The following is a 51,719-nucleotide window of genomic DNA, read 5'->3' on the forward strand; positions in this document are numbered from 1 at the left end:
AGGTATGCCAGAACAAGCGTATGTCATTTTGGTTTCTGCACATGCAAAGCAATCTTTCCATAATTTAATCCACATCTAATGTTTATATAAAGGTTGCTATTTGAATTCATGTATGATTTCTTATTTAAATCTCTTTTATAAAATAGAGTCTAGACGGTATTCTCAATCAAGTACTGAGATCTTAGCACTTGACATCTTCCTTTTGTTCTTGTTTTTGTTTTGTTAGTTCTAAATGGCTTCCATCAAAAGAGACTTTTTTCCCCCTCAAGTTCAGTTAAATGTGGAGGTGAATATATTCTTTAATCTTGTGGAGTTGATATCAGACATCACTCTAAGAGGATCTATCTTAAAAAGGATAAAGGAGAGAGTAGTTAATAATGATGCAACTACTAACTATTAACTAACAGTGGAACATTACAGAACATATATAGGAAGATAAAAGGGGGCAATTATAAATAGAAGGGAAAAGAGAAGTTACGGGTGGAAAAGTAACAACCAAGTGAAAAAAGTTTTGTTTTGGGTGCTCTCTAAGGCACATTTACATTGTGAAAACGTTTCTTAAAGTCAACAATTGTGTGTATTTTTTTGAAAAAAATGAAAATGCCCAAGCTTTTTTTTCATTATTTAAAAAGATTACCATCTCTTACTTGTATTTCATTCTCTCCATCACAATTATTCATTTTAAGACTTTCACATCTTATCAGCAAGTTAAGATAAACACATTTTTTAAAATGATAACACAAAATGTTTTCTCAAACTTAACAAGATCTATGAAACCCAATAGAAGTGTGTAGAGTCCTACTCTAGTTATATTGAAGAGCAATGCTAATACAATTATCCTAGCCGTGTTTCTTTTAATTTCTTATTACTTTTTCTCTTAATACCAGTTGAATATATCAAAACTTCAAAAGTCAACAATGACATCCATGCTAGTTATTTGAATAATCTTTGGAAGGTTGGCTAAATAATATGTAGAATGTAATATATATCATAAACTAATCAATTTCATATCTTCTTGATTACATTGGAAATATAAAACACTGTTACTTGCATTATTTTTAATAAATTATTCTTTTGTTTTTGTTTCATCAAGATAATGGAAAAGTCTTCAGTTGGGGATGGAACAAGTATGGACAGGTGCGTTGCCATTTGTACCAGTCTCCACTTTATTACTTTACTTTTAAAATAGATATTATTGAAAGTTCTACCTTAGATATGCATTTGAGTGATAAGGCTTTAGTATAATGAATTAATGGCAACATATTCATGGTCCTGTATTTGACTGTTCTCTAAGTTGTAATTTCTGGTTGTGTCAGCTGGGCCTTGGGGACGTGATTGACCGCAACATTCCTTCTGAAGTAACCATAGAAGGCTGCGTAGCCAAAAACGTTGCATGTGGTTGGTGGCACACTCTTCTTTTGGCCGAGTCTCCCACTTGATGCCATGGCTTTCTCGAGACTTTGTACCCAATTTTGTTAGCTAGCTGTTCTTTTTATTATTGGTACAAAGGAGAAATCAGCAAGTTATATGTATATGTACATACAGTAGTGGGGAATGTATATGCTTGTATTCTTTGTGGTGCGAATTACCATGACTGGTTCTAGCTATTGACAACATAGATAGTAATTTATGGTTTGTGGAAAGGAGATTTTGAATCCTTTCCATCTATGTAACATTATATTTTATAGTGCATATGTAAGTTTATAGTTACTTAGATACCCTGTAAGTTGGTATACTGAATCCTTACATGAAGCCGTGTCTAGCACCTCTAGTTATTCTCTACCTATCCACCAATGTTGGTTTTGGGTAGAGTTACTCTTTTGTTGTGGCTCGTTCGAGCTTTTCTTGTGAGTATGACATCAATTACTTCGGCATCATAGTGCCTTGTACTCAAACATTGCCTTGATGCATTTTCTCTTTCCCTTCTTACCCTGAACTATCAGGGACACCTGTGTTCTTGAACCGATGGCCGATAATCATCTTTCTGCTAACTTAGCCTCCTCTGTCCCTCAGAACCAATAAATGACTATGGCTATTGGTGAGGTTTTATAGATTATATTTCCAAAATACAGAAGAAACAAATACCAAAATAACATCCCCTTGTATTAGAGGGAAGCAACCTCCTTGCAAATTAAAGCTAAAACTCTATGCTATGCCATGTTTTCTATTTTTTTATAATTTATTACTAATTTATAGGGTGTGTTTGGATTCACGGTGGACATAATTGATTTTGAGATAGTTGAGTTTGGTAGAATTGATTTCAACAAAATTTGAGTTTAGAAGAATTAATTTATGGTTGGATACATTGTTATCAATTAATGTTGTTCGGATAGTTTTAACAAAATTTATTTTTAACGGTATAATTACCAAAAGTGGTAATAAATTCTAATACAAATAAAAAAGAAATGAAGAAATTGATGAAATTAAAGAGGGTAAAGTAGAAAAATTTAAAAGTGTTATAAAAAATAATATATAATAAATGTAGAATTGATTCTACCAAACTCACAAGTTTGAAATTGTAGCTTCTACTAGAGTTGCTTTTGATGGAGGAGAATTGATTTTGGAAAGGTATCAAAATAAATAAATAAATAACCAATTTTCAAGTTGAAGTGGACTAGAAGTTCTTTCGGGACTTGTAGAAGCTAATTCAAATATGCACTGCGTCATAAGTGACTCTAACAACAAATCATATGACTCATTATCTATCTATGAATCACGGACTCCGACACAGATATTTCAACATCGATAATATGACACCGACATTGCTACTTATATGATAGTATTTGAACCTTAATTATCCATCTATTATTAAAAAAGTTAAACATATCTTAATCAAAATTATTGTCTTTAATTTATTGTCTTTAATTTTTTATTGATAGCATTGCTTTCATATGTTTAATCTCTTTTAAACATGTGAGATTTGTCTTTAAAATATATAAGACCATCTCCGATGGTGCAACTCATTTTTGAGTATTTTATGAGTCGCACCAGCCATATCATTTCAAATTAATTTATTTAATTTTTATTTTATTGATGTAATTCTAATGGGTCCCACAATTTTACCTCATAAATTAATTTGATTGGGTACCACAATTTTTTACTAGTTACATTGCAATGCAAGTGTACTATGACATGGCAAATTGTTTCAATATTTAATTATTATATTGATGTTCAACTGGAGAACTCAAAGGAAAATACTACCATTGGAAATGCTCTAAGGTGTGGTTTGAACAAAAAAAATTTCTTTTTTAACCACTCCTCTAAAGGGGCGGTAAAACGGGTCTGGACCGTTGGACATGTCCGTTTTGTCCTCACTTTTGTGCGGGGACGGCCAATGTTTTGGGCTCTCACTCTCTAGAGACGTATTAGACAATTTAGAGTGAGAGCCTACTCTAAATTGTTATGAATGTCAAATAAGTGTCAGAAACCGATTTAAAAAATATTGAAATAAAAAAAATAAATAATTTATTTGAAGACACTTGATCTAATTTTCTTAACATCAACACGTATCGTACGAGTATTATATAAATATCAGAAATCGATGCGCGTCAAATACCGGAACACGTCTCTGGCTAAAAGTGTTTTTTCTTTCTTAATAGTATAGGAGATATTGTATTGTATAGCATAAATGATTAACATTACAAATATTAGTCAAATGAACCACTAGAATTATTTTATCTTAAATACTTGCAATCACCTAAGTAATTCATACTTCAACAAATTTTGATTTCTTATCAAAACCCTTATTATTTTTAATGCATCGTTGTTTTAAAGCAACCAAAAATAAAATAAAATAAGTTCATACAACTATGAACCGTCACAAAAAAATACGGCGTTAGTTAATGAACTCAACTTGCGAAAACTAGAAATAAATAGTTAAATACCAAAGCTCGTATTCCAGTACACGAGATTGGAATTTCTTATTCTACTAGTCTTACCAAAAACAAGATGAATATGATAAACACGTTATAATTATTTTTGTACATTGTAATTCTAGCCTACTTCTGCATAATTTAATTTAATTTTTTCTTTTTGCTGAATATATATAGCCGTTATTTTATAATATGGGCCTTTTGTTCCTCGCAAAATGTCAAAGTCAATCATCCCACCCCAACTTTGAATATGCATCCTTTCTTTAATTAACAACAATTTTCCTACATGGAGTGTGAGCTAACATCTCGATAGAATCATTTTAGCTGGCCAGATATTATCTGCCATTAATATTTGAAGAACTTTCATCGAGTGAAAAGATAATTGAATATGTTTAGGGGGAAAACACATTTAGATTCACATGTTACCAGCTCAGCGTTTTTCTTCTTCTAAATCTTCGACTCTGTTGTTGTGTAAATGCTGAAAATATCAGTTGTCATACTTGTTGGTTGTATATCAAAAGATAAGAGAATTTTTTTCTTTACCTCCCTATGAGGCTGACCCCAGCAAAAATCCCTAAATACCCCTATTTCGAAAATGCATTTTTGAAATAATTATTTTTCAAATTTTTTTAGAATTCAGAAATGCATTTCCGAAATCTCATTTTTTGGGATTTCGGAAGTACACTTCCGAAAAAACGCAGAAGTTTTAAAGTATATAATTATTTTGAAATGGTGGTTTAAAATTAAGATCTTCAAAAATTTATACTATTTATTAGTTAATAAAGACAAATATATCGATTTTAATTATAGGGAACAACCATTTCAAATTTTGGACCGATCAAATAAAACATCTTATAAATGGAATAAGTACATTCCTTAGAATAAAAAAAGATATGTTAATAATTTTGGAAATTTGTTATATTGAATTAATAATGATACACAAAATTAGAATGAATTTATTATATTAGAATGACCCAAAAACTGCCATATTCAGTTCATTTTATTTCTATCAATTAATAATTTTTTTTCATTTTGATACTTTGTTTCTTTATTCTTTTGAATTTATCAACTATTACTTTTAGTATATTAAAAAAATTATAAATTTTGATTCCTCTAAATTATTTGTTACTATTTTAAATTTTTTTCTTGCAAAGTTTCACGTGGTGCACTTATGTATTTCAAATGATTTTTGTATGAAATTTCATCAATACAAATTTAAATTATTATTAGTTTAATAATTTTCCTATTTAATTTTTAAATTTTATTAATTTATTTATAAATTTGAGTTAAGTTTTAATTGTTAAAATTAAAATTTTGATTGTATTTTTTTATAAATTTTATTACTTTTAGATATTTTATAATTAAAGTAATAAATTTTAATTAAAGTTAAAATTATATTTTATAATTAACTATTAAACTATGTATATTTATAATTTAGCAATTTTATAATTAACGTGATAACTTTTTGATAATCTTAATAATTTAGTTAAATAGTTATAATTTTATAAATAATTTATTTAATAATTCAACTATTTACTTTTTAAATAGTTAATAATAGCTAAAAAATAAATTAATAAAGATTAAAGTTATAAATAATTAAATTAGTAAAATAATAATATTTTAAAGTTTTATCAATGATATATAAAATACTCACGATACTTGTATATTTAGTATATTAAAATATATATAAATTTTTTAATTAATTTATGTGTTCTAATGATTATTTAATGACATATCAATGATAAAATATATATTAAAAAAATAAATAAAGATTAAAAAATAAACAATTAAATTAAGAGAATAATAATATTTTAAAGTTTTATCAAAATGAAAAGAATTAATATTTGAAAAGAAAAGATTGAATAATTATTTTTACTAATTTAAAGTTTTATGTATAGAATTAAAGTACCAAAATGAAAATAATTAACATAAATATAATTGAATACAGCGGTTTATTTTTTTAAAGAACACTTAATCTAATTTTGGAAATTAATCAATTAATTTTATCAGGCAATTATATAATCAATTAATTTTAATCTAATCTTGGTAATTATATAATTTTAATTAATACAAATTAATTATATTATTAATACAATTGATTCAGCTTGATTTTTGTTTTCTGTATCAGACAATATTTCGGAAGTGTACTTCCGAAATATTCCAGGGGGTGAATTCGGAAGTGCATCTCCGAATTCCCCTTTTTTATTGGAAAAAAAGTTGTTTTCGGAAATGCATCTCCGAAAACATATTTTTTTCATAAAAATAAAGTGTTTTCGGAGATGCACTTCCGAAATCAATCTTTTTCCAAAAAAAAAAGTGATTTCAGAAATGTATTTCCGAAATATAGGGGCATTTTGGGATTTTCGCCGGAGGTGACCAAGAAGATTGAGAGGTTGATAAAGAAATTTCCAAGATAAAATGTATGATGTTTTGAATATGATCAATTTTTATTAAAGAATGTTCATTTATCATTAATATAGTTTATTGAAATGTACTTAGATTTTACCTAAAGATAAATTTAAATACATGTTTAAAGATAATTAATTTAAATTCATAAAATTTATTTAAAACATCAATAAATTTAAGTATTTATTGATGTATTTGCTGATAAGTATTTGCAGTATTTGCAGTTGCTGATAATATGGTTGCTATGGACAATACAATGAGAAAGTTCAATGAGTTGAAATATGTTGATAGGTATGAAAAGATCCATGTTCAATTAGATGTTATGGACTTGGACATGAGATTGATAATGGATGAAAAATCTGTAATCATTACTGGAGAACAATACAAAATATGAAAGATCTCTCTTTGAAGTTTGAGAAAGGTTCAACAGGTTGTCTTTGAACTTCACATTGCCAAATGACAACGACAAGAAACTCATTTTTTTCCTTTTCTGCATTCACGGGTCCTCAAAACCAGCAATCACCCCATCATATTGTATACTATATAATTGTTGCCCTCACGCCAAACTTTTGAAGTCAAAGTCTACCAAGAGAGAAGCTTACCCCGTTATTGCGCATTGAACAAAACACGTCAATGGTTATCCTGCAATTTTCTTTTTTTTTTTTTGGTTTTATAGTAGTAATACATAAAAAGAAGAAGATATGCAACTTTTTTCAACAAAGCTATATAGTCAAACTAGCTTTACGCGTGAGAAAAAGGTAACCAATTGAAGATATACATTTTAATTTGTGTTTGATTAATGAGTTATGCCATGTTGACACTGGTTTAATACACCGTATGCATTTACACTATATGTGTGCAATTGATTTAGCTTAGGATGAATTTTAAAATGAGATAAGAAATTATTTAAAAAATGATAGAGTATATATTCATGATATGAAAATTCTAAATTGTGTAAATGTGAAATTGAGTTTCAGAGGAGCATTTGATTAATAGTTTTATTAAATTAATTAACTTGTTAATTGAGTCTATGTGTGAAATTGAGTGTGAAAATTTTAATGTTGGAATATACAATTACACAATTGATTGATGAAGTATGAAGTATGCGGAGAAAGAGATAGTGAGAGACAAGAGAATTATAGAGAGATAACTGAGAGTGAGAATAATTATTTACATTTATTTATAAGGATGCCCTCGAGACATTTATACAAATGTTACAATATAATTGGGACCTAAATCACATCAACAAAATACAAGAAAAAGCCAAAACTCGGGGTTGTAACCGGTGAACGCAAATGGTTAACTAGTTATAGCTGACAAAACTAAAATATATACAATAAGGTGTAACCGGTTAACGCGTTTGATTAATTGGTTAACACAACACCAAAACTGCTTTTTTTCTTTCCAAAAGTGCTTTTCATCCAACTGTAATCGGTTACACCCCCCGTATTAACCAGTTATAGCACTTGAATTACCATGTTTTCTCTTAACACACCGCCTTAATTCAAGTGTTTCAAGTCTTTCATGATCATGATAATCTTGAACCTCTTGAACACATCATTTGTGATTTCCTTAATCAACAAATCAACGACTTAGTCTTCACTTCTACAATATCCCAATCATAACTTGCCTTTACTGACCAACTCCCTCAAGTAGTGAATCTTCATCTTAACGTGCAATTGGGGTTTTAGCAAGATTAATAGCCGAAACATTATCAACCAAGAGTGTGACAGTCTCACACTCATTGTTGCCCAACTCTTTCAATAGATTCATTAGCCACACGACTTGGCATGTACATAACGAAACGACAATATACTCGACCTCACAAGACAAGAGTACAACTACTGACTCTTTCTTCGAACATCATGAGATTGGTGTTCCACGAAACATAAAGATGTATCCAATTGTAGGCTTTCAATCAACTTTATCTCCGCACCAATTGGAGTTGGTAAAACCAAGCAAATTACATTTTCTGCCCGTACTTGCTGCGGGAAAGAGAATTTCACAGACAATAGATCCTTTGATGTATCTTAGGATTCTTTTGAGTACTACCAAGTGAGACACCTCCGGTCTCTCCATGAATCTACTTGCAATATCAACACTAAACGCCAAATCTGGCCGCATATTGCATAAGTAACATAATGATCCTATCAACTTCTATGTTGAGTTAGGTCTACGTTATACTCCTCTTCATTCTTAGATATCTGCAACCATGGTTCAACTGATCTATTGGTAGCATTACAATGCTCCATATAGCACTTATTCACTATCTCAAGAGCATATCTCCTTTGGTGCATAACTTGTCCCCTTTGAACTTGTGGAACTCTATACCAATGAAGTATGTCATAATACCAAGGTCGCTCATCTCTAACTTTTTCATAAGCTCACTCTTGAACTTAAAAATACTATTCTCGTTGCTGCCTATGATCAACAAATCGTCTATGTATAGACAAAGAATGACCACACCTTCACTTGTATCCATCTTCACATAAACTCCTTGCTCAGACACATATTTCTTGAAGCCAACCTCAGCTAAGAAACCATATATCCTTTTGTTTCAAGCTCTAGGAGCTTGATTCAACCCGTATAACATTTAACTTGTAGAATCTTCCTTCTTGGTTTTCCACAACAAAAGTATGGGTTGTTCTACATACACTTCTTCTTCAAGCGGACCATTCAAAAATGTGAACTTCAATTCCATTTGATAGATAGAGCAATTGTTGCTATTCATAATACCAACAATTAGCCTCATGGTTTCTATCCTAAAAACTGGTGCAAATACCTAATCAAAGTCTATACCTTTTCTTTGCAAAAATATCTTTGCAACTAATCGTACCTTATGCTTGATTATTTCACCTTTAGGATTTGCCTTTATCTTTTAGATCCATCTTACACCAATCATCTTCTTTCCTTTTAGTAGATCAACCAACTCTAAAATGCTATTTTCTCAATCGATTTCAGCTCCTCCATCATAGCACAAATCCCCTTTAGATCACTTAAGACCTTTTCCATCTTAACGGGTTCGGATTCAGACATAAGTGAGGACAAAATCACCATCATCATTGATTTCGTTATCACGAAAATATCTCACAATCATGGAGTCTTCAAGGTAAACCTCTTTGTCTAGTTGGTCGTCTCATATTTTCATCAGTTCTGGCTTCAACACGCTTCGTTTGTGCACTTCCTGTTTCTTTAGAATCTGGAAAGTCGAAGCCGTAACCTGTTAACGCCTGCATGTAACTATTTAATGACTATTCGTAACCAGTTACAAGTTGTTCCACCTGCTTCAGTTCATCGACCAAAATGTCACTGCTGATTACAATCCTCCTATTTTTAACATCAAACAGCTTGTAACTTCAAGTAGGGTGATACCCTATAAGTATCAACATATCCCATTGTCATCCAACTTCTTTCTAAGTTGGCCCAGAATATGTCGATATGCCACAGAATCAAAAACTCTCAAATGGTTTATATTCTATTTGAATCCAGACCATGCCTCTTCCAATGTTATCTTCTCAAGCTTCCTTGTAGGACACCTATTCAACAAATAGTCAGCTACGGATATCGCTTCTCCCCATAACTCTTTCGTTAAGTTCTTCCCCTTTAATATGTTTCTCACCATGTTTATAATCAATTGATTCTTTCTTTTGGCAACACTGTTTTTTTGCAGTGTATAGGGTGGTACCACCTCATGCATTATCCCCTCTTCATCATAAAATATCCCAAAGTCATTTGAAACATATTTGCCCCCACCATCCAATTTGAAAACTTTGAGCTTGTGACTACTTTGCCGCTCAACCATGGACTTGAACTTCTTAAACTCTTTGAATACCCGACCCTTTCTCTTGATTAGGTATTTCCATATCTTTCTACTATAATCATTGATAAAAGTGACAAAGTGCCTATTAACACCATACAAATTAACTTGCATCTGCCCACACACATCGAAATACACCACCATAAGGTGATGCTTGATTCTACAACCTGCATCCTTGATGAATTTACCCTTGTGTTTCTTCGCTTGCACACACTTTTCAGAAATTTTAGGTGTTATGTTGATTAATGACAACCTGGTTACTATTTTGTTCCTTTGCAATGTGTTGAGATCTCAAAAATTCAGATGTCCAAGACGATAGTGCCACAACCACTCTTCTCGACTTTTCGATGTAGCAAGAAACCTGTGCTCCATTACCTTCAACTCAATCTTGAAAGTTCTATTAGCAGTCATAGGAGCTTTAAGGACAAACTGTGGGTGGAACGATTCTGGATCGACAATCGTCTATCTTGAACCATTACCAAAAGGATAGGATTTGCGTTAAACCGTATCAAAAAAAGAATTCAAATGATGAGAAAACTAATCAATATATTTTCAAATATAATGTTTGAATAAAATCACTCATGATAATCGATTTCCAATAAAATATTAATCAAAAACTTGACTTAAGCAATTTGTCGAACACTTGGTGTGCAATCAGTTCTGATCAAATGCTTATTTGGTTTTGTTGATTTAAAATCCAATTGAAATATTATAGATCGCAATCAACTCAATAAAAAACAGTATGAAATATTATTGACTAAGAGATTATCTCAATATATTGATTGCACAATCAATAGATTCACAATTTGCAATTAAAGTAATAGAGAGGAGAGAGAGAGAGAGAGAGAGAGAGAGAGAGAGAGAGAGAGAGAGAGAGAGAGAGAGAGAGAGAGAGAGAGAGAGAGGGATTTGTTTAGGAAGTTCCTCAATCGGCCTCGCTATGGGTACGTCAGCCCCAAATTCCAAATGGAATTGAGATAATCAATTAACCTTTGCAAATGTATGAATACAAGAGAGAAATAGAAATCCCACCCTATGTTTGATGTTGATCCTATCTTCTTCTTTTCCCTTGATCTTAAGAAATATCATGTAACCCAATACTTACAATTTGATCCTCCAGTTATCGCTACTCCTTCGACGAAACCCTTTTGTTAGAAGCTTTCACTCGGCTGAATCCAAATTGCAAACTATTATGACCCAAGATTATTAATAAATCCTCTAGTTACCGTTATTCCTTTGAAAAAATGTATTTCTTTGATGCTTTCACTTGACTGAATCTTTATTGTGAAATCTTGTGCAAAACCCCCAAATAAATCCTTGATCGTAGACGAAAACCCCAGTTGGATTTATCTTGAAACCCCAAAAGAATTTCTAATCCGATTGATTACAACCAACCTAATTGGACTTTATCACATTATCTCTAGATCACACAACAAAAATGATTATGTGTAGTTGTTGTATGAATGCAATAAGAGAGGATAAAGATGATAAAAATATCTTTGTACATTTTTCGCTTCAATTATTTTTGAAATTGTGCATGAATACCTTTATATATGTTTGTGTGTGTAAAAGATGTAACAAAAAAACGGATTTGCAAAATTACAGTTTTGAACATTTTAAGTCATAGGGAGTCGACTCATTCGAAATGGGAGTCAACTCATAGGAGTTGGAGAGTTGACCCATGTAGCCTAGGAGTTGACTCCAATATGACAACGAGTTTTGGACAAAAAATCTACAAAAGGAGTCGACCCACAACTCGAGGGATTCGAACCATTTGTTTTGTGTGTCGACTCATAGTGCCTATGTATCGACCCATCAGAGGCATGGGATTTTGTTCAAAAAATATTTTAGTAGGAAACTGCTCGAGGGAGTCAACCCATTCATGTAGTGTATCGACCCATAACACATGTGTATCGACTCATAAGTGGCAGAGATTTTGATTTCAATTTTTCTTCAGAAGGAGTCAACTCATAACATGGATGTGTCGAATCCTAACATAGTTTTTCATTCAAAATCATATTTTTGACTTTTCCAAATGCTTTTGACTTGTTCTATAAGTGTCCTAAGATGAAAATACCTACATAAAGATAGAGATAAAATGTCCAATGCACAAATACTAAATACTACCTAGTTTTGACATCATTCAAAATATTTAAGAGAATCGTGCACTCACATGCTCCCCCTTTTTGATGATGGAAAAGCGTACGACATATTTGTAGTATTTAATCATATCTCTCCCTGAATATGTGCATCTCCCCTATAATATTTGCAAACTAGACTTTTTTCTTTGTTCTTGCATAGCTTCCCCTATTTGAAAATATCAAAAAGAGAAAACGTCACAAAACGTAAGAAACATCAAGTAAAAAACACAACCACATGTATACCTTTCAAAGACGTTGCAAAGAAAAATGGATCAATGATAACAACATTCATATAAAATGACTTTAAAGTGAAAATTTATAAACATGAATAAACAACAATGCATTCAAAATCAAAAGTAGTTAATTACAAACACACTACAAGATTGTTGAATGAGAATTACAACAAAACAAACATGAAAATGTTTTTTTTCATGCAAGAGAGATAAATAACATGCCCAAGCATAATATCATCAGAATTAATTGAAATGTGTAGAATTTATATCCTAGAATACATATGATGATGAAATACAAATGATTAAAACATGACGTCACTATAAGCATATAGATTGAAAACACTCATAGGTTAACAACAATTTTTTTGGAAATGAATAGTTATGGGATTGCATCATACATCAAACATATCACACAATTTTCGGAACATAAACACGTAATCAATTTACAAGAGACATATATAAGCAACGCAAGAAATAAAAATTTACGAACAAAGAGATAATTAAAATGATTTCAAGAATCCTCGTGCCTTGAAAACATTTCTCAAAGATTTTTAGTGTCTGTAATTTGCATTGTATTTCCAGAAGTACCCTTGTGCCTATACAGGACATTGGTCAAACCAATCAAGCTTTCACACTTCCTCTCTTTTACAACTCTGAAGTTTCAAGTCTTGACATCACTATCTTCAATTTTAGCTTCATACAAGAATCTTGAATCTTCTAGTTTGATGAGACTTGAGATATCTTCGAGTCGATTACCATCATCAAAGAGTTAAGAGGAAGAACCACATGCGAACTTTGAAACATAAGAATTCAAAGAAATGAAAATGCTATTTATTTTTATTAGTTAGTTTTATTTTTTTAGTTTTTAATATAGAATTTTGTCGGTGTTTGGATTCAGGTTTGAGTTTTCCCCAATTATAAAATATGGAGATGAGTCGGATAATGGGGATACTAGTACCCACCCTGAATCCGCCCAGTTTATTTCATTATATATATATATATATATATATATATATATATATATATATATATATATATATATATATATTATTTATATTCGATAATCTATATTATTAAATATGTGAATAATATTTTGATAATATGATTTTGTACTTATTATTTAAAATATTTGAAATATATGTATGAAATTTTTTGAGATTGTTTTATTTTATTAGTTATAATATAATTTGATTTTGGAAAAAATAAATATTTTTATTAAAAAAATTGATTTTACTAAATAGATGGTGGCGGGGATACCCGAATCCGTTTGGGACGGGTTTGGGTTTTAATTTTCCATCCCTGTTTGGGTTTGAGGCGGGAAACGGAGATTGTTTGGGAATTCGAATTTGAGTTTGAAGGAGGTAAAAACCGTCTCCGACCCACTCCGTTACCATGCCCGAATGAAACAGAGAGGCATATTTACTAGTATCTTTTTCGATCATTAACCCTAATTCTCATTTTATAAATCTATCAAAAATAAATAATTTTTTCTATATTAGTTAATAGAACTTGAATGAGACACAGAAGTATCCTCATTATAATATATGTAATATACTGAATAGGTCCCTCACTTTTCAACACTCTCTTTTCAATACTCTCTCAAACACCCACTATCTTATTGGTTGAAACATGTGTGGGTCCCTCACTTTGAAAATAGGTCCCACATAAAGTGGTAGGACCCACACATGTTTTAACCAATAAGAAAGTGAGTGTTTGAGAGAGTGTTGAAAAGAGAGTGTTCTTAGCATTTCTCTTGTTAATAATAATAAGAAGATAAACTATAACTTTTTAGTTTGGATGATAAGATATGGATAAAAAGATTTAAATAATAAAATTACAATACATTGAAAAAAAATTGAATAAGAGAATTTGCAAAAAATTATTTAAAAATTAAAAAATAAAAATCAATTTACACATTTCTAATGTATTTCTCTCTTTTCATCTTCTTTCTCATCTATTTTTCTCTTTTTAACATTTTCTAATTGCCAAACAGACCCTTAAAACCTAACATTCTCTCTAAATAAACAATAAGATTCTAATTGCCAAACAGATCCTTAGAACAATGTTTTAAAAACCGGAACGATTGGACTGGGAATCGGCCAGGTTCACTTGTTCGATCGCCCACGTCTTTGAACTGGATGGAACCGATGTGAACCAAGAAAACCAGTGGTTCAACTACTTTTTTTTTACTCAAAACGACGTCGTTTTAAGGTTTTTAAATTTTAAAAAAAGTTAAAAATGAAAATCGTTTTGTTAACTAGTTTCACATAGCCACACACCAATTTTCAGGAACAAAAGAAGAGAAGTGAAATACGAACAACAACAACCTTGCGCCGCCGTTCCATTTGCATACCAACGTCGACCGTTTCCTTTCCCGACACCGCGCCTCCATCTTAAATCCCGCTGCACCTATGTCTATTCATTTTTTATTCTGATATGTGTTAAAAATTAGGGTTAGTTCAAGTTAAAATTGAGATTATTAATTTTGTTGTTGTTGTTCCTAGTGACTTATTTTAGATTTTTATTGAAATTGTTGAAATACAACCTATGCTGGTGTATTTTTTAACGAAGTACAGTAGAGAGTGAGTGATGAAATTGAACTTCGGAAAATAAGTAATATGACTTCACTTCTCATAGGCGGCGTAGTTTTTGAGTAAACTAGTATTTTGAGGTTATGATTGAGCTGAAACTTGTTAATGATATCCGAATCCGGTGTAGTCTTATTTTATATCAAGTAATTAGAAACTTATCGTAAATAATAATTATACATTCATTCTTTAATTTCGAGTTAGCAACTAGACTTAGAAATGAATAACTTTTAGTATCTTTATTGTATTGCAAATACTGGTTAATCTTCTAGAATTTAGATATGTTAATAACCTTTTTATGCTCTTTTTTTTACTTCATCAGATGAGATAGGAGGATGAAAAATTAATAGATTCCACTAGCAGCACAACAATTATGTTATACCTGGGAATAAATATGGATGAATTCTATAGACATAATTTCCTTTAAACATGATTGATTTATTAGAAGTTGTCTATGTATTCCAACAGTTTCATAGTTTATTTCAATTCTGATTCATCTTGTATTAAGTTTTTGTTGCAGCCTGATGACTTTGGGAGTATACTGAAATGCTATAGTATTTTTAAGATCCATTAACAAGCTATACTTTATTTTTATATGAAACCGTATTTTGATGCACTTGGCAATTTTGAACAGTTTTTCAGAAATATGGCATCATCTAAAACACCACCATCACAACCACGGGATAGGATTCAGTAACGTTACTGTGTAGGTAACTTTGTGACTTTAGGCAAAAATGAAGAGAAATGAAGAATTAAAATATATTATATCTTGAGAGAGAAAAAATTGTTTAGAGAGATAGTCACAAAGTCACAAAGTCACCACATCACCAAAGTCACCCAAACCCTCTCCCACAACCACCATCACAAAAAGCATCTTCAGCTCAAATTTTAGTGCAAAATAATGTTAGAGGAACGACTGATATAGCTTGGGCACATTGTACTAGAAGTCATGATGGAAAATCTCTTGTTTGTATGTACTGTCACAAATGTTTTGGTGGAGGTGAAATTCATAAGGTAAAGCAACACTTGGCTGAAATAGTAGGAAATGTTGAAATTTTTAAGAAACAACATTGGGAAGTCATTTATTGTGGAGGGAGGTGAGAAAATGTTGTTTCATCTGAAATGTTGTTTCATCTAAAAATGAATTTTAGCAGACATTTTCTTACTCAATGAGCGGATCAAGAAAAAAAAAGCTTCAGATGTGGCTGAAAGTGAGTCATTTACTGTGGAGGGAGATGAATTGCTAATTGGTGCATCTAAAAAGAATGACGCTCGCATTGGTACTTATTTTTTTTACCAAGAACAACTTCAGGTTTTCAGCCTACTTTAAAAAGTGTAATGCAAAGTAAAGAAGTGGTAGAAAAGTGTGATCTTGTTATTGCCAAGTGGTTTATCTATGCATATATTCCTTTCAATGCTGCAAATTCACCGTATTTTCAACCTGCAGTTGGTTGTGAATGAAATTGAAATGTGTTTGAACACATTCATTCAAAAAAGAGAAATATGTTGGTGCATCAAAAGCTTAATGATCTCGTTTATGTTCGTTACAATTTATGGCTACAAAATAGGTATTGCACTTATTATGCTTTATATGCTATTGTTTCGATGCTTGATAAACAAAGCTATTTTGTTTTTATCTCGATGACATGAGAACATTGGTTCAATAGTTAAGAAATATGATATTGTTTGATTTGTTTGGTTTATAAACAAGACTATTTTGTTTTTGTTTTGATGACATGAGAATAATGATTCCTTAGTTAAGATTATATGATATTGTTTGGTTTAATAAGAAAATTATATAGTTATAGTTAAGAATATATGATATTTCTTGGTTTGTTAAGAATGTATATTATTGTTTGATTTGTTAAGTTTGTTTGGTTCTATGTTTGACACTATCATTAATGATTTATAGAACCAAGAACAAACAAAATTATGATCCTATCAATTTTGAAACACTTGATAATCATACTAATTGGGTATAAGAGGATTCACCACCATTCTTGACCATTGAGGAGGTGGAAGCACTACGCAAAGATCTTGCAATTCAACCTATTTCAAATGATATTGGTATGGTATTAGTTATTGTGATTACAATTATGTTATTTTAATTTATTATAAGTCAATGGCTAAACTCTTTAAATTAACGTTGTTATAGATGAATTACTTTTGGATGAGGTTGATGTTGAGGGAGATGCACAATTTACTTCCGGAGAGAACAACCAAAGTAATGGTATAATTGATGGAGAAGATATTGCAAATGTGATTGATTTTACAGCAGATGGTTTTAATATTGAAGGAGATCCCAACATTGAAATAATTTTACCTCCTTAGAACTAAATTTAATAGATATTGGAGTATTTTTGTTTTAAAGTACTTCATTAAATTATGTTGCAATTAGACTTTGTAATTTGTACTATTTTATTATGGGTGATACTTATGTTTAAATTTGAATTTAACTTATAAACTATTGAATTTATGATATTTTCTAAAAATTTAAGTGTTATTTATATTTTTTTTTAGAGATTGAGTGATATTGGTTATATATATATATATATATATATATATATATATATATATATATATATATATATATATATATATATATATATATATATATATATAGTTTTGTTATAATAACTGGTCTATTAAATCGAGTTATCTGATTTAATTCAATTTGACCATGTGGTTCAACTAATAACCCAATTGTACGACCGATGAATCAGTGACTCAATACTTTTACCGGTTTGATGACCGATCCGATTTTTAAAATATTGTTAGAAAAACAAAATAAATTCCCCTAAAGCAAAATCTTAAAATAAGATATTTTTTACCTTTGTCAAACAACTTCACGTAAGCCGCCAATAAAGTAATTGCTAGTCTTCACATTGTACAATTGACCATAACAGATGCTACAACAGTATACCGATTGCAACAAAAAAAACATCGAGTTATATGTTTATCATAAAAATGTTGAACGATTGAAACATGTACGACAATACTATTATTTTACTACAACTTGTTTTTGTTCACTATTATTATAACACTACTATATAAAGAAACCACACCAACATTGCTGATTTAGCAATATTCCGCACAACTATGAAGACGCACTGCTCTCTTCTCCGACCAATGAGAGCAAGCCTCCTCCTTCTAACAGCGTCACTCCTCCTGCTAACTTGCGCCACGCACGTCCTCTCCGCCACCTCATGTCCACCCTGCGGCAACACCACCGTACCCTTCCCACTCAGCACCACCACCTCATGCGGTGACCCGTTATACAAAATCCGCTGCACCTCCTCCGGTTCACTAGTCTTCGACACACTCAACAACACCTACCCTATCGAATCCATCAACCCAAAAACCCAACGCTTCGTAATCCAACCCGCTCCACTCATCCCCAACACATGCACTTCCACCGATAAAATCCACCAAGGAATCCAACTCAACAGCACTCTTCCCTTCAACATCACGAGCTCCAACACCATCGTTTACCTCAACTGCACACGCACGCTTCTCCAGTCCCCTCTCAACTGCTCCGCCGCGAGCGCTTGTCATGCTTACATCAACGCCACCGCTTCTGTTTCAGCCTGCCAGACCGGTCCGCTTTGCTGCACTTACCGAACCGGTGGTTCCAGTAACTCTTACATGATCCGTGTTAGAGACTCGGGGTGTAGCGCTTACTCTAGTTTTGTTAACCTGGATACGAGTCTTTCGGTGAACCGGTGGTCTAAACCCGGTTTAGAGATTCAGTGGATGTCGCCAAGAGAAACCGTTTGTGGGTCCCAGAAAGATTGTGATGCTGCCACGTCGACTTGTGGGGTTGATGCTTCATCGGCTAATGGGATCAAGAGGTGTTTCTGTAATGGAGAGCTTGTGTGGGACCCTATTCAAGGGGTGTGTAGTAAAAGTGAGTCGTAGAGGATTATGCTCCCTTTTTATTTTTTCTTTCTCTATGGTTCGGTGGATGTTTTACTAACTTTGGTTTGACTTTTGATGCAGAAATTACTTGCTTCAACCCTGATGGCTGTGACTAGGGGTGTTCGCGGTGCGGTTTGGTTCGGTTTTGAGCATAAAAACCATCCTAACCGCGAGATAAAAATGCACGCGGTTCGGTTTGGTTCGGTTGATTTTTAAAAAGTCATCCAAACCAAACCAAACCAAACCAATGCGGTTAGGATCGGTTCGGTTGACTGCGGTTTACACTATAAAATAAAAATGTACTGAAATAAAAATAAAAAAGAAAATAATTCAATGTCAATATAATATATGATATTATACCGTACAAAAGAAATTATATTACAAGAACAATAGAGAACTAAAAATACATTATAAATGAAATACATATATTAGACCGTAGAGAATTATATATATATATATATATATATAAAATACAAAAACTAAGTGGATTATGCCAAAACTTAAATTAATAAATTAATTATTAAAATTCAAAACGTTAGATGTGGCTGTGTGCAATTGAATTTGGAAAGATAATAAATTAATTATAAAAATTTAAAACTTAAGTTAAATATGCGGTTTGGTTCGGTTCCGTTCGGTTTCGTGAAATAAAAACCGCAAACCAAACCAAACCGTGCGGTTCAGTCCAAAAACCATCCAAAATCATCCAAACCAAACGCGGTTTTTTGCGGTTTCGGTTTGGATTGGTTCGATTTGCGGTTTTGCTTTTGGATTGGTTCGGATACGATCACCCCTAGCTGTGACGATTCGAATAATAAGACAGCTATAATAGCAGGTATGGTGCATTAGTTTTTAATTTTTTTTCTCCTTTCTATTTTCAAGGAGTAACATATTTTAATGGCAAAATTGATTAAAAAGATAGAAAAATGGTTAGAAATGACTTTTTAGTTGTGCATGTGACCCTTGTGTGTATCCAGCTATCACATCGTCAAACAAGTTGACTTTCATTCATTTAAGTTGACTTTGGATTGGAAGGTAGACAGACATGTCAAACATAAATAGCCCAACATGGAACCCAACAATATACCTCACCTTTCCCTTTCTTATGAGACTTGAAAGAAAATAAGGTTTGACATAAATTAGACATAAAGAAACAATTTTTTTTAGAAATAGGTTATTCCTTTAATAAGCTGAAAAGTTTTCTTTCAATTGAATTTAACGGGACAGAGTGTATAGGACTGGTTTGAAATCAGAATTTTTGATTAAACCGGAAGAGATCTTTATCTCATTTAAGCTGAAACTACTAAGTCTCACTTGAGAATATATATGATTTGAAAATATGTTTATAATTGTGGACAATTTTCCTCTTACAAGTAAATTTTGTTGGGTTGAATTAGGCTTAAACCATATTTCTTAAGGCTATGTTTGGGAGTTTGGAGGGGAGGGGAGGGGAAGGCTTCCAAAAATAAAATTTTAAAAAAATATAGAAAAATATTTGACATTTTTTGAAAAAATGATTTTGTTTAGAATGATAAAAGAGTCATTATCATTAATAAATTTTTAATTTTCATAATACTATAACAACCTAGAACATATTTGAAAAATTTATGTAAGCCCTTCAAAACCCTCCAAAACCCTCTTACAATACAATTTTTGAGTTCCCCATTTTATGGGGTTTTTGATGTTATGAATAAACTCAAACCCTCCAAAACCCTCCTACCCAAATCTTTTTACCCTTTTCACCCAATTCTTCCTATTTTTCAAAGCCCTCCCCTCCCTTCCCCAAACTCCCAAACATAGCCTAAGAGTTACTATAAAACTTTTACGATACTCTCGTCACTCAAACATTATGCTAAGCGCACGATTGATTAGACGAATATTTACACTTCATCTCTTTTACAATTTTAAAATTTCTTGTAACATTGTCTTTGACTTATAAGTGAAGAAAATCGTCACCCTATAAAGCAAATTTATAGAAATGAGTTAGAAAGGGTTTAAGAAACAAAGTGAACAATAGCTCGTAGATGTAATGCAGCGAATTTGAATTTGGTCCGAGCAATATTCATTAGGATTGGTGTTGTCCTTGCATGGGTCTACCTCCCCTAATCCAAATTTTTTCTCATAAAAATTATAATACATAAACATAAAATTGTTCAAATAATTTGTAACATAATAAACGAGATTGGTACTAAATTAGATGGTACTACATTAATTCAGGTACAACATGTGGAGTTGGAGCTGCACTCATCCTAGCAACAATTGCCATTCTTCTCTACAAACGCCACAAACGCATATTAGAAGCACAACTACGCCTGGCCAAAGAGCGTGAAGGAATTCTAAACGCAAGTGGTGGAGGAAAAGCAGCCAAACTCTTCACCGGCAAAGAGATTAAAAAGGCCACAAACGACTTCTCCGCCGACCGACTCCTCGGTGTTGGCGGCTACGGTGAAGTCTACAAAGGCATTCTTCAAGACGGTACAACCGTAGCTGTTAAATGTGCTAAGCTTGGAAACCCAAAAGGCACTGACCAAGTCCTCAACGAAGTTCGCATATTATGCCAAGTTAACCACAGAAACCTCGTTGGATTACTAGGTTGCTGCGTTGAATTGGAACAACCGATATTGGTTTACGAGTTCATAGAAAATGGAACACTTCTTGATCATTTAACAGGTAATTGTTTAATATTTCATTTGAAAATGAAGAAGCTAACAACATAACTAACTTAACTAACTTTATCTCTGACACAGGTCAAATGCCAAAGGGACGTGCATCACTTAATTGGAGCCATCGTCTTCGCGTTGCTCGCGACACTTCTGAAGGTCTTGCTTACCTTCACTTCATGGCAGTGCCACCTATCTACCATAGAGATGTTAAGTCAAGTAACATTCTTCTAGACTTCAAGATGAATGCTAAGGTTTCGGATTTCGGGTTATCACGTTTGGCTCAAACGGATATGAGTCATATCTCAACTTGTGCTCAAGGAACACTCGGGTATCTCGACCCTGAGTATTACAGAAACTATCAGTTAACTGATAAGAGTGATGTTTATAGTTTCGGAGTTGTGTTGCTTGAGCTTCTGACGTCTCAGAAGGCGATAGATTTTAATCGGGCTTCTGATGATGTGAATTTAGCGGTTTATGTGCAAAGGATGATGGATGAAGAGAAAGTTTTTGATGTTATTGATCCTGTTTTGAAGAATGGTGCTAGTAATATAGAGCTTGATACGATGAAGGCATTGGCATTTTTGGCTTTGGGTTGTTTGGAGGAGAAGCGACAGAATCGACCTTCGATGAAAGAGGTTTCAGAGGAGATTGAGTATATCATTAGTATTGCCAATGCAAAAGTAGTGGAAAAGTAGTTTGTTACTTTGGAAGTTGTTTCTGTGATTTTGTCTATACTTATGAACTGTGACTGATTGTGCATGTTTGTTGTTGTTGTTAGGTGGTAAAATTTAGGTTCTTGTTTGAAATTCAGATTACTGATTATGTTGTAAGATACTAGGCTAGTACCATATCATATACAGGCTCTTATTACATAATGTTATGATACATTTTCACTTATTCATGCAATTATGATGAGGGTGATGACTTGCTATTCAATCAAAGGGAAAAGCCAAAAGTCAACTTGAAGGGTTAATATATGCATTTACATTAACTGTTGATGGCTTTGACTGCAATTTAAAGTAAAGATAAAAGTAAAGAATAATTTTAGCACAGTTGACCAACTTTTTTTCTGCTGTATTAACAAAGCCTTGTGGATTATGCAAGTAATGATGAAAGTCAATTATCTCCAGCTGAATACTCTACCTATTGAGTTTATGAGGGGATCCAGAGATATCATATTGGACTAATAACATCTATATAAAAATAAAATGTGAGACATTAATTTACTGTTTCGTCTTTGTTAAAATTAATGTGTTGTAACCACCACTATCTTTAATAAGCATTATGAAAGAAGTGGAACCATCACATTATAATGGCTGTCTTTATTTTTAGATTTATAGTAGTGTTGTATCATTAAGATTGAGAGAACCAAAGAGTTCTCATCTTGATTATCAACCTATTTGTAATCTTTATCAGTTTCCTTCAAGCATATATAAAGGTTTTGTAATGCTAAGTTGATAGTAAGAAGTGTGTGGTGAATTCAATAAAAGCAGAGTTTTCAATGGTCATCCACCAGTAGAAGTATAGTGCAGAAAGTGACGAAAAATAAATTTTCTCTGCAGAATCATGCAACATTATAATTTATCACATATCACCTCTAGAATACCACCAACAGAGTGGTATTAGAGTTGCAGATCCTTGCAGTTGCAACAAAAACAACAAAAATTATGGCTTCCACAAACAACCCTTCCGCAAATTACAACAATGTCAAAGTTCCTCTATTTGAAGGAGAGAACTATGATTTTTAGGTTGTTAAAATGGAAACTCTATTCACATCTTCGGATGTTATAGAGTATGTCCAAAACAGGTATGAAGAACCAACGCCAACAAAGGCTGGAGAATCAAAAGAAAAGGCTGTCGAATCGAGCCAACAACCTGAAGAATTAAAGAAGAAGAAGAAGAAGAAAATTGGAGATGCTCGAGTTCTCGGGATGATTCAAAGAGGAGTCTCTCTATCCATTTTCCCAAGGATTATGAGAGCTAAAACATCGAAAGAAGCCTGGAGTGTCCTACAACAAGATTTTGAAGGAGACTCAAAGGTGCGAACGTTAAAGCTTCAATCTCTTAAGAGAGATTATGAAAATGATAGGATGAAGGAGAACGGGAGCCTAAACTAATACTTCAATAGACTCTCCGAGTTGGTGAATCAGATGAAGTCGCATGGTGATACGATAGAAGATCGCAGAATTGTTGACAGAATTCTAATTAGTTTGACAACTAGATTTGACCCAATGGTGGGTGTGATAGAAGAAACCAAAGATCTATCAACCTTGACTGTTCAAGGGTTGATAGGGTCTTTGAGATCCTACGAGCAAAGGATGTTACGACATTTTTGAAAAATCAATTCAGAGTGCTTTTCATGTCATCAACACTTTCAGCCCAATCACTGTCACAAAAGCCTTTAACTTTGAGTTTAAAACTCTTTTCAAACCTGATTCTATGCTCCATGGTTCCCATGACATACCTTAGAACTCTTTTTGCTACTCCAAGATGTAAGTGACTCGGTTTACTCATAAACCTTGAGAGTAAACTAACAGGAAACAAGCTTTCAACCAAACTTCTAATTGAAAATAGAACATTTATTTACAAAAATCATCTTCCTAACTAATAATATTACATGCCACTTGACACCTTAAATTATTCTTAACCAAAATATTTATTGCATTAACAAATACCCTTTATTATAATTTGTTAAATAACTTTTACCATTCCACCAAGTGACACCCTCTTTTCATTTTCATATTGGTTGTTTGTTAATCAACTACCTAACAAATAATATTACATGTCATTTAATAACCTAAATTACCCTTAACCAAAATATTTATTGCACTAACAAATACCCTTTATTGTAATTTGTTAAATCAAAATTTATTCCCACCAATCAGCTTTTATCATTCCTCCAAGTGGCACCCTCTTTTTATTTCTCTATTGGGTGTTTTTTAATCAACTATCTAACTAACTAGCGGGATACCCGTGCGTTCGCACGGGTACCGGTGTGGTACGCTCATTTGTTTTAAATAGTTTATTTTGTAGCAAAAATTAAATAGAATAGTTAAATAAAAATTATATGAAAAAATAAATATGAAAATATGAAAGAATATTGATAACCGTATTTGTTCCTAAAATATAATAGAAATAAAATGAATTTTTTTAAAAGAGATAATAAATTGGTGTTTATAATTCTTTCAATATATAAAAATATTTGAATCAATAATATATATAATAATAAAGTAAATAAGAAAAAAAATTGTTTTACTAATTTTTTTTATTTTTAAAAGAAATACATATTTTTAAAAGAAAACTAAAATATTTTTACCAAAATATCATCATAAAAAATATTGTATCTTAAATTAAAAAAAATTCAAAATAATAATATTAGTAACATAAGTAGTTAAAAAACAATGAATTTTTCTCGTGTTTGGATTCATATATTTTTTAAAATATTTTACTTTTATTTTTCAGAATTGTACAAATAAAAAAATATAATAACTCGCAGATTCCTAGAATTTTTGATCTGGACACCCGTGCATTCGTATGAGTACTGACCCATTACACTCATATGTTTCTAAATTATACAAAAAAACGTAATAACCCGTCAGTTCACACAAATTTTGATATGAATATCGTGTGTTTGTACGGGTGTGTTCATTCTATTCTTATTTGTGTTTAAGTTCATGTAATTGATTTAATTTATAAAGTATTTATTATTATAAAATTCACACTATTGGTATATATATATATATATATATATATATATATATATATATATATATATATATATATATATATATATATATATATATATATATATATATATATATATATATTTGTTTTGGTGATCATAAAATAATTAAGAATTGTTTAGATTAGCACATAATTATAATGTTATTTAACTCATATGTTACTTATGTATGTTTGTCTAATATTTTCTACTAATAAATATTTGTCTAATTGATTTTTATATTAGTGACATAAATAATTGTAAAAAATAACACATTTTTCTCGTGCTACATTTAAGTACATTTATTTTTAAACTTCAAAAGAAGAGAAAAACTCGTTGATAGCGGTAATAATGACCATTTATTAAAAACGATAAATTTTAATTATATAAAAAATATTAAAAATTACTATTTTATTTTGCAGCATTATCTAATTTCCAATTATATTTTTGACTTTTATCTAAATTTTCCTTTCATAATTTAATTAAAATTTACTTTTTTTTAGTTAGAAAATTTTTCATAAAAACTTTCGAATTGAAATTCCTTTAAATAAATTTGAACTTTGTCTTTTTGTGATTATTTTGAAGATACATTCCTCGTTGTAACAATTAATAATAAAAAAATTATAACCATCAAATTTTGTATTTTGTTATAGTTTAATATCTTTTAATACTTATTAAATTTTAGAGTGAAGACTAATTTTGATCCCTCACAAATATTACACGAGTCAAATTAGTCCTTCACAAGAAAATAGACCCAATTTAATCCCTTATAAAATTTAACTGGATCATATAAGTCCTTTTGTTAATATTTTTTTCAAACCGATTTTTTCCTAGTTTTAAACCGTGACTAGACTGTCACGTTGGATTTTATTTATTTTTCATTTTTTAAATACTAAGTTGATTTTTATTTTTAATTTCATTTTTAAACAATTATAAATTAATAATATAAAAAAGCCAAAATTGTTTCTTATAAGGAGTTGAACTCAGACCCATGTGGTTAATCTTAAACAATTCTAAATTTAAAATAAAAAATACAAAATTTGTATCAATATGGTCTCGAACCTAAGTCTCTTCAGATTAAATGACAGTGAATTTAATACAATAGAAATTGATTTGTATATTTGTAAATGATAGTCACTTTATTAGCAATAGAAATTGATTTGTCTAGTTGTTATTGATAGTCACTTTACTAACCGTAGAAATTGATTTGTCTAATTGTAAATGATAATCACTTTATTAACAATAGAAATTGATTTATCTAGTTGTAAATGATAGTCACTTTACTAACAATAGAAATTGATTTGTCTTGTTGTAAATAATAGTCACTTTACTAACAATAGAAATTGATTTTTCTAGTTGTAAATGATAGTCACTTTATTAACGATAGAAATTGATTAGTCTAGTTGTAAAATGAAAATCATTTAACTTGAAGGGACTTAGATTTGAGACCTCATAGGTAAAAATTTATGTATAAAATTTGTTAATATTAGTAGAAACTATGGAAATTACTTGTTTAAAAATTACTTTATAAGAAATAATTTTGGCTTTTTTGATATTATTCATTGATAACTGTTTAAAAATGAAATTAAAAATAAAAATTAATTTAGTATTTAAAAAATAAAAAATAAAAAATCCAACGTGTCGGTCCAATCACGGTTTTAAAGTATGAAAAGAACCGGTTTAGAAATAGGAAAAAACCGATTTGAGAAAAATATTAGCAGAAGGACTAATATGATCCGGTTAAATTTTGTAAGGGATTAAGTTGTGTCAATTTTTTTTGTGAAGGACTAATTTGACTCGTATAATATTTGTGAGGGACCAAAATGGATCTTCACTCTAAATTTTATTTATTGTCACTTACATTATATTTATTTTATTTAAATTTTATCTAATATTTACTAAAAAGGTTGATTTTTCCAAATAGAGTTACATTTATTTTTAACAAAACCATTTTGCGGAAAATTTTATGATTGACTTTTGCGGAATGACAACTTTTATATATTATTATCTATTTTGTCATTCTAAAAAAACTCAACCTCACATCTCATTGTATTCTCGCTTTAAATATTTCTCCTCTCAATCTCAATGTTTAGAAGCATTAAAAAATAGTTACACTTAAAAAAATATATACAACAAATTGTGAAACATAAGAGATAAGTTAATAAAAAAACAAAAGAACATAAAAAGATATTAAAAAATTATCGATATTGTTTAACTTTTTTTCATAACCTGAAAAAAATAAAAGAAATTAAAAAGATATATATATATATATATATATATATATATATATATATATATATATATGTATATATATAATAGACAAATGATAACTATAGATCTATAACCTACTTTTTTGTTTGTTATAATTGTTGTTTTACTTTTTTTTTTCATGTTCTTATTTATAGATCTACCCTGTAAAAAAAAGAAAATAGACAAATGATAACTATAGATCTATAACCTACTTTTTTGTTTGTTATAATTGTTGTTTTACTTTTTTTTCATGTTCTTATTTATAGATCTACCCTGTAAAATAAATGAAAAGATTGTTAAAAAAAACATAGAAAAAATATGGGTTTTATTATAAATTTAAAAATTGGTAACAAATGGTTAAATATCTACAACTTAAAAAACAAAACAAAAAATATAAAACTTACCCTTTATTTTATTTATGTTGTTTAAAAAAAAGAAGTTATGTCATGAACTTCAAAAATAAAAATAAAATGAAAAAGATAAAAAAAAATAAAATATATATATATATATATATATATATATATATATATATATATATATATATATATATATATATATATATATATATATATAGAATTCACATATGGTTACATATAAGTATAGATCTATAACCTAAAAAAACAAAAAACGTTAGTTTGCGCCTTCGTATATGATATATCTATAACCTGAAAAACATAAAGGAAATTAATTTTAACGGTGCAAAAGATTGATGAAGATAAAGTGACGACTATAAATAAAAGAGAGAATAAGAAAAAAGAAATAGAGATGAATGTGAGAGATGTAACAGGAAAGAGAAAGAAGAGAGAAATAAAAGTGGTTGGGGGAAAGAGAGAGTGTGAGGAATAAAAAGCGTTTGAGTTAAGATAATAAAAAAATGGTTGGAGTTTAATGGATGATAAGACGGTTACATAGGAATGATGAGAAAGATTTGGAAAACTCTTCTTTCTCTTTCCTGATACATCTCTCACATTCATCTCTATTTCTTTTTTCTTATTCTCTCTTTTATTTATAGTCGTCACTTTTACTTCATCAATCTTTTGCACCGATAAAATTAATTTCCTTTATGTTTTTCAGGTTATAGATATATTATATACGAAGGCGCAAACTAACATTTTTTGTTTTTTTAGGTTATAGATCTATACTTATATGTAACCATATGTGAATTCTATATATATATATATATATATATATATATATATATATATATATATATATATATATATATATATATATATATATATATATATATATTTTTCATCTTTTTCATTTTATTTTTATTTTTGAAGTTCATGACATAACTTCTTTTTTTTAAACAACATAAATAAAATAAAGGGTAGAATTTGAAATTGAAAAGATTTGAAATAGAGAATGTCACTTTTCTTATAGGATAGATTTATTAAATTGCCACAAATTAAGAATTAAGAATAAATATTAATAACAATAACAATAATAATAAAAATGGTAACAAATGGTTAAATATCTACCACTTAAAAAAATGAAAAAAATATGCGTTATGTCATGAACTTCAAAAATAGAAAAAGTAGATCTATATTATTGAAAAGAATACACAAATGGTTACATATAAGTATAAAAACAAAAAACATTTAAACTTACCTTTTTCATATTGTTTCAAATTAGGTTGCGCCTTCATATAAATCTATAACCTGAAAAACATAAAAGAAAAATATAAATTAATTCTAACAAAGTAAAAGATTGATGAAGATAAAGTGATGCATAGTAATATAGAGGAATGTGAGAGATGTAGCAGAAAAGAGAAAGAAAAGTGAATGGGGAAAAGAGAGAGTGAGAAAAAAATATTGGAGTTAAGATGAAAATAATGGTTGGAGTTTAATGGATGATAAAACGGTTGCATAGTAATAATGGGAAAGATTTGGAAAAAGAAACTGTCGTAGAATTTGAAAATGAAAAGATTTGAAATAACAAATTTTATAAACATGTGTTGAATTGTGAAGCCAGCCACGTGGCTCAATGTGGAAAAAGAGAAGTCACCTTTCTTATATGATAGATAACTAGTGCGACACCCGTGCATGCGCACGGGTACGTGTTGGTGCCGTGTCATTTGGGTCAACTAATAGTTATTTGTCTACCTAAAATTTTTGTAAATATTTTTTAGGTTTTGATAAATATTTATTTGAATATATTTGGATTATGCCTACCTCTTAAGCTTTCATTTTTTTGAATTGTATTTAATCCTGGTAATAATAATTTATTGTGTAAAATATTAATTTGTGTACCAAAAATGTAAATATGTTGTATTTATACTATTTAATAAAATGGAATGCATAAGGTATTACATGATGAAGGGTCCATGCATCACAAATATATCACGTGTGTTAAAATTGTTAAAAAATATATTTAATGAATCCCAACAGTTATAGAAAGTTTTTGGAAACATAATAGGATACAAAGAGTCAGTAGTGGTACACTGCATTTTGTCTCTTTTGTTTACAGAGTTTAGAAGTACTTCCGAAATAGAATCTTCCTAGGTTGTTGGTGATTTTCGACCCGTTTTGCTTACTACTTTGCAGAGCACAACAATGGCTAGGTCTGATGGCAAAGTTGAAGATGAAAGGTACTTCTATCGTGTTTTTTCCATTTCTAACATTGACACTTCGTCTTTCTTCTTGCATGTGTGTTTTGGTTCTCGATTTTGTTATTCCCGTTAGTTTTAGAAGGTCTGTTTCATCGGTATTAGAATATGGTAGTTGTTCATGCATTGTTATTTATGGTACTCATTTGTGTGTTGGGTGTTGTGTTTTATAATAGGTATTCGAATCTGGTAGTTGTTCATGCATTGTTTTTGTTTGGTACCCATTTGTGTGGTTTTGTTGTTTTTGTAGATTAACCGATGGCGGGCAGGGAAGTGGTGAGACTGTTGTTGGAGAGGGTTTGAAGGGAAAATCGAGGAAGGCTAAATTTGTGTAGGTATTCTGTTTTAGGACATTTATTTTGTTTATTTGAAAGACCGCCATTAATGTTTTTGATGATACTCCAGATATGTTAGCTCAGATGAGGAGTATGAAGGTCTGTTTGAAAAATATAGTGTAAATCAGATGAAAGTTGTCAAATTATTGAAGGATCCTTGTGTCGATGACCGTAGCTCTGATTCGGGGAGTGATGAGTTAGGGGATGAAGGATATGATTTTTACCACAGTTGGAAGGTTGAGGTTAAAGACGGACAGAGCATGCAGACTAATGTGCAGGTAATACTTTAGTATTGTGAGTTTTTATGTGTTATGATATAATCGATACGGTCAATGATTTTACTATTATATGTGTTCGTTGCAGTCTTTTCCTCCGTGTGTTTCAAAACACTATCTGATGTGGAATCAAAGAGGCATTGAGCTTATAGATGAAGATACTCGGGGGAGTTATTATGTGGAGATTGGCTGGCCAATGCGAAACGAAAAGTCGTTTAAGAGGGAAAAATTTATGGCTGGAGGATGGCGCGAGTATGTGAAGAATAGGGATGTCCGAACTGGAGATACCTTGTGGTTCACCATAGAGAATCCTCCGAGACGGCTATATGTTACGTTGGTCAAGGGGTAGGGTGTTTTGGATTTGGACTTGTAATATTGACTGTGTTTAGTTTTTTGGTAATATGTATTGCCTGAACAGTATGGGTGGTTTTATTGTTGTTAATTTTTGGTGGGATACAGGGGAAGTTTATGGTTTTTTTGATCTTCCCGTGAACAATCATATAACAATTGTGAATTAAGTTTTTTTATGTATTAAATGATAAGATAGGTGTGTTATCCTTATGGTAGTGTTTTTGTTTTGAATGAATTATATTATTTGCTGAAGTTCCGATAGATTAGTGTTCTTGATTAATATAAAAAGAAGTTCTAATAATACTATTACATTTATCCGTTATATTTTTATTAACCTAATAGCGGAAAGATAATTTGTTCGTTTTGGACTTATTTTTTTGTTGTAAAGATTTTTATATTGTTGTAGTTATTTATTGGGTGTGTTTATTAGTTTTAACATAACGTTTAACGTTTGGAATTAAGTTTCTATTGAAAAGAATTATGACATTAAGTATTTCGGTGGCTGTAATAGAGGAATGGTCAGGTGTGAGTAGTAATGGGCTTTTAGTGTCATTAGTGATGAATCGAGTAATATATTACTGCACATGACGTAGGAAACGTTGTGTTTGTTTCTATACGTTACGTTGTTTCAGTTTTTAATATAAGGTTTATGCCCTCAAAGGTTTTACGCCTAGTTTTTCAGAAGTTTGGTTGAGGAATGAGTGAAATGGGTGAGAACAGTTCAATGATTTCTGGTGGAAGGTGATTTCCTGCGTGTAAATTTAATTTGTAATGTAGACGGGATAATCAGCTAATGTTGATACACGTTCTGTTATTTCTATTTGCATGTTCAATCGTTGATTCACGTTTTATACGAAATTATATACTGATTCTGAATAGTCTTTGTTCAGCAGGAATGCAGGGAAGATGGAATTTGATGAAACATGGGATATGCTCAAAAATGAAATTCTCATAAAGAGGGTGTTGGAGGAGAGGCGGATTCAGAAAGAATGGAAAAGAAGTTGGGAAATGCTGGACATTGGGAGTGAGGCTAATGTGACGGCTGACAGTGGTCCTAGAAGAAGTGCTCGTTTATGGAGCCAAATAACTGGGAAAGAGGTTGTCGTTGAAAGATCAACTGATGGGAAACATGATAACAGTTTGGCGAGTGGAGATGTGGCTAACAGGAGGTCTTCTCCTGTTACGATTGCAAAAGAAAAGAGGAGCAGGAGGGTGGAATCCATTGATACGAAGGAAGAGGATGGATACAAATACTATTCCTGGTGTAAGGTTATTGATTCTGTCAAAGTAGCTTCTGAAAATGTGCTTGTAAGTATATTAAGTTAGTTATGTTTGGGTTAAGTTTTTTCAAATACTCTTGTTTTTGAATTTCCTCTACTTCTATTTAAGTTGTATGGTTTAAGATGATATATTATATGCTATTGTTGCAGCAATTTCCTCAAGAAGTCTTCCACAACTGCTTGGACAAGCGTTATACGCGCGTCTTGTTTCGTGATTCTGACTTCAAAAGGGTATTCAAGTGTGAGCTTCATTATTCCAAGAGGGAGTATTGCGTTGAGAGATATCTTTGGAAGGGTTGGTGCGATTTTGTGAAGGAAGGAGGCATTCAAGATGGTGACCGGCTGAGATTTGTAATATGCGACAAACCTTGTTCATCAGTGCAACCTGGGACACAAATGGTAGCTGTGGCAGTGGTCAACCGATCCCGTTGTGGATAATGCAGTTGAAATATGAGTGTGTTATGTAATGATAGGTTTAGTAATGCTGGTGTGACAATAGTTATGTATTAGTGGTGGGGCTGTGTTTGTTTTATGTTGTTTGAAGCCTGATGTAATTTTAAGACATATCTTTATGTTTGGATAAGTCCTATAATATGTTATATGTAATATTAAGTTTATTGTGTGTTTATTATATTAATAGATGTGTTTTATAAGTTATTTTTTAATGAATGTTTATAACCGAAATTAAATGTGAATGTTACAAATTGATACCATATATGTCTGTTGTTCTATAAAATACCAAAAACCGCATTGAAACAGGTATAGTTTGCAGTGTTTTGAGTATCATACAAACACAAGTTGTGTCTTTGGTTTCTACTAAATGGATAAACAGGAACTCTCATTCATTCCAGACAGATTGACTGTTTTTTAATTGCGAAAGTATGTTCACAAGTATGTACAACAGTTTCTTGGGTAATTAAGCATTGGTATTATGTTGTTTATTATGTTAAAATTATCTCCACTCATAAATTAAGTATTGTAAATTTCAAGATGTATCCTGAAATTGATCCAGAATTCACACTGAATTACAATGACGAATTAAACAAAGTTTGGACATTGCTCAACAACCAAGGTGTCCACCATGAGTTGATCTTTAATAAAGTTGGCGATCATCCGATGATAATAAGTGGTTGGTGCTTGTTAGAAGCATATTATGCTTTTCCTGCGGGCGTTATTGTTGAATTTGGTTATTATGGGGACACTAATTTTGGAATAAACTGGTTTAAAGAAGTGGGAGATTGGGTGGATTTACCGTACTTTCACAGCCGATACACATTTGATGACAACATTCATTCGTTTGTTGTTACAGTTTCTCAGTCTTCATTAAATGAGGGAAAATTAGTTTAGTAACTTATTCTAATACTTTTCATGTTTTTGGGTTAAGGTTTAATGAAGTAATTGTGTGATTTAACAGTTTGTGTTTGTATTGCAGAAGTTGGGGTTAAATACTGCAAGAATCTTGGGAAGTTGTGGGTATGAAGCCCTTGTTTTGTGCGGGGACAGCGGTATGTCCACAACAATGAAACTGTCAAACATTCATGATCCTTACAATACTGAGTTAGGTCCTGGGTGGGATATGTTTTGTAGATGTCATAAAATCGATGCCGGTGAATGTATTGTATTTAGAGTTGATGTCCGATGTCGTTGTGCAATATGTTACGTTTATAGGTTTCCCGGATAGTATATTGCAGTAACTAGCAGCTATCACTATAATTGCTTTTGACGTTTTTTAGTGTCGATCTGTCAGTAAACCTTAAAAGGAATTTAAATTTAAGAATCAGTATAGTAAAAGCAACAAATACAGGAATTATATATTGTCGAAGATCTCCTTGTAAACTACATTTGTAGTTGTTGTTTTAACTTTTGCATGTTGATCATGTATTAATATCTTGATTCCTTGTTTTGTGGTCACTCTTGATAGTGCAACATATATTTGTCCATGTCTAAAAACATCCCTTGGTAGGTATAGACCAACAGTATCCAAAGACTGTCCTTGGGATTTGTTAATTGTCATGGCATATGACACTATAATAGGGAACTGTCTTCTGTTGAGCTTGAACGGCCATGGTGATTGGGAAGGTGACATATCCATTCGTGGGATGTAAACCTGATTGCCACAATTCTTTCCAGCTATTATCGAAGCTTCAATAACATGTGTCCCCAATTTTGTTACTATCAACCTTGTTCCATTACATAGTCCTTCTGACTGATCAATATTCCTCATGAGCATAATTGGTGTTCCAACCTTTAACTTTAAATGATGGGTAGGCAAACCAGATGTACGGAGGGAACTGAGAAATTCTGGAGTTAGGATATTTACCACTGTGTCGTCATTGATTTCGGACTTATCAACAGTATTTGAGCTGTAGTAATCCCGCATGTCTCCTGTATGAAGAATATAATGAGTTAAGTGAAATTAATATGAAAAGTTGTTTTTCGTAAAGGGTAGTGAGAGAGATGTAGACCTTGGATTAAGTCAAGGATATGATTGTTTATTTGTTCCACAATTTCTAATGTTGAAGCCAGAATTGCTCGACCCTTAAGGTATTGGATTGAATGAAAATTGTGAATAAAGTCAGGATATGTAGCATCAACAATGGTGACGACCGGGTCTTCGAACTGTGTTATCAACAGGTCAGGTGGAATTTCAAAATCTGTCACACCGTCATTGGGCTCAGATACTTTTCCTTCGCCAATTCTTAACAACCATTCAGAAAACTATTGCATTTCATTTTTATCATCTTCAGTCGGACCGGATTGCAGGCGCATGTTTTTGGTTAATGTTAACACTTGAACAGAATTCCATATGTAAGACGCATTTATGGCAGAATGTACAATATCCGAACGGCTTCCTCGAGGGACAACAGGTAAAATCTGCCTGAAATCACCTCCAAAAACAACAACTTTTCCACCAAACATCTCCTTTGAGTTACCGTATTTAGACATTATGTCTCTGAGCGTTCTATCTAATGCTTCAAAAGTATGCTTGTGTGCCATTGGAGCCTCATCCCAAATAATTAGTTTAGTTTGTCTAAGAAGGTCTCCCACATCATCATTGTACTCAATTTTACAAGTAGAATTATCGAGCGTTGGCACTGGTATCTTAAATTTTGAATGTGCAGTTCGACCTCCTGGCAACAATAATGACGCTATACCACTGGTTGCGACTGTCAGACATATATCATGCTTCGACCTTAATGCTGCCGCCAGTGTTCTCCACATGTATGTCTTACCGGTTCCACCGTAACCATGTAGGAAGAAGACTGCACCATTCTGAGACTCAACTGTGCGCATAATTTTTTGATACATAGCTGTCTGTTCATCTGGGTCAAGGTTATCAGTAAGGTCTTTCACAAAATTGGTTTTCTTCAATAGCATAACTAACGATATAGTTATTATGAATCGCTAAATGATCAACCAAACATACAGTAGTATTATAAAATTTAGTTAATAATAATTTCAATGGTTTACCTGTAAGTCCACGAAAGAGATTTGTGAATTCTGTCTTTGTTTTGGTAATGTTATAATTGCGTTCGTCATATATCAGTCTATTACCTAATTGTTGCAGAACATATCCATCTGGATAAGGGATTGGTTTGAAATCTTTTAGTGTCCTTTTATTTTCTTGAAGCATCTTTTCTATTTCAATCAGGGTCAAATGTTGCAATTCGGCATCTGTGAGAACCAATTCTGTTTTTCAACATTATAAAGAAGAAAGTTAGGCATTGGCTAATAGAAGAGATCCATTTGGTTGTAATTATATATATATATATATATATATATATATATATATATATATATATATATATATATATATATATATATATATATATATATATATATATATATATATATATATATATATATATATATATAGAGAGAGAGAGAGAGAGAGAGAGTGATAGATAATATAATTGCAGCAATAATTTAGTATATATATATATATATATATATATATATATATATATATATATATATATATATAGAGTGATAGATAATATAACTGCAGCAATAATTTAGTATATATTGTTTAAATTTAAACTCTTAAAAACCTGTATTTAAAGCCAATTGCCTTTGAGCATGTAGGACACCATCAGATAACAGCTGCCATGATTCCTTCCAAACGTGTGCTGGGCGATTAACAGCACCTGACAATAGCATTACCACAAATAGTTTTCGGAAAAAATGTCCAGAGCCCCATTCACTGGCCTCTTTGAGTGCACCAATATATTCTTTGTCATCTTCCAGAAATCCCATGGAGAAGCATGCATCTCTAAATGTTTCATACTGGGTATTACCGACCTTGCGAATTTCTTCATAACTTTTTGGTCCCTTGACTACCGTCAACATCATCCGCAGGTAAAAAAGTTCACCTGTTGTTGGTGGAACCCATATCAATCTCCCAATGGTGAATCCATTTTTGCGGGGCCTCCACTCCCTTTCTTTTTTGTGGTAAACAAACTTAGATACAAATTGACCATAAGTGAGTGACAGTGCCTCAGTATACTTTGAGTTTGCAGATAGCCAACCAGTAAACATGGAATCAGTAACACTTGCATTCTCCAAAACATTTTCCATTCGATCGTGATCAGTGTAGTAAACAACCTTTTCGCCTACCAAGTGATAAAACATACGTTCAACTGCCGGTCTTCTACCATGAATGTGAAAGGAGTAAATTCTCCAGCATGCTTCACATGGTGAGATATATCTGCAATCTAAGTATTGTTTTATTTCATCAACCGGTTCATTGTTGTTGGTTGACACCGAAGCTGTTATTCTGTCATAGCCTTTGCTAATGTATTTGAAAAGATATTTGATTGAAGTGCTCTGGTTACACCATTCCATGTTTATATGTGCGTTATATTTGAGGAGAAATCTTTTGTTATAAGGTACCACATGACGGTTGTCCAATGTGATACCATTTTTTTCAATAACGTGGGTTTTTGATCTTCTCCTATAGAGGGGATAACCTTCTGCATCAACAATAGTTTCCTCGTTAAACTTCTTTGGAAAGTATTTAGAGCATTTACCATTTTTCATACAGGTTGATGTCATGTGCGCCACTCCACATGGGCCGTGCATCATGTTAGATTTAACCAACACATACAACCTCGGATGAACAGCAGGGTCTGGTATTTCAGCACAGATGATGTTGTCAATGTCAGATGGTGTGGGGTATTTGCTCTGAGGATGTAAAAAAATCAAAATATGTGTGTGTGGCAATCCCCTCTTCTGAAATTCAATAGTGTACATAACTATAAATGTACCAGTTAGTTAATATGTAATTTCAATTTAGGAAGAAGATGTTAATTAATTAATAGAACATAAAAATGCATACTTACAGGCCAAAACTTTCCCTAGAACATGCTTTTTTGTTATATCTGCAATGAGTTCGTCAAATTTGATTTTGAAGACTTTAGTAATAATATCGGGTCGATCGTGTGGTTGTAACCCAGTTTCGGACAAGGCACGGATAATTTCTGGCCATGTTGGATTGCAAGTAAATGTAATGAATAGGTCCGGAAAACCTAATCTACTTGAAATTGCCATTCCGTCAAAATACAGTTGATCCATATATCTTTTTCCCCCAACAAAAGATGACGGTAAGACAACTCGCTTTCCCCGCTTTTGTTGTTGTCTGCCATCATCGTTATTGCATTCATCTGTCAACCTGTTATATTTTCCGACTCTTAATTTGGATTGATTATTTTGCAACCAGTTCAGCCTTTCAGATTCCATCATACAATAACCATCGACCAAGAACTGTTGAAACAGACGGCGTGAGTGTAGCAAAGTTTTTGCCTCCTCGCTACGGTCTTGTAACCTGTATGAAAGCCAGTCCTTGATGCTCTGACGATTTTGTCGGGTAACCTCAGTTTCATGGCGATATCTATGCAATATATTTTTCCTATAACCATCTTCACCATACGCAAATATGAGAGGGTATTGATATGCCAAATATGCTGGATGAAACTCATCACTACGTTGCAAACCACCGTTGCGTGCTTGAATAATAATGTCCCTATTACAAGCAGAATCAATGTTTCCCACAATTAGTGCAGCAACTTCTGAAACCGTTGGTCTGTTATACACGCGTCCATCCTCAGGTCTATCACATATAACCCTCAGTTTTAAGTCTAAGAATGCATTATCGTCCAGGACATCCCTCGCCATTCTAAAAACTTTTGCATGAATATTGAACTCATCTAACATGATCTTCAAATTATGAACAGTGTTCTCGTCAATTTCAGTATTGTCTCTGCGCATTTTATGAGACGTTAAAAATAAATATAGGTAACGATTACGAAGACCTTAGCTATTTGTGGAATATTAGAAATACCTGAAACACTTCATTCTATTAGTAACTTAATTATCTGTGTCATAAATATATAGTTGAGCATATTGCGGACAGTCTCCATTTTCTGGTAGTAGAGTACCTATTCGATGACAGGTTTGACCGTGCAGTCTCAAAGTTGGTGGTCCTCCTTTCTTTGAATATGTGGTGTCAAATTTCATTCCAGGAGAAGTAAACGAAAACATTGAGTTGTATGTTCGAATATTACTTCGATAATTTTTGCTCTCGGTAGATGTTTTGTTAAACAGCAGATGTCTCAACAGTGGGGGTGCCTCTTCAAGTAAAGGTACAACAATTTTACCACCGCGACAACAGCGATGGAATGTTGGAACATGTCCCTTTTTGGTTTTACTGGCACGTTCTTGAAGCCACATGTGTGCATGACAATATGTACATTCCCATATTTGATCCCCTATATCAGAATATTCTGCAGATTTAGAAATTAGCATAGTGTCATTTGTGATCTAAATATTTGATATGCCGTTGAAATGTTTATTATTTGTAACATTACCTTGTAAATTTGAATCTGCTAACGGTGCTTGTTCCATATCATCTTCAGAGTCTGAAGTATTGGATGAGCTGCATTCATCCTTAGAGTTAGACAGTGGCACTTGGGAATATTGTGTTTCAGGTGGTATGACAGAAAACTTTCTATTCTCTAATATAAGCCTTCTTTTCTTGCGAGCATCAATTGAATGAGCTCTATCTTCTACATTTGGAATAGAAACTGGGGAGACTGTACTTGGGGATGGGGCACTGGTGGGATGACCACATGATGATTTCTTATTTTGCAATATCAGCCTTCTTTTCTTCCTTGCATCACTTACATCAGTTTTATCTACCAAGTTTTGAGAATGATCTGATTCAGTGCATTGTGCATCTCTCTTCTCCTTCATTCTAAGTCTTCTACTTTGTCTAGCAATAGAAGAGTTAGTATGACTGGTTTGTTCATTAGTTTCTAGCATATTTCCTAAAGATAGCTACGATGCCAGTAAGTAGTTCTAAGAAGAATATGAGTGGACTAATTATATAGATCAATTCCAATTACAATATTAAACTGTATGAATTCTACAATATAAAACTGTATGGATTCACATTACTCAAGTGATAACAGCTGTTATGAAACAAACAAATATAATATTAATGGGGTATGTTGGAAAGTTGATTGGGATGAGGCAATAAGTGAAGCATTATCTGCTATATACTTTATACAATGCAAATGGAAGGTCTTGTCATTATAATTTCAAAATGTTATGTACAATCTTTATATTACCTATTATAACAGTACTTATTAATGACAACATGAATGGACATTAACATATTTCTAACTCTCATGTGTACCTTTATTTAACTCAGTAGGTGATCCCATTCAATCCAATTGCCACAGGTGCTCAGATAAATGTCAACAAATTGAAGAGAATACATACAATGTCATATGCGCAGCTATATTAATTTTGATTATTTATAACATTCAACGAAGCATTTCATCGGTGCATGTTCGGTGTGTTGATTTCTCAACATAATTGCAAGTTCAATTTCATGTTATAGGAACTTTTTAATACGTTTATGACATTCAACGGAGCATTTGGTCGGTGCATGCTAGTTGTGTTGACTTCTCAGTAAAAATGCAAGTTCATTTTCACGTGAGTAACTTTTGAATAAGGTTTATGTGTCTTTTACCTGTGTAGTCGTAACCAATATTGCAAATTGTGGTTGTTATTAGTTGTGACAATATGTTTTTACAATAGCATGTAATGCTAGTTTGGATATTGGAGATGAGTAAAAAACAAAGTATATCATAGCAGTTGAATAGATGATTAAGAAAAAACAGAAAAGTCTTATATTAAGATAACAGAAATTAAATTACATAGTTGTTACCAAACCAAAAGAAACAGACTTACAAGTCTGATTTGTTTATGTGGCAATACAAACAAAAAACAAATAAAGTGGAAAGGAAATAAAACATGTCCACACCATAAAACAAAAACACACCAAAACATACATAAAATTATGCAGGAACTACTAATCTATCTTCTCTATTTTTATAATTTTCTTTAACTTGTTTGATGAAAGTTCTCCATCACACGTGGCATCCGAGGTTGTTGACTCGCTTGATACGCCTGGAAAGTGTCTTTTTCCAGTAGGAGTAACTGGATCTGTGTTGTGCGTTGAACTCACATCAAGATCCTGTTACATAAGTGAACAAACATCACACAATTAATATTCAACAGTACATTAAAAGTGGAGTACATTTCAGTACAGTAAACGTCCTTACGACGAAAAAATTAGGTTCGGATCGAACAGTGGTCATTGCTTCGACAGCAAGTTGTTTCATCTACAAATCATTCGAAAGATAGTACAAAATCATAATATGCGCAAAGTCAGTTTACAATGATTTTAAGTTGCATAACACATGCAAAGATTAAATTCAAATACTTCATCTGTGTCAAACTGATCAGCAAGCTCTTTCACAAAAGGGTTATTCTTCAATAGCATAACGACAGAGGCATTCTTCCAACGTGGTTGCCACTTAACTTTGAAAGCCATCTTGCAATCCAACATCTGATCCAATGCCAGTGGGAATTCCAAGGGATCATGAATGCCAGCCTGTAGGAGATTGCAAGACAAAGATCAGTTAACTCTGGCATAATTGTCTAGGTTTTTCCAACAGTATGTAAACGGAAATACCTTAATCATTGTATGACGCAGCTGAGAAGCAGACAATCCCAAAAGTAACTCACACTCTCGGTCCCAAAATAGAAAGTTACAGCTATTCCCGGCATGAGTAACCTCAATCTCAATCTTATACCTACATTCGCAGTATACATAGAGCACTCAAAAAGGTCATGTTCAGTACCTTGACAATCACACATATAAATGAAATAACATAAAACATGTGACAAGTATGTTAACCTAAAAATCTCTGCCTCGGTGAAATGTCCAGCCTCACACTCAAATGGAGCTCTGTCACCACACGCAATACATGAGCAAGCATGACAACCACGATAATACCAGCCATACGGAGAGGCAACCAGCATTTTAGTTTCTCCAACAGTCGCACAAAATGTAATCTGCAATTATGGAACCAAAAGATAATACGATACACAGTCAAATGCAACGGAAAAATGGCAATATATACTAAATCAGAATAAAGGGCCAACAACTTCCAAACATACAGTTCTAAGTTTTATAATATCCCCAATAGGCATTACAACAGCCTTTGAAAGCAATTTCTGTACAGGAGTCATCTGTTGATTTTCAGAGTTCTGTACTGAAAGCTGTGAATTGGAACCCTCCTGGCCAGACAACGTAATCATGGAATCCTTCGGAAAAATGTCAAAGGAAGACAGTAATGTAACAATCACATTGCATAAAAATTAAAATCACACAAGAGCAAATCCAGGGAGCATACCTTTCTATAAACTCTTTCATCGGCAGCAAATCAGTATTCAGACCAAGGACGGTAACATTAAACGTGTTTGTCACGGACAGTGGAAACTCACCTATTCAAATAGAATGTTACATAACCATCTATATCAAAATACAAGGATATTTAACCATCTATATTCAATTACTAACCCTGTTCCTTGACTTTCGCATATTGGATCATGACAAAAATAGGACCAGAATCATCTCCGCGCTCCTGCTTGAACTTCATGAATTGTTCAGCATAGGATTCCCAAAGCGTGCAATTGATAGTATTCTCACTGAAGAAATAATACAAACCATGTCATCTACATAGTCACATAAGATATGTTCGATAAATTATACAATAAATATGAATACAAACCCCCCGTCATGCAGCATCATGTTAATCTGTTGCTTCCGGGCACCTGATGTGGTCTGTGAATACCCAATACTTTCCACCATACCAATGACATCTAAAACACATACAGCCAAAAAAACCTTAAAATGAAACAACACATAAAAACAAATCCTGTCAAACAGAATAGAGATAAAATATTCTACCTATTAGCACATCCTTGTTAAAGTTGCCGTTTATTATATCAGTAAATTTAGTAAACACCAACGGCTTTGGAGGTATTTCAGCGTTGTTATCATCCGTAACCGTAGTTCCAGCAGTAAACTTCAACATAAACTTATGAGACGAAGGTCTGAAAGCCGCAACATTAGCCTGAACCTTAAAATTGGAAACAGTGTAACTATGATCCAAGACCATTTTTTCAGAAAAAAGAGATACATGCGGTGCAGGAACAACAACATGTATGTCACCACCCTGGAAAAAACATTAAAATCAAACGTACAACAAACCAAAAACAATATATGTAAAAACAACCAAACAATGCACTTCATTACCGATAAATCAACAAAAATCATCTCAAAATGCTCCCTCTTGTTCGACACAACTGTCCATTTGTGGTGCACACGAACAGAAACTTTCCAAAGTTCTTTGCTGTCATTGATGTCACATATTTTTGCTAATGGTCTTGCCATATTGAACACTGGTATGATACTACAGAAAAGTGTAGCCAACCAATACTATAAATAACAAAACCATGTAGGAGTTACAAACTCTTCATTCCACTCTTCATTATATAACCATAACCGATGCTGAAGCTGAATGGAAAGAAGCATATAAAGTCCTCATTAAGTTCTGCTTGTAACATATAATAATGGAGCATAGAAGCTGCATGGACAAACCGAACTTAATGCCAATTATATGAGACATCAATGGTGGAATATGGAACAACATACCTTCATTAATCATCAAAATTACACATGGCGCATCAAGAAGAAACAAATTTTGCTCTAAGACTAAGCCACTTGGCAGCACCACATAGAAAGTTCAAAAAGATAGAACTTTCTTATATTATAGATATTACATCTCACTTAACACCCTAAATTACCCTTAACCAAAATATTTATTGCAATAACAAATTCCATTTATTATAATTTGCTAAATCAAATTTTATTCCCACTAATCAGCTTTTACCATTCCTCCAAATGGCACCCTCTTTTCATTTCCCTATTGGTTGTTTGTTAATACATGTATTAACTAGTGGATATTTTCAAGATCTCAGGAAAAACCCTTTTCCATGGGTTTTGTTTCCCTCTCATTTAGGGGTGGAAATAGGCTGGGCCGAGCTAGGCTTTGTCAAGCCTAAGTCTGGCCTATCAAAAAAACTGAAATCTAAGCTTGGCCTGTAGCCTGTCGTAGGCTTATTTTTTGGAAATTTCTTTATAGACCTCCCATCTTTCTTGGTCACCCGCGGTGAAATCCCCAAAATGCCCCTATATTTCGGAAATGCATTTCCGAAATCACTTTTTTATGAAAACAAATTGATTTCGGAAGTGCACTTTCGAAAAAAACTTAATTTTAGGGGAAAAAAAGGTGTTTCCGGAGATGCATGTCCGGAAACACTTTTTTTTAGAAAGGGGTGTCTTCGGAGATGCACTTCCGAATTCACCCCCCTTAAAATATTTCGGAAGTTCACTTCCAAAATATTGTCTGCAAAAAACACAAAACAAACCAAGTTGAATGCTGCTGAGTTAATATTGTTAATAAAACCATAAAATTAGATATAGTTCTTGTATCCATGGTTTATATGCATTTGTTTATTATTTTCAAAATAATAAAGAATTGGTTTGAAGGTTTGGTGATGTGGTTGCTCAGACCTGTTCTTCCCTTTAATTTTAGCGGCATAAAATTTTCAATTGCAAGGGACTTTCGTTCTTCCTTCTACTGTTATAGCTATATCATTGTGAACCTGCATCAACAATTTACTAGCTTGAAAGTTATTGTTAGCATGACTCGTAGGAAATCAGTAACTATATGGTTATTGTTAGTCTAAGTGTTTTCAGAGATGCATCTCCGAAAACACTCAATTTTGGGTGTTTTCGGAAATTCATCTCCGAAAACACTACAAAATGGGTGTTTTCGGAGATGCATTTCCGAATTCTGAGAAAATCTTGAAAAAAAATTTACTTCGGAAATGCATTTCCGAAGTAGTGGTATTTTTGGGTTTTCGCTAGAGGTTCTCCCCATAGGGGGGGTCTACAATTAAAATCTCTATTTTTAGGCCTAAGTCTGACCTTTCCGAAAGCCTGGTTAGCCTGTTAGCCTACATAAAAGCCTATTTGTTTTAGACATATGTAAATAAGCAATTAAAATAATGTTTAAATAGACTAACTAACTAAAAGAACTTATGAGAATGATGTTCATCGGGTGTTTTCATCTTATTTTCACAAGTTCTTCAAGATACCTAAGTTTTATTAATGTATTTTAATTCAAAGTACAAAATATAACATAATGATAATAAAAAAAGTATTCATATTTATTTAAATAGGTCGGTCTGATAGGCTCATAAGACTTTTTTTTAGGGCCTGAGGCCTAGCCTTTTTAACTAAATATGCTTATAAAAAAGCCTAGGTCTTTTCTATTTAAAAATAATCAGTGGTCTAGCCTGAGCCTATATAGGCTAGTCTGTAGGCCCCTGGTATCGGCCTGGCGTATTTCCACCCTTACTCTCATTGTTCATTCAAAAATACGTAACAAGACAACATACTCCCTTCTGTCTCTTCATCTTGTCCAATCTTGATTTCTTCGCCCTTTTCTACAGTTCCAGATTCGAGATCCATCCTTCAGGTAATCTCATCTTTTCATAGATTTTTATAGTTCAACTTCATGTTATCTCTACAACAGTTCTTGAAACATTGATAGAGAAGAGATGAACAAAATCGAAGTGATAAGGTGATGGCTTAACCAGAGCTGTGTTACAGTGGCCCGAGTTTGCGAAGAATATATTTCTTTGGTGGAATCTTATAACTCATTCTTTGCACAAATTTTCTTTAATTTCCACTTTCCCCTCAAAGTTACAAAGCATCCCTACAAAATAAATTTATTTTTCACCTTTGGTATCCAGATCTTTTTGGGTCCTTGTGTGTTAGTGGTTTTAAGATGTCTTGAGTCATATCCTTTATATTCGTTTATTTTAGCATAACAAAAAGGTCCTAAATGACCAAGCTTATGATAATAATTTCATTTAAACACAAATCAATTGGTCTTTTTCTTAGCATGGGAAATACTTATGAACGATTTATTAGGTTGATAAAGTATTCCATTTTTATTATAGGAAGCTCTTTGATTCGATATAACTGAATCTTGATTCTCTTTATCTTTAGAGAATTTACCTAGGGTTTCATGTAAGCTCTAAACTTCATTTTTTAAAGAATCACTTGTTTCACATTTGCTAGTTTTTAAAAATTGTCTTTTAAAATCATTAAATTCATTATTAAGCCTTTTATTACTACTTTCAAGAAATTTAATATGATATTTCAAGTCTACTATGTTTCTTTTTAACTTATTATTTTTCTTTCTAAGCTTAACACTTAATTCAAACATTTGCTTATAGAATATAGTAGTTACCTCATTGGCATCTTCTTCATAAGTAGCTTTAAATCATATGTGTTCCTCTTCATATTATTTCTTTATTTCTGTGGCAATCTTCTCAAAGATGCTTCATGAGAATATTTTGATGAAGCTTCGAATAAATATTTATAGGAGTCTCTACATGAATCTTTGGTTGATAAATTTAAGTTTTCTTTAGTTGATTCTTCACAAGTCGTTTTGTGTGTTGCCGCAAAAAAATTGTATGCAGAAAAGAACTCTTGATGAAGATGATGATGATGAAGACTCTTTGAATGTTCTTAACTTTTTTTTCTTGATCTCTTAGTACCTGGATTAACTATCTAAGTTTCATGATGAATTCCTCCTTCTTGTTTTTTTCTTGAAATTCATCATAAACCTTTCTACCTTTGGAATCGAGTAATGAATCAGATTTATGATACCATTTCTAAGGATTTAAATCGAGCAATGAATCAGATTTATGATACCATTTCTAATGAATCGAGCAATGAAACAAAGTTTTTGAAATAAATTCTAAGGATTTAAATGCTTGAGAGGCATCCTTGAAGATGATTTTAACTTTCACTTGTTGTCTCATCTTCTTGAATACGCATGTTCATCCTCTCTTGAGTGGTGGTTTAAAATCCAAATCCAGTTATAAAACTTTGATTTATAATAACGTTTAAGTTTTTTAAGCAAATAGAGAATAAGTAGCGGAATAAGTAAATAGAAGAATATTAAAGAGATGGAGATAGTGAAATACAACAGAAATAAAATGAAGTAGGGGTAAATAGAGAGATAAAGGATAAAAAACATACCACTGAGATTTATACAGGCTTGACCTAACAATTTGTCCAACTCATATTCTTAAAAGTTTTTTCTTGAGAGTTTCCACTAAAATAATTTTGAGTCTTTTAGAGGATATGCTCGTGAACCTTCTAACAACAAAACAATAGATTGTTCACAGGCTAATCTCTAAGCCAAACAAAAGCTTTTACTAGGATGAGCTCAAGAACCAAAAAGAGATTTTCACAGGCTAATATCACTAACCAAATTTTTCCCAAGCTAATCTCAAGAACCAAACAGAGATTCTCGCATGATAATGTCAAGAACCAAACACAGAACTTCACAAGTTAATCTAAAGTAGCAAACAACAATTCTCACAAAGCTACTACATAATAGAAGATACCCTTTTTGAGTAAAATACAATATTAGCTCAACAACAGTACAACAAGATTCTCACAATTATTTTCCACTCTCTCATCACTAAGAGCATAATTATCAGTTATCTTTCAAGGTTCCTACGCAGTTTTTTAGACAACTTTTTCAGAGTTTAATGGATAATTGAATGGGAAAGCCGTTCTTGAATTTGCAAACGTTATTGTAGTAAACCACGGTTCTACAACTATTTGCTTCCTTTTCTTTAAATTTTTATATTAAAAATATCCAAATTAATACAAATGAGTGGTATATTGTGGGGTTTAGTAGGACCCATTTTAAAACTTTGAAGAGTTGTTTGGATATTTGAGAAATGTAGTTGGATTGTTTAAATAATTGATAAGAGTGAAATAATATAAAATATTGAGTGGGACACATTTAAAGAACTCAAATGGGTATTATGAAAGTGGATGCTCTAAGACAACTTTACTAAAGAAAAGAAAAAGTATAAGAAAATAGTACAAAGAGAGAAAGTGAGATTTCAAATTCGAATAGTGTATTATAAAATGAGGAGAAACACTTTCTATATAATAAAATATTTGGTTCAAAAAGGAAATGATCCATGGGAATTTCTAATGTTCTAATCAATTAACCATGGCTGGTAATTAGTTAGACAAGCCAAATATGGAAAGTTTTAAATTTCATCGTCATTAATTGATTAAAGGTTTCTCTTATAGAATATAGGCATCACAAATGTGTTAATCTATTAACATAATATGGTAATCTATTAACTTAAGTTCTTAATCAATTAAATAATGTATAAAATGGTTTTCAAGCGCTTTTGTAAAATAAGATAGGCTTCAAAATTCCGAGTTTGTGTGAGAGTTCCCTAGTTTCTTGAGATTTTTTATACTTTTAAATTAAATAGATCACTCAAACACACGCTAAGCGTATTGGGTGAGAATATGGAGTAAGAAAATAGTCTAGAGGGGATAATAGACTTTTAAAACAAATTCAACAGATTTTTCATAAACCAATTATCGGAGGTTTTCAAAGTTTGCGTGCTTAATATTTAAATAAAAAAATATGAGAACTATACTTTTATAGAAATTGTTTCGTGTAAGCACTTAATCACTTCATAAATATCAAAGACGTTCTAACAATGATACACAAGGTATACGATTGATTCAATTGTATACTTCACGGTGTGTGTTTATACAACGATTAAATTTGCAAATTCTAAACTCAATAAGTTTCTTAGATTTTAATCACCCCTAAAGCTTGATTAGGTACCAATTCCAACAAAACCTAATATTAAGCAATAAATTGCTACCAATTGAATAAATGATAAACTACTATAAGAATTGAAAACTTATGCATGCAATATCCTACAAAATTTAAATGAGAGAGAGAGAGAGAGGACATCGAGATTTATAATGCTTTGGCGTTCGTTCTTGCTTTGCCTACGTACACTCTTCAATGGTTTCTCATTGGAACCTGCATAGCTCATTTTTATTTTGACGATTATTTCAAGAGTTCATACAATCACTAGTCCACAATAATGTTGAAGAAAATAAATCTTATATCTGGATCTTGACTTGTATACAACTTAATGTCAAACTCTTCTGCATAACCTTTACTCGATTGAAGCTTCAAAATCTTCCAATATCACAAATCTTCTCTGAGCCTTTGTGTGTTGCAATGAACCCTTTGATCCTACTGATTCCTTGAATGATGAATTATCTAAAGATTTGATAAGAACTTCGCCTTGTCCGTAGCCTTCCACACAGTCACTACCAAGGCAATCTTGAGAAAATAATCTCATTCTTATCATTGGAATTTATCAATTCCAATGACAACTCCTCAATATTGCAAGAACCTGAAAATCTTAAGACATTAGGTTGACGGGTCTTCTCAATTATAAAGTGTTTAACATCCCGCTTTTCCATCCAATGTGAGACTCATACTCACACTTGATATACCAACATCCACCACTACTAAACGGAGTAAATGAATAAAAGAAAGGTTGTAAACAAAACTAAATAGTCAAATAATAAATTTATTATTCACTTATTTTTGAATGAACCTTTGTAGCTTCAATGGATGATTACTGTAATTATATTTAAGCATGATCTAAGTACACTCCAATTAGTTGTTATTTATGCTACATTGATCACTATGATCGTTACTAGATAAACATATACAATATTTGTTATCTTAACTGAATTTAAGATATGTGGTGGAACCTACCTAATTTGATTACTTTCCATGATGTTTAGAATAGTGAAATCATGCCGGTGCTTTTAGATCATTTATTTACATGTGTTAGGGGAGAATATGGGTGAGAATGGCCTATAATAGGGGATTTAATAACCTTTCCCTTTTTAAAAAAATCAAAATATTTTCTTCAAAATTAGACTTTTACAAAATACAATGTGGCACTAGGGCTTTTACAAAGAATGTGTTTGGATTGATTTTATGGCTTACTCAAACTATCAGAAAATACAATGAATATGGGATGAAGACGGTAAAAAATAATGTGTTGATTAACTGAATTCAATCTAATAAAATTGAATCTTATTAATCAAACAATCAATATGATATTACAATTCCATACAAATATAATCACCTAAAAGAAAAATTAGATTACTTGATCTAGCACAGATCTACAGTTACACATAAATTGCTATATATAAGCTAATAAAACCTAGCCAGATGTGATTCTAGAAAAGTGATCAAACCTATGTCATGAAAAACTATACTAAAATTTAAAATAGATTAGGGAAAGAGAGATTGTGCACCAGATTTATAATGGTTCATCGCATTCGTCCTTTCTAGCGCTTACTTTAGTCTTCAATTACAAACCATTGAAATTTTTTTCAGTCTTCCGCTATTTTACAAATTATTACAAACATTTATTGATTATTCAATCTGATACATACAAAAGCTTTACAAAAACAACATTAGATTCCCTAATGTAGCTTATATCTACCACTCACACTCAATACTTAAAATTGAGTACCATGGACAAAGGGTTTTTGGTTCAAGATTGAAGATAATTGGTTATCAGAATAATCTCAAACAACTCCTAATCAAAACTCATGAAACCAACACTCTGAAGTTTTTCTATAGCTTTACTTGAGATAGAAGGTGTTTGCTAAGAGAGAGCACTATTGGTTTTTCTTCATTTGTGAAAATATGGATTCACAAAATTGTATTCTTGAATTAATTGTGATTGATTGTAGATTCAATATTTTTTTAGAAAGAAAGAATGAATTTATATGTGCTAGAGATAAGACACAAATACGTGAAAAATCAAGCAATTGATTCAAGTCAGATTCTACAATAATTATTTAAATCAGATGAAAGAGTGATTTGAATAAAGGTGATAAATTTTGGATTTGTCTTGTTTAATTATGATATAAGGATTTGAATCAAGCAATTACATCTATGTTTGTTTCCGCGGAGGAAAACTGATAAACGCACGTCTGAGCTAGAAGTTGCTTCTTGGAGATTTGTAAAATCGCGGCGGGAGGACACCTAAACGTATGTTTGGTTGCTGAAACGCCAAACCAAATATGCACTACATGATTCAAATCAAATTACCAGAGGTTATTTTCAAAAGATTTCATTTAGATATTATTCGAATCAACTATAGTTGTGATTCATATCAAGGTGTCTCTAATTCGCATCAAACATATCCTTGATTTGAATCACATTTATAACGTCAACATCCAAATTTCTCTTTTATTTTTTATTCGAATCACCCAAAACGTGATTCAAATAAAGTTTAAAAAATCTTTGTTTTAAGATGATATAATATCTAATAATATTCATCAACATGATATAACATTGGATAATAATATAAAATTCCACAAGTCACATTATTTTTATAAATACATAAGTTGGAAATAACACAAAAGAAAATAAGAAACAACATTTATATACTCATTGATCTAGTAATATTATTGGTGGAGAATAAAACTTAAAAAAAAATTATGGTTACTACTGAGATAATAGTTTTATATCTCTATTTAAAATAATAATAAAAAAGAATATATTACTAATGCACATAAATGAGTTGTGTCAACGAGTTTGCGGGATGTAAAACTCAAACCCAATACTCGATTCAAAACTATATAAGTTGTTACCGATTGAGTTGGATATACCTGTAAATAAAAGAGTTCGAATAATTTATGAATTGGTTCGATTTGGGTTAGCATATTCGTGGATCGACCCACACTGTAAACACCCTACTTAATATGCTTTGTAATTTTTCACAAATGAGACTTAGACAAGTGCAAAGAATCTAAAAACGAATATGCTAATTAATTTGGTCTTAAAAATATAAGTTTAGTTTTTGTATATCATGGTTACCTTTT

The 51,719-nt window shown here is 31.8% G+C and overlaps 4 protein-coding genes across 6 annotated transcripts in view; 2 read left to right on the forward strand and 2 right to left on the reverse strand.

The window, feature by feature from the left end:
- Nucleotides 1-1,714, forward strand: part of LOC131661902 (ultraviolet-B receptor UVR8-like) — a 4,974-nt gene extending 3,260 nt beyond the window's left edge. For 2 of the 3 annotated variants that reach the window (XM_058931558.1, XM_058931560.1), the window contains exons 9-12: nucleotides 1-2; nucleotides 227-286; nucleotides 1,094-1,137; nucleotides 1,317-1,714. The exon at nucleotides 1-2 is cut by the window's left edge and continues 89 nt beyond it. In XM_058931558.1, coding sequence (XP_058787541.1) covers nucleotides 1-2; nucleotides 227-286; nucleotides 1,094-1,137; nucleotides 1,317-1,439 — 229 coding nt within the window. In that variant the 3' untranslated portion in view covers nucleotides 1,440-1,714. The remainder of the gene's footprint in view (nucleotides 3-226; nucleotides 287-1,093; nucleotides 1,138-1,316) is intronic. The other variant, XM_058931559.1, reaches the window with a different exon arrangement.
- A 16,389-nt stretch (nucleotides 1,715-18,103) lies between these two features.
- On the forward strand, nucleotides 18,104-22,465 carry LOC131661903 (wall-associated receptor kinase-like 20). The gene is made up of 5 exons (XM_058931562.1): nucleotides 18,104-18,964; nucleotides 19,057-19,080; nucleotides 19,769-19,807; nucleotides 21,190-21,642; nucleotides 21,720-22,465. The coding sequence occupies exons 1-5, from the start codon at nucleotides 18,157-18,159 to the stop codon at nucleotides 22,328-22,330; spliced, it is 1,935 nt and encodes a 644-aa protein (XP_058787545.1). The 5' UTR covers nucleotides 18,104-18,156; the 3' UTR covers nucleotides 22,331-22,465.
- An 11,800-nt stretch (nucleotides 22,466-34,265) lies between these two features.
- LOC131658334 (uncharacterized) lies at nucleotides 34,266-34,838 on the reverse strand. Its single transcript, XM_058927641.1, has one exon. It carries the CDS (start codon nucleotides 34,836-34,838, stop codon nucleotides 34,266-34,268), a length of 573 nt encoding a protein of 190 aa, XP_058783624.1.
- Nucleotides 34,839-35,176: 338 nt separating this feature from the next.
- LOC131658335 (uncharacterized) lies at nucleotides 35,177-38,725 on the reverse strand. The gene is made up of 4 exons (XM_058927642.1): nucleotides 37,801-38,725; nucleotides 36,511-37,713; nucleotides 35,930-36,133; nucleotides 35,177-35,781 (listed from the first exon to the last, which is right to left on the reverse strand). The coding sequence occupies exons 1-4, from the start codon at nucleotides 38,723-38,725 to the stop codon at nucleotides 35,177-35,179; spliced, it is 2,937 nt and encodes a 978-aa protein (XP_058783625.1).
- Nucleotides 38,726-51,719: the final 12,994 nt, after the last annotated feature.

Source organism: Vicia villosa, linkage group LG3 (assembly GCF_029867415.1).
Source record: "Vicia villosa cultivar HV-30 ecotype Madison, WI linkage group LG3, Vvil1.0, whole genome shotgun sequence".
Taxonomy (NCBI): Eukaryota; Viridiplantae; Streptophyta; class Magnoliopsida; order Fabales; family Fabaceae; genus Vicia; species Vicia villosa.

Excerpts from the sequence above, each read along its gene's own strand:
- LOC131661903 (XM_058931562.1), top strand. The coding sequence starts at position 18,157 with ATGAAGACGCACTGCTCTCTTCTCCGACCAATGAGAGCAAGCCTCCTC. Across the intron at positions 19,081-19,768 it reads TACTTGCTTCAACCCTGATG|GCTGTGACGATTCGAATAAT; the intron begins GCTGTGACTAGG and ends CGATCACCCCTA. Across the intron at positions 21,643-21,719 it reads ACTTCTTGATCATTTAACAG|GTCAAATGCCAAAGGGACGT; the intron begins GTAATTGTTTAA and ends TCTCTGACACAG.
- LOC131658334 (XM_058927641.1), bottom strand. The coding sequence starts at position 34,838 with ATGCGGGATTACTACAGCTCAAATACTGTTGATAAGTCCGAAATCAAT.
- LOC131658335 (XM_058927642.1), bottom strand. The coding sequence starts at position 38,725 with ATGCGCAGAGACAATACTGAAATTGACGAGAACACTGTTCATAATTTG. Across the intron at positions 37,714-37,800 it reads TCTAGGGAAAGTTTTGGCCT|TTATGTACACTATTGAATTT; the intron begins GTAAGTATGCAT and ends GTACATTTATAG. Across the intron at positions 36,134-36,510 it reads GCAATTGGCTTTAAATACAG|ATGCCGAATTGCAACATTTG; the intron begins GTTTTTAAGAGT and ends TGGTTCTCACAG.